The sequence below is a fragment of the Vanellus vanellus genome (genome assembly GCF_965231255.1).
Source record: "Vanellus vanellus genome assembly, chromosome: Z".
Classification (NCBI taxonomy): domain Eukaryota; kingdom Metazoa; phylum Chordata; class Aves; order Charadriiformes; family Charadriidae; genus Vanellus; species Vanellus vanellus.
Window position 1 is genome coordinate 1109647 of NC_138908.1, and position 67010 is coordinate 1176656.

Here is a 67010-nt window from a genome sequence, read left to right on the forward strand (position 1 = left end):
TTTAGGCATGCTACATGATAAACACCCTCTATTATGTGAACACATGCTGGGCAAGAACTCATTCAACAGAAGTCTTGATACCATTATCAACAGAATAATTAACAGACTTCTGCCTGCAACAGCCCATGCTCTGAGAAAGGTACTATTCTACTGTTGGCAAATGTGTGAGATGACAACTGATATCACTGCCAAAGTTTTATACCAATTTTGTAATGATTGTCTGGGCCATTTAAAAAAATAAATAAATGTTAATATCTGTTGTATGCTAATAAAGTCAAATAATATTTTTTCTATTTTTATTGTAAATTCTGCAGGCCTAATGAAAAAAACACCATAAAACAAAAGAAAAAAAACAACAGGTAGTTTGCCAACATTCTTGTTTCCCCACGTTTTACCACATTCCAGCTTCTTCTGCTTTTCAATCTAGCTTTGCTTAGAAAACTAAAAGACAAATGACAGGTGGAGGTTTTGTTTTTGTTCTCCCCCTCCCAAAAAATTTTGAATCCAGGTTTTTAGGTAAGTTTAAAAAATTAGGCAATCAAATGAAGCCACTGTTTTTTTCACCAGATGATCCTTGGATTGTGATGTATCGTTCTCCACATCCAAATCCTCAGTAGCGTGCAAAAACTGGGTGTATGAAGTTCATTTCATGAGAGGCAACATACTCAGAGCCATCACATTCTTGCAACTCTGTCTATTAGTATACTTTTCAAAGGGCACTGAATATTTCTTGGGATCCCTTAATTTGAACTTGTAGTGGTCTGGACACTGAAAACGAGGAAACCTTTGAGGGAAAAGTTCTATGCAACACTAGTGAGCATAACCTATGATAACCTAGTGGAGCTAAATAAATAAATAAACATAGAATCACAGAATCATAGAATGGTTTGGGTTGGAAGGGACCTTAAAGACCATCCAGTGCCACCCCCTGCCCTGGGCAAGAACCCCTCCCCCCAGCCCAGGTTGCTCCCAGCCCCGTCCAACCTGGCCTTGAACACCTCCAGGGATGGCGCCGCCACAGCTTCTCGGGGCAACCTGTGCCAGGGGCTCACCGCCCGCACAGCCAAGAATTTCTTCCTGATATCTCATCTCACTCCCCCCTTTTTCAGTGTAAAACCATTCCCCCTTGTCCTATCACTCCCCTCCCTGATCCAGAGTCCCTCCCCAGCTCTCCTGGAGCCCCTTCGGGCACTGGAAGGGGCTCTAAGGTCTCCCTGGAGCCTTCTCTTCTCCAGGCTGAACCCCCCCAACTCTCCCAGCCAGTCCTCCCAGCAGAGGGGCTCCAGCCATTTGGAGCATCTCCGGGGCCTCCTCTGGCCCCACTCCAACAGCTCCGTGTCCTTCTGCTGTGGGGACCCCCTGAGCTGGAGGCAGCACTGCAGGGGGGTCTCCCCAAAATGGAGCAGAAGGGCAGAATCCTCCCCCCCCCCCCCCCCCCGCTTTGCCCTGCTGGCCACACTGCTGGGGATGTACACATATATATACACTCAAATGTATATACATCCATATATGTACATACACATGCAGGTATATACATATACACGCAGACACACATACACATAGAGAGTTGTAACATCAAATAAAACTGGGCTGGTAAATAAGGCAGCCCTAGTGAGAAGTGACCCAATTACCTCAACTGCCAATTAGCATAGCTTGGTCAAAGGGCAGGGGTACCAACAGAGATGGAGGTTGCAGAAAACATTTGCTTTCCTTTCAGTCCTTCCTTGAAACACCTGGGAAACTAATTAGGACTGGCAGAAGCATCATTCTGGCATATTATGCAGATAGTGGATGTGGGATTTGTCTCACCTGATGAACAGCACTTAAAGCTTTCAGCACTAAAATACAGTACTGTTTTAGTAACACTTCAGCAATCAGAAGACTTAAAACAATATTCAAAAAGCAGGCATTAGATTGCTGTCTGTTCTTCTGTGAAAGTAAGCCCACGACCCCATTTTTGTCTGCATTGCTGAGGGACTGCGTAATACACGTCAAAGAAAGAAACAAACAAACAAAACCAGAAAAGGAAATGGGTTAACGTTTGCAGTGTAATAAACATCATGAACAGAGAAGTTGCTTGGCGCCGCTAACTCAGATGCATTCAGCAAGCTCCGTGGGCAGTGCAAGAGAAAGCCATAAAGATTCTTTAGCAGGGGGAAGAGGATTATAGAGGATTGCTTGACTATTCCCTGTTTGGCAATCTGGAAGTTGAATATCCTATGACCAGCGAACATTACAGCCAGCAGGCATTCGCTGTTGCTGCTGACATACAAAGACAAAACTGCAGAAAAGGGAGTCTTCGACAGGGTACAGAAAACAATGGCATATTTGGTCTTCTGCACTTTACACTGTTATTTTGTTTCAGATTATTTCTGTTGAAGCCTTCCAGCGAGTATCTCAACTAAAGCAAGGAAAACAAATACGCAGTCTTTGCTGACAAAAGGGTAACGGTATTTCCCACAGCAAGGACATAACTTTGTCCAAGTCAAGGAGGAGTATTTTTTCCTTGTGGAAGCTGCAGCTTTACTGGCACTGATCCACATATAACTGAATGGCCTGTATTTCCAGGACAGCAAGGGAATTTAATGCACTTGGATTCAAAGTTGATGCCAAGCCCACTCATTAGCTGAGCCTGCACGCTGCTCAGAGCTGATGATGATGCTACAAAAAGCTTTAGGTGCATGAGAAACCATGTTGTTCTAGAAGAGGTAAATTTCCAGTTTTTTTCCAAAGATAGAAGGTGGCTCCAGATAACAGTAATAACGTTTTGGCGAATAGACGTGTTTCCTACCAGTGTTGCAAAATATAAACTGTGATAGGCTTGACTTTATTGGTGCTCATCCACACTCAAGATTGCTGCCAGCCAAGACCTCCCACATGGACAAAGCACCAGCAAACAAAAGGAGTTTCTCTGTTGTTGCAGCCATCTGCCACATACAAGCCAACAAAAGCTGCCTGTGTGTGGGAAGCGAAGCACGAATGGTGGGACAGCGTTAAGGACCACTAACATTTTTCAGCACAACTATGCCAGATAAGAGGATTGATTGGGCTTGGAAGCACCTGGGGTTTTTGTCCTCCCCCACGAATACTTGAGCTAATTTCAGAGATGCCACAGTGTGACAGTGTGCTCCCCAGCACGTGGTGCCAACCTGACCTTTCTCTCCCATACTGCTGTCCAAGCAATTGCCACCCATGGTGGTCCTAATGGGTGCATCTAGTCATGATGGATCCATCTGGCTCAACAGGCCTTTGGGGAGACAGATAACAACACGATAGCCAAGGGTTAACTTTAGCAATGCTGGTACTGCAGTCAATATGCAAATATGACTATAGGTCAATCATCTCACCCCCAAAAATAGTGGACAGCCTAGAGCCTGTTGAGCTCACTTGCACAACAGCATCTCCATTGGGTCAAGACACGACTTGAGGGGACTACCAGGCGTTAGAAAGGAGCCCCCGACAGGCGGTAGTCTCCTGAGCCCGCGGGCGCTCGGGCTGACTCGGCTGGTGAATGCACCGCTGGGTGTGTAGCAGTCGGTAGCGGAAGCAGGTCGCCCCCTCAGCACCCCGGAGCTGCAGCAAATGGCAGGAGCAGGCTGTGCCGCAGGGACATGCCTGCAGCGAGAGCTGTCCCCGGGTCTCTTCTGCAGGTAGCCAGTGCCACGCACGAGGTCCTCCTGGAGCCCTCCAGCCGACGCGTCGTGCTTTTGCGTCTTGACGAGCTCTGCGCGGCAGCGCTAGTGCAGATCTCCTGCAGCCTGGAGGGCTCACAGAAGGGCTGCCACCTCCCTGGCATTAGGAGCAGGAAGAAGGCCAAGCATCCTTCGGTGCTCAGGTGCTCCTGCCCCTCCTCTCCCTGCTCTCGCCCCGGGCCCCGGGCTGGGGCCCCACGTGTGACTGCGCTTTGCTCTGCCTGCAGGACTGCAGTCAGCACCATGCAAGCTCTCTTCCAGTGCCTGGGCGGTGCCTCCCTGGTTGAAGACATGGGGAGGCACGGTGCCTGGGACATGCTGCAGAGCGTCAAGACCTACCACAGCGGTGTCACCGTGCTGACTAGGTGAGAGCCCTGGCAGCCGTCCTTGCCTCCCCCCGGCACGATGCCCTTCCTCGAGGGCGGCGGGGCGCGAGCAGCCAACGCAAGGCGCACACGCAGCCCTGCTCCGCGTGGCCGGGCCTGCGGGGGAATGGCTGGGGCTGGCAGCGCAGTCCCAGAGGGGTTGGCCTGCCCAGCCCTGTGCCACAAAGCCTTCCGCCCCCGGACAGGGTGCTGCAGCGTGAAGCCCCGGACAGCTGCACCTCCGTGCTTGACCAGGCGGTCGTACGCCTCCTGCAGACAAGGGCCAAGCAGGACATTGGCGCCTGACGGTCTTCACCGAGGTGGGCCTGGTGGCAAGCATTGCCTGGTGGCAGCTGGGCTGCCTGCATGAGGCAGAGGGCCAGCGGCGATGGCCCTCCGTCCGCGCACCCTGCTGCCTCCCGACAGGGCTGTCACCGGCCCTGGTGCCTTGCCCCGAGCCATCCCCGAGCCTGGTAAGGACGGCCCTGAAGCCTGCAGAAGCCCACGGCGGAGGACAGCAGCCTCTCGGTCTCTTCCCTGGCGGCTGAGACCCCGCTGAACCTAAAGGCTGCGGCCAAAAAGCCTCCCTCCAGATTCCACCTGCAAGCCCTGTGCTCCTGGCTCCGGAGGACATGGAGGAGGAGGATCCTTGCCCCGGAAGGAGGCTGGCTGTGCTGCTGGAGCTGTGCGCGGAGCTGACCCCAGGGTGCTCTGCACACTTGGTACCACCTGAGCAGGTGGGCCGTGGCCCGTGCCTCCCGTGGCTGTGCTGGTCAGGAAGCCTGAAGACGCAGGCAAATGCTGTGGCAAGGCAGCGAGAGGAACGCTTTGGATGGCAACCCAGCAAGGAAACGGGCATCCTGCAGGCTGGAAGTAGAGGCCGGAGCGCAGCCGGCCTGCTTGTGTCTTGTGGCTGTTAATAAAAAGGCGGTGGCACTCCACGTGCTGTTTGAGCTCTTATTCCCTGTACCGCACTGCCCTGCTGCCCCCCAGACACCCATGCGGCCCGACTCTGCCAGGCCCCCCCGCGCCCCTGCGGAGAGCCACCCCCAGACAGCTGGAGGGGCCGCATCGGGTCCCGCTTGCGCCCGCGGGGAGCCCTGCTGTCCTGCAGCCCCCACGAGGGCCCCGGGAGGACCCACATGTGGCCCCGCCCGTGGCCCCGGGGCGCCTGGTTGCTCCCTGGACAGCTGGAGGGGCTCTGCTGGGCCCCGCGGGGAGCCCAGGGGAGCCATGCCGCTCCCCAGGCCCCTCAGCGCCTTCTGTGGGGCCAGCAGGGCAGCAGGCTCAGGGCTGGTGAGAGGACCCTTCTCTTCCCTCTCCCTCCTGCCCACACCTACAGCTCTCCCCGCTCTTGTTCTTCATCAGGTGGAGCTGCTTCTGCCTCCGGCTGCCAGCTGGAGGACAAGGAGAAGGAAGCCCACGAGTTCCTCTTGGCCTTCCTCAAAGGCACCAACAAGGTACCTGCAGATGTTGTCAGCCAGGCTCTGCCTGCAGCCCCCAGCTGGGTGCTGGCGTGCCTGCTGCCTGTGCGCGGGCTTCTGGGGGGCTGCTGGCTGTGCAGGGCTGCTCCCCTGCCGGCCCCCTGAGCCGTCACCATGGCCCCTCCAGCCCCTGCTGCTGCCGCCGGCCGTGCCTGTGGCCCTCACCCTCCCTCTCTGTCTCTCTTCTCCCTGGCTGTCAGGAAGAGACCTTGAAGCTGAGGTTTCTGGCCTCCATCTGCACGCTCTGCAGAGCCCGGGTGAAGGGCAGCTACCTGCTCGATTTGCCATCAGCGTGCGAGCTGGTGGGGACAGTGGAGGTGAGGGGACCCCCGTGGGGCTGAGGGAGGGGGGCAGAGCTGGCCGAGCCCTGGGACAGCGGTAAGGACAGCACTGGGGCCTCCGGGCACAGGGGGGGGTGAGATGGGCCTCCCTGGGAACAGCCCTGCCAGCCCCGGGGCCAGTGCCGAGCGAGGGGCTGCTGCGGGTGCCAGTGCTGGCCTGGGGGCAGCGGGGTGCTGCCCACCCTGCGCACTGGGGCCGGGCACTGGCAGCTCCGCTGCCCCATCCTGGCCGAGCTCTCCCTCTCCAGGTCCTATGGCAGAGGGAGTCCCCTCACAGCATGGAAGCCGTCATGTGGCAGCAAGACCTGCTTGCCATCGCCGCAATGAGGTACTTGCCCCAGACCCTGGCCGGGCCAGGGCCCCCCCACTGCGTGGCCCCGATGGAACATACCATCCTGGCAGGAACCTGATGGCACTGGCTTTGGGCCTCTGCTCTCCCTCACGCTCGGCCCATCAGTGGGTCAGGTGGGAAGGTGCAGGGTGCACCAGGGCTCCTCCATGCCTCGTGGCCTTTCCCCTGAAGGGAGAGGCAGGAGAAGCAAAGGGGTTGGGGCTCCACCGGCCAGGACTGCCCTCTGTCCCTGGCTCAGCAGCACGGGGGAGGGAGGAGATGCCTCCAGGCATCCCTTCCCCACCTCGTTAGGGGTACCACCCTGGGGGGTGCCGGCCCCGATGCCTGCGGCCACCTTCCCAGGCGGGGAAGCTCTGGCATCCCACCCGCACCTTGTCTGCTTGCAGCGAAGAGAGGGAATGTCTGCTGCAGAAGCACCTCTGCCCCTGCATCCGCAGCATCTTCTGTATTGATGCAGTACAGAAGAGGGACCCCCGGTGTGCGCCACTCGATGCTCAGGTAAGTGTGGGGTGAGCTACGGAGAGCCTGCCAGGCAGTCCCTGCGCACGCTTTGCTAGTTGGCCTCGGCTGCTGGAAGGCGACAGCAGAAGGAGGAAGACCAGGGAGAGCCTGAGGCCTCTCCCGGGCGCCAGAGGGCAGCTCAAGCCTGCCTCAGGTGGAAGGTGTTCAAGCCAGGTTCCTGCAAGGAAGAAGGTGCAGGGCAAGCGTGCCACCTGCCCTGTTCCCCTACAGATCCTGAAAACTGTGGACAGCGTGCTGGAAGTGCTGGTGCGTGGTGCGTCGCCGAGCTCCAGCATGTTGACAGTGGAGATGATCCTGCAGGTCAGGCGTTTGCCGAGAGCGGGACTCATGGGGTCTCTTCCTTGCCCTCCCCTAAAGAGGCACAACCTGCCCGGAACCGAAGCAGTGGAAGGAGTCAGAGTGTCCTTCCCAGGACCCCTGCTCTGGCAGCTGGCACTGCTGAGCCGCCGCACTCGCCGCCCGCCCCGTGCACGCGCTCCTCCCCGAGATGGCAGCAGGGCAGAGATCTGCTGGGACGTGGCCATGGTGCCAGGGGAGTGCAGCCCTGAAGCTGCAGGGGCAGAGGTGCTGGCACCTCCCTGGAGCAGGCCCCCCTAGAGGTTGCTGTCTCCTGCAGAGGGGACATGCGGCCGTTTGTGGAGGAGCGCGTGGAAAGGGGCAGAGGTAGCTGAGGGGGTGGGATCCGGCTAGCTCCCTGGCTGCAGCCGGTTGCCAGCCGTTGGCAACGGTCCCCCAGGTCGCGAGGCGGCCGGACCCTGTTCCAGGCTTCCTCCTGTCCGAGGGAAGCCTTGGCAGCACGCTGCGTAAGCCCTGCCAGGCGCTTGGCAGAGCCACTGCTCCGGGCGCCGCTGTCGGTTCCCAAGGCAGACCGGGAGCTTTTTGCCTTCTCAGGTCCTGCTGCCCTTCACGACATCCAAGAAGGTGTCTAGGCGCTGGAGGGCTGTGGGGAGGATTGTCACCCTGAGCCGGTTCCTGCAGGTGAGGGGCTTGCAGTGCAGGCGACCTCTCGGCACCCCTCGCCCCTTCCTGCTGCCCCTGCCTAGCCGGTAGCTCTGGGCTCCCTGCGAGGCAAGCCTGGGCGTAGGACAGGGGATTTGGCAGGGCTCAGCCCTGCGCCAGCATCTCACCCCCTCTCTCTGGGAGCTGCTCCCTCCTGTGCTTTCCTTCTCGGGAGCTGGCTCCATCTCAGGGCACGGGAGCATATTGCAGGCCCACCCCTGGCAGCCCTCCCTGCCTCCGTCCCCTGGGCTGCTGCCCAGCGCGCTCCTTGTGCTGAGGCGGCTGCCGCAGGCTGGGTCTCCACGGGGTGCTGCGCAGAGGGCAGAGCCCTCCAGAGCTCCGGCTCGCGCGGCACTCGGCTCGGGGCCCGCTCTCAGAGGTTAGGGCTTTCATCCCCTCGGCCGCAGCTCAGCCCTGCTCCTGCTCCGTCCTCTCTCCCACAGGCCTCTCCCTCCACAGAATGCAGCCCCTTCCTCTTCCACAAGAAACCCCTGCATTTCCTGGGGCATGTGATGGGGCTCCTCACCCTGTCCTGCTCCGAGGAGGACGAGGAGATCAGCCAGGGGGCTTTGGAGGCGCTGCGTGCCTTCCACGGGTTCCTTCTGGTGCGACAAGGTAAGGGTGGCTGGGGCTCTCGCCTGCTGTCCCCAGCCCTCTGTTGCTCCTGCCACTCACGGTGTGTTTCCCCTCCTGCCCAGCCTGCCAAGCAGCACTCGAGGACCCAGTGCTATGTGTGGAGTGGGAAAGCAGCGGCACCTTCTGGTCCAAGGAGGACCTTGGCAAGGAGCTGGTAACGAGCTCCTCTCTCGCTGGGGGTCTTGGCCGTGGGGCCGGCAGGAGGCTGGGATGGAGCAGTGCTCCAGCCACCGCGGGGGATGACACGGCCCCCCACCGACCAGCCTGCGCAGACCCACCGCCTCTCCGCAGGGAGTAGGCCAAGGCTCTAACCCAGCCTCAGCGCAGCAGCTCCGGCCGTCCTGGCCACCGGCGAGCTCTGGTTGCCGGCAGAGCCCACGCTCCCCGCCAGCAGGGCACTCGGAGCGACACCTCTTCCCTCCCTTTCTCCCTCAGATGTTCGGGAGCTTCTTGCTCCAGCTGGAGAGGAGAAACTTCCTCCTCACAGTGTTGACGAACATGGCGGACCCCAGGGTCTCTGACACCCAGCTGGTTGCCAACATGCTAGAGATGGTCTTGAGAGAGTCGTGCTCGGAGCTGATCAAGGTGGGCAGTGTGCAGCCGGATTGCTCTGTGCGCGCGCCCTCTGGGCACCGTTCCCCCCTACCCCTAGTCCAGGGCTTGGCAGCGCCTGACGGGCGGCCTTTGAGGCCAGCAAGGAGTGACGGGAGGGGAGCAGTCCTTGGTGGCAGCTGGGGCCACGGCCTGCGCTCCAGCCCGCTGCCTGCGCCAGGTGGAGGAGCTCGTGAAGACCATCCATAGGCAGCTGGCCTGTGTCAGGCGGAAGCCGCTCCGGGACGTCCTGAGGAGGACCCTTCTCCAAGTGGCCCACCTGAAGCCTCAGCAAGTGGTTGCTGCCCTGCTGCAGGCTTCCCCGCTCTGTGACAAGTAGGTGGCCCGTCAGCCTCGGGGGCAGCTTGGGAGCTGCCCAGGAAGAAGGGGTACCCACTGGCCGCGGTGGCCCCGCTGACAGTGTGCTCTGGCTCTGCAGTGCCGCCAGGGCCATGTGGAACCCGTTGGCCTGCGAGCCCAGCCTCGTGTGGGCCGTGCTGAAGGCACTGCTGTGCATCAATTGCCAGCACAGCCAGCTGCATGGTATCGAGGCAGCCAGCGGCTGCTGCAGTTTCCCGGCCGTGAGTGTCTGGGCGAGGCCTGCTCCGTCCCACCCGGGGCTGCGTGCCACCTCCAGCCCCTCCTGCCCTCTCCACCTGCCCCCAGCGAAGGCCCTCCCCGGGGCGCCTGGCCCAGGGGCCTCGGCCACAGCCAGGCAGGGCAGCGCATGCTGCTCGGCCCCGCGGCGCACAGGCAGGCAGCCTGCCCCTGCCCTGCTGCCCTCGGCGGCCCTGCTCCCTCCCCACTGCCTCCTGCCGGCCCGGCAGCGGGCAAGCCTGTGGCAGGGCGGCGGCTGCTGGCAGGAGCAGGCTGTGCCGCGGGGACATGCCTGCAGCGAGAGCTGTCCCCGGGTCTCCTCTGCAGGTAGCCAGTGCCACGCACGAGGTCCTCCTGGAGCCCTCCAGCCGACGCGTCGTGCTTTTGCGTCTTGACGAGCTCTGCGCGGCAGCGCTAGTGCAGATCTCCTGCAGCCTGGAGGGCTCACAGAAGGGCTGCCGCCTCCCTGGCATTAGGAGCAGGAAGAAGGCCAAGCATCCTTCCGTGCTCAGGTGCTCCTGCCCCTCCTCTCCCTGCTCTCGCCCCGGGCCCCGGGCTGGGGCCCCACGTGTGACTGCGCTTTGCTCTGCCTGCAGGACTGCAGTCAGCACCATGCAAGCTCTCTTCCAGTGCCTGGGCGGTGCCTCCCTGGTTGAAGACATGGGGAGGCACGGTGCCTGGGACATGCTGCAGAGCGTCAAGACCTACCACAGCGGTGTCACCGTGCTGACTAGGTGAGAGCCCTGGCAGCCGTCCTTGCCTCCCCCCGGCACGATGCCCTTCCTCGAGGGCGGCGGGGCGCGAGCAGCCAACGCAAGGCGCACACGCAGCCCTGCTCCGCGTGGCCGGGCCTGCGGGGGAATGGCTGGGGCTGGCAGCGCAGTCCCAGAGGGGTTGGCCTGCCCAGCCCTGTGCCACAAAGCCTTCCGCCCCCGGACAGGGTGCTGCAGCGTGAAGCCCCGGACAGCTGCACCTCCGTGCTTGACCAGGCGGTCGTACGCCTCCTGCAGACTCGGGCCAACCAGGACATTGGCGCCATGACGGTCTTCACCGAGGTGGGCCTGGTGGCAAGCATTGCCACTTTGAGTGTGCGCTGGGGGCAGCTGGGCTGCCTGCATGAGGCAGAGGGCCGGCGGCGATGGCCCTCCGTCCGCGCACCCTGCTGCCTCCCAACAGGGCTGTCACCGGCCCTGGTGCCTTGCCCCGAGCCGTCCGGGAGCTCTGCTGGCTGTGCCGGGCTCTCACTCTCCTGCCCATTGCGTTTCAGCTCCTGGATTACATCGACTTGAAGTGTTACGACGCTCAGGTCCTGGAGGTCGTCTCGTCCTGCCTCAACAGCGAGGACTTGCTGCTGCGCAGGCTGGCGGTCAGAAGCCTCATCACGCTGTCCGGGAGACCCAAGAAGGTGGGCAGGGGCAGCCAGGCCCAGTGAGGGTGTGCACCTGGGGCTGGGCTGCAGGCGTGGTGCGCGCAGTGGCTTGCTGGGGCTTTGCCAGGATTGGTGAGTGGCAGGAATGGTGGCCCTGGCGGCTGAGACCCCGCTGAACCCGAATTCTGTGGCCAAAGAGCCTCCCTGCAGATTCCACCTGCAAGGCCTGTGCTCCTGGCTCCGGAGAACATGGAGGAGGAGGATCCTTGCCCCGGAAGGAGGCTGGCTGTGCTGCTGGAGCTGTGCACGGGGCTGACCCCAGGGTGCTCTGCACACTTGGCACCACCTGAGCAGCTGGACCTGCCCCCTTGCCCGCTCTCTGCAGCGCTGCCCTCGCATGGGGAAGGGGCCGGTGGGCCGTGGCCCGTGCCTCCCGTGGCTGTGCTGGTCAGGAAGCCTGAAGACGCAGGCAAATGCTGTGGCAAGGCAGCGAGAGGAACGCTTTGGATGGCGACCCAGCAAGGAAACGGGCATCCTGCAGGCCGGAAGCAGAGGCTGGAGCGCAGCCGGCCTGCCTGTCTCGCAGCCGTTAATAAAAAGATGGTGGCACTCCACGTGCTGTTCGAGCTCTTCTTCCCTGTACCGCACCGCTCTCTCTGGGCAGTCTGTTCCCCTGCTCTGGCAGCCTCCAAGTAAAGGAGGTTCTCCTCGTGTTCAGATGGAATTTCCTGTGTTCCAGTTTGTGCCTGTTGCCCCTTGTCCCGTCGATGGGCACCACTGAAAAGAGTGGTACCTCTGCCTTAGCAGAGTTTCCAGGAGGATCTGCTCCATTGTCTTGCCAAACACAGAGGTGAGACTGACTGGCCTGTAGTTCCCCGCGTCTTCCTTTTTTTCCGTCTTGAAAATAGAGGTTATGTTTCCTCTTCTCCAGTCGGCACGAACCTCACCAGACTGCCACGACTTCACAAATGTGACGCATAGTGGCTTAGCAACTTCATCTGCCAGTTCCCTCAGGACCTGCAGATGTCTCTCATCAGGTCCCATGGACTTGTGCACCTTCAAGTTCCTCAGGTGGTCTCGTACTTGATCTTCACCTACAGCGGGTAGTTCTTCATTTTCCCAGTCCTCGCCTTTGCCTTCTGCATCATGGGTAGTGGGGCCGCATCCTTTACCAGTGAAGACTGAGGCAAAAAAGTCATTGAGTACCTCAGCTCTGTCTCTGTCCTAGGTGACCAGCTCTTTCGTTTCCGGAGAGGAAATGCCTAGTCTTTCTTTTCTCACTGACATACTTATAGAAGGGTTTGTTTGTTTGTCTCGATGTCCCTGGCCAGATGTAATTCAATCTGGGCTTTACCTTGCCTAACCTGATCCCTGGCTGCTTGAACAATTTCTCTGTATCCCTTCCAGGCTACCCGCTCCTGTTTCCACCCCCTAGGGGCCTCCTTTTTACTTTTGAGCATTTCCAGGAGCTCCTTGTTCATCCACGCAGGCCTCCTGGCTTTTCTGCCTGCCGCCTTCTTTGTAGGGATGCATCACTCCTGAGCTCGAAGGAGGTGATTCTTGAATACTAACCAACTTTCTTGGGCCCTTCTTCCCTCCAACGCTTCATCCCATGGCTCCATACCAAGCAGATTCTTCAAGAGGCCAAAGTCAGCTCTCCTGAAGACCAGGGGGGGCAGCTTGGTTACTGGTTACACTGGCTACAGGCCTCCAACTTGACACTGCTCCGTTAATCACAACCCTCTGAGTTCTGTCACCCAGCCAGCTCTCCGTCCACATTGCTGTCTCCTCATCTAGCCCACGCTTCCTCAGGTTCCTGATGACGATGTTATGGGAGACCACGTCAAAAGCCCTGCTGAAGTCAAGGTAGATGACATCTACGGCTCTCCCCTCATCTAGCCAACCAGTTATAACCTCATAGAAGGCTATCAGATTGGTCAAGCATGATTTACCCTTGGTAAATCCGTGCTGAACGCTTCCGATAACTTCCTGTTCCTCAACGTGTTTGGAGCGGACATCCAGAACGAGTCGCTCCGTTACCTTCCCAGGGACAGAGGTGAGACTAACCGGCCTGTAGTTCCCTGGGTCCTCCTTCTTGCCTTTTTTGAAGACTGGAATAATGTCAGCCTCCCTGCAGCCCTCTGGCACCTCTCCTGTTCCCCATGACCTTTCAAAGACGATGGAGAGCGGTCTAGCAATAACATCCGCCAGCTCTCTCGGCCCTCACGGGTGCATCCCGTCAGGGCCCATGGACTTATGGATGTCCAGCTTGGCCAAGCGGTCTCTGACCTGGACCTCCTCAACTGAGGGAAAATCTTCCTCTCTCCAGACCTTCCCCCTTGCCTCCAGGGTTTGGGATTGTCCTGGTTCCGGCAAGGATGGGGTTAATTTCCCCAAGGAGCCGGCAGGGGAGGCAAGTATTCCATACCACGTGACCCACGCCCAGCTATAAAAGGAGCTAGCCGGGGCGAGGGAGGCAGTCGCCATTTGGGGGCGGGCTGCGGCGGTGCGGGTGCGGTCGGTGCGCTTCGCGGCGGTACTGTAATCGCGTTCTTCTATTCCTTTACCGGTGTTATTGTTTTTCTTTCTTCTTCCCTTTGTCTGTTCTGTTAAATTATACTATTTCAACCCACGAGTTCTTGCCCTTTTCTGCTGATTTTTCCCCACGGCTGTGGGAGGCGAGCGAGCGGCTGTGTGGTTCTTTGTTGCTGGCTGAGGCCAAACCACCACAGGGATTCATGAGGGACAGCTTTAGCAGTGAAGACCGAAGAAAAGAAGGCATTCGGTCACTCAGCCTTCTCTGGGTCTTCCACCACTCGGGCACCCATCTCCTCCTTCAGTGGGCCTACATTTTCCCTAGTCTTCCTTTTTCTATTGATATACGGAAAGAATCTCTTCTTATTCTCTTTAACTGCAGTGGCCAAGCAGAGTTCTGCTTGAGCTTTGGCCCTTCTCATTTTCCTCCTGCACAGCTTCGCTACGTCTTGGTAATCCTCATAAGTTGCCAACCCCCTTTTCCAGAGAATGTAAGCTTTCCTTTTTTTCCTGAGGTCCAGCCAAAGCTCTCTATTTAGCCAAGCTGGTCTTCTTCCCCGTTGGCTCCTTTTCCAGGACACGGGGATGGCCTTCTCCTGTGCTTTTAAGAGCACCTGCTTGAAGCATGACCAGCCTTCCTGGGCACCTTTGCCCTTCAAAAGTCCTTTTCAAGGACTCTTTCCAGCTTCCCGTGGAAGCTGAGAAAGGAATAGAGGCAGAACAAAGGAATACTCTGCACCGTAGACGGCACGCTGCATATATAGCTTGGGGGATGGCTGGGGGGGGTAATCCGAAATCACTGCTCGCAATGGTGCCAGTTCACCAGGAGGCGAGAGTGACTTCTGTCATTACCCTTCTTCTTATTATTCATATTTTTACTGGCATTTTCCTCTTCTGATACTGTTCTCTTTGACTGTCTTTATCTCAGCCTGTGAGTTTGGGGTTTTTTTTCTCCTTTCCCCTCCTTTTCTCCTTCTTCTCCCTACCCTTCTCGGGAGGTGAGCCATCGGCTGCGTGGTCCTGGTTGCCGGCTGGGGTTAAACCACAACCACCCGCCCTTCCCGTGTGGTGTCTTTAGTCCGTGACAGCCACACACGGAATGACTGAAAATACAGGAGTACAATTAATGAACAGTTTTCGTAATGGCTGACTGGATTCATCAGGACACCAGGAGCTGCTAATTGGCTGACGAAGAACAGAAGAGGAACCCCATTTAGAAAAGACAGCATTTGTCTTGCCTAAAAGGAACGGCTCCATTCTCTCTCCCCGAAACATCCTTCTTTGTTTTTGTTATTCAGGAGGGAATTGAACCTTACTCTCAGAAGTGTAAGGTCCTTCTCTGTACTCAGGAAAGATTTAATCAGTCCAGGAGGACTCCACAGGACAGGCAAGTTACAGAAATAAGATGTTCCACCTATCTTTACCCCCCGCCCCCCCCTTTTTCTTCTTTTGCTTGGGGCCTTAAGCCGAGACGTGTGTACACAGGGAGGTCAAAGGGCCGGCAGGGGAACGGCCGGGTGTAGCCAAAGCGGACCGTCACTCCGGGCCTGCAGACAGCAACCGCCGCCTCCCTCCCCGCTTCCTTCACCTAACGGAAGGGGGACCCCGCGCAGCATCTCGGGAGGCGTCGTCCCTCCGGGGCGGCAGGCCGGGCGGCCATCTTGTGCGTGGCGGCAGGCCCGGCGGCGCGGGTCCCACACGCCGTAGGAGGCGGCGGGCTTCCCGGCGGGAGCCGGAGCTGTTGCCCATCCTCTGCCAGGACCGGGGGCGTCGGCAGCGGCATGGCAGCGCAGACCCTCCCGCCACGGCGGCACCCGCAACGCCAGCTCCGTCTCGACCTCCCTCCCGTCATGCACCGCGCGTCCCCGCCTGTTCCGGTCAGGCGCTGCGCGGTGATTGGCCCCTCGGGCGTCCTGCCCGGAAGCGGGCGCTGCGGCAGGAGATTTGAACGGCAACGGCTGCGCCGGGAGGCAGTTGCCGGGCCGGTGAGTTCGCCCTCCGGTCCCCGCTCCCCCGTAGCCGGTCAGCGGCGGAGGCCGGGTGGCCGCCGGCCGCTCCCCTGGCGGTGGGGCCCTGGGAAGGCTGGGGGCGCTGGGCCCTCAGATGTTCGGGAGCTTCTTGCTCCAGCTGGAGAGGAGAAACTTCCTCCTCACAGTGTTGACGAACATGGCGGACCCCAGGGTCTCTGACACCCAGCTGGTTGCCAACATGCTAGAGATGGTCTTGAGAGAGTCGTGCTCGGAGCTGATCAAGGTGGGCAGTGTGCAGCCTGAAGGCGGTCGTACGCCTCCTGCAGACAAGGGCCAAGCAGGACATTGGCACCTGACGGTCTTCACCGAGGTGGGCCTGGTGGCAAGCATTGCCTGGTGGCAGCTGGGCTGCCTGCATGAGGCAGAGGGCCAGCGGCGATGGCCCTCCGTCTGCGCACCCTGCTGCCTCCCGACAGGGCTGTCACCGGCCCTGGTGCCTTGCCCCGAGCCATCCCCGAGCCTGGTAAGGACGGCCCTGAAGCCTGCAGAAGCCCACGGCGGAGGACAGCAGCCTCTCGGTCTCTTCCCTGGCGGCTGAGACCCCGCTGAACCTAAAGGCTGCGGCCAAAAAGCCTCCCTCCAGATTCCACCTGCAAGCCCTGTGCTCCTGGCTCCGGAGGACATGGAGGAGGAGGATCCTTGCCCCGGAAGGAGGCTGGCTGTGCTGCTGGAGCTGTGCGCGGAGCTGACCCCAGGGTGCTCTGCACACTTGGTACCACCTGAGCAGGTGGGCCGTGGCCCGTGCCTCCCGTGGCTGTGCTGGTCAGGAAGCCTGAAGACGCAGGCAAATGCTGTGGCAAGGCAGCGAGAGGAACGCTTTGGATGGCAACCCAGCAAGGAAACGGGCATCCTGCAGGCCGGAAGTAGAGGCCGGAGCGCAGCCGGCCTGCTTGTGTCTTGTGGCTGTTAATAAAAAGGCGGTGGCACTCCACGTGCTGTTTGAGCTCTTATTCCCTGTACCGCACTGCCCTGCTGCCCCCCAGACACCCATGCGGCCCGACTCTGCCAGGCCCCCCCGCGCCCCTGCGGAGAGCCACCCCCAGACAGCTGGAGGGGCCGCATCGGGTCCCGCTTGCGCCCGCGGGGAGCCCTGCTGTCCTGCAGCCCCCACGAGGGCCCCGGGAGGACCCACATGTGGCCCCGCCCGTGGCCCCGGGGCGCCTGGTTGCTCCCTGGACAGCTGGAGGGGCTCTGCTGGGCCCCGCGGGAAGCCCAGGGGAGCCATGCCGCTCCCCAGGCCCCTCAGCGCCTTCTGTGGGGCCAGCAGGGCAGCAGGCTCAGGGCTGGTGAGAGGACCCTTCTCTTCCCTCTCCCTCCTGCCCACACCTACAGCTCTCCCCGCTCTTGTTCTTCATCAGGTGGAGCTGCTTCTGCCTCCGGCTGCCAGCTGGAGGACAAGGAGAAGGAAGCCCACGAGTTCCTCTTGGCCTTCCTCAAAGGCACCAACAAGGTACCTGCAGATGTTGTCAGCCAGGCTCTGCCTGCAGCCCCCAGCTGGGTGCTGGCGTGCCTGCTGCCTGTGCGCGGGCTTCTGGGGGGCTGCTGGCTGTGCAGGGCTGCTCCCCTGCCGGCCCCCTGAGCCGTCACCATGGCCCCTCCAGCCCCTGCTGCTGCCGCCGGCCGTGCCTGTGGCCCTCACCCTCCCTCTCTGTCTCTCTTCTCCCTGGCTGTCAGGAAGAGACCTTGAAGCTGAGGTTTCTGGCCTCCATCTGCACGCTCTGCAGAGCCCGGGTGAAGGGCAGCTACCTGCTCGATTTGCCATCAGCGTGCGAGCTGGTGGGGACAGTGGAGGTGAGGGGACCCCCGTGGGGCTGAGGGAGGGGGGCAGAGCTGGCCGAGCCCTGGGACAGCGGTAAGGACAGCACTGGGGCCTCCGGGCACAGGGGGGGGTGAGATGGGCCTCCCTGGGAACAGCCCTGCCAGCCCCGGGGGCCAGTGCCGAGCGAGGGGCTGCTGCGGGTGCCAGTGCTGGCCTGGGGGCAGCGGGGTGCTGCCCACCCTGCGCACTGGGGCTGGGCACTGGCAGCTCCGCTGCCCCATCCTGGCCGAGCTCTCCCTCTCCAGGTCCTATGGCAGAGGGAGTCCCCTCACAGCATGGAAGCCGTCATGTGGCAGCAAGACCTGCTTGCCATCGCCGCAATGAGGTACTTGCCCCAGACCCTGGCCGGGCCAGGGCCCCCCCACTGCGTGGCCCCGATGGAACATACCATCCTGGCAGGAACCTGATGGCACTGGCTTTGGGCCTCTGCTCTCCCTCACGCTCGGCCCATCAGTGGGTCAGGTGGGAAGGTGCAGGGTGCACCAGGGCTCCTCCATGCCTCGTGGCCTTTCCCCTGAAGGGAGAGGCAGGAGATGCAAAGGGGTTGGGGCTCCACCGGCCAGGACTGCCCTCTGTCCCTGGCTCAGCAGCACGGGGGAGGGAGGATGTGCCTCCGGGCATCCCTTCCCCACCTCGTAGGGGTACCACCCTGGGGGGTGCCGGCCCCGATGCCTGCAGCCACCTTCCCAGGCGGGGAAGCTCTGGCATCCCACCCGCACCTTGTCTGCTTGCAGCGAAGAGAGGGAATGTCTGCTGCAGAAGCACCTCTGCCCCTGCATCCGCAGCATCTTCTGTATTGATGCAGTACAGAAGAGGGACCCCCAGTGTGCGCCACTCGATGCTCAGGTAAGTGTGGGGTGAGCTACGGAGAGCCTGCCAGGCAGTCCCTGCGCACGCTTTGCTAGTTGGCCTCGGCTGCTGGAAGGCGACAGCAGAAGGAGGAAGACCAGGGAGAGCCTGAGGCCTCTCCCGGGCGCCAGAGGGCAGCTCAAGCCTGCCTCAGGTGGAAGGTGTTCAAGCCAGGTTCCTGCAAGGAAGAAGGTGCAGGGCAAGCGTGCCACCTGCCCTGTTCCCCTACAGATCCTGAAAACTGTGGACAGCGTGCTGGAAGTGCTGGTGTGTGGTGCGTCGCCGAGCTCCAGCATGTTGACAGTGGAGATGATCCTGCAGGTCAGGCGTTTGCCGAGAGCGGGACTCATGGGGTCTCTTCCTTGCCCTCCCCTAAAGAGGCACAACCTGCCCGGAACCGAAGCAGTGGAAGGAGTCAGAGTGTCCTTCCCAGGACCCCTGCTCTGGCAGCTGGCACTGCTGAGCCGCCGCACTCGCCGCCCGCCCCGTGCACGCGCTCCTCCCCGAGATGGCAGCAGGGCAGAGATCTGCTGGGACGTGGCCATGGTGCCAGGGGAGTGCAGCCCTGAAGCTGCAGGGGCAGAGGTGCTGGCACCTCCCTGGAGCAGGCCCCCCTAGAGGTTGCTGTCTCCTGCAGAGGGGACATGCGGCCGTTTGTGGAGGAGCGCGTGGAAAGGGGCAGAGGTAGCTGAGGGGGTGGGATCCGGCTAGCTCCCTGGCTGCAGCCGGTTGCCAGCCGTTGGCAACGGTCCCCCAGGTCGCGAGGTGGCCGGACCCTGTTCCAGGCTTCCTCCTGTCCGAGGGAAGCCTTGGCAGCACGCTGCGTAAGCCCTGCCAGGCGCTTGGCAGAGCCACTGCTCCGGGCGCCGCCGTCGGTTCCCAAGGCAGACCAGCAGCTTTTGCCTTCTCAGGTCCTGCTGCCCTTCACGACATCCAAGAAGGTGTCTAGGCGCCGGAGGGCTGTGGGGAGGATTGTCACCCTGAGCCGGTTCCTGCAGGTAAGGGGCTTGCAGTGCAGGCGACCTCTCGGCACCCCTCGCCCCTTCCTGCTGCCCCTGCCTAGCCGGTAGCTCTGGGCTCCCTGCGAGGCAAGCCTGGGCGTAGGACAGGGGATTTGGCAGGGCTCAGCCCTGCGCCAGCATCTCACCCCCTCTCTCTGGGAGCTGCTCCCTCCTGTGCTTTCCTTCTCGGGAGCTGGCTCCATCTCAGGGCACGGGAGCATATTGCAGGCCCACCCCTGGCAGCCCTCCCTGCCTCCGTCCCCTGGGCTGCTGCCCAGCGCGCTCCTTGTGCTGAGGCGGCTGCCGCAGGCTGGGTCTCCACGGGGTGCTGCGCAGAGGGCAGAGCCCTCCAGAGCTCCGGCTCGCGCGGCACTCGGCTCGGGGCCCGCTCTCAGAGGTTAGGGCTTTCATCCCCTCGGCCGCAGCTCAGCCCTGCTCCTGCTCCGTCCTCTCTCCCACAGGCCTCTCCCTCCACAGAATGCAGCCCCTTCCTCTTCCACAAGAAACCCCTGCATTTCCTGGGGCATGTGATGGGGCTCCTCACCCTGTCCTGCTCCGAGGAGGACGAGGAGATCAGCCAGGGGGCTTTGGAGGCGCTGCGTGCCTTCCACGGGTTCCTTCTGGTGCGACAAGGTAAGGGTGGCTGGGGCTCTCGCCTGCTGTCCCCAGCCCTCTGTTGCTCCTGCCACTCACGGTGTGTTTCCCCTCCTGCCCAGCCTGCCAAGCAGCACTCGAGGACCCAGTGCTATGTGTGGAGTGGGAAAACAGCGGCACCTTCTGGTCCAAGGAGGACCTTGGCAAGGAGCTGGTAACGAGCTCCTCTCTCGCTGGGGGTCTTGGCCGTGGGGCCGGCAGGAGGCTGGGATGGAGCAGTGCTCCAGCCACCGCGGGGGATGACACGGCCCCCCACCGACCAGCCTGCGCAGACCCACCGCCTCTCCGCAGGGAGTAGGCCAAGGCTCTAACCCAGCCTCAGCGCAGCAGCTCCAGCCGTCCTGGCCACCGGCGAGCTCTGGTTGCCGGCAGAGCCCACGCTCCCCGCCAGCAGGGCACTCGGAGCGACACCTCTTCCCTCCCTTTCTCCCTCAGATGTTCGGGAGCTTCTTGCTCCAGCTGGAGAGGAGAAACTTCCTCCTCACAGTGTTGACGAACATGGCGGACCCCAGGGTCTCTGACACCCAGCTGGTTGCCAACATGCTAGAGATGGTCTTGAGAGAGTCGTGCTCGGAGCTGATCAAGGTGGGCAGTGTGCAGCCGGATTGCTCTGTGCGCGCGCCCTCTGGGCACCGTTCCCCCCTACCCCTAGTCCAGGGCTTGGCAGCGCCTGACGGGCGGCCTTTGAGGCCAGCAAGGAGTGATGGGAGGGGAGCAGTCCTTGGTGGCAGCTGGGGCCACGGCCTGCGCTCCAGCCCGCTGCCTGCGCCAGGTGGAGGAGCTCGTGAAGACCATCCATAGGCAGCTGGCCTGTGTCAGGCGGAAGCCGCTCCGGGACGTCCTGAGGAGGACCCTTCTCCAAGTGGCCCACCTGAAGCCTCAGCAAGTGGTTGCTGCCCTGCTGCAGGCTTCCCCGCTCTGTGACAAGTAGATGGCCCGTCAGCCTCGGGGGCAGCTTGGGAGCTGCCCAGGAAGAAGGGGTACCCACTGGCCGCGGTGGCCCCGCTGACAGTGTGCTCTGGCTCTGCAGTGCCGCCAGGGCCATGTGGAACCCGTTGGCCTGCGAGCCCAGCCTCGTGTGGGCCGTGCTGAAGGCACTGCTGTGCATCAATTGCCAGCACAGCCAGCTGCATGGTATCGAGGCAGCCAGCGGCTGCTGCAGTTTCCCGGCCGTGAGTGTCTGGGCGAGGCCTGCTCCGTCCCACCCGGGGCTGCGTGCCACCTCCAGCCCCTCCTGCCCTCTCCACCTGCCCCCAGCGAAGGCCCTCCCCGGGGCGCCTGGCCCAGGGGCCTCGGCCACAGCCAGGCAGGGCAGCGCATGCTGCTCGGCCCCGCGGCGCACAGGCAGGCAGCCTGCCCCTGCCCTGCTGCCCTCGGCGGCCCTGCTCCCTCCCCACTGCCTCCTGCCGGCCCGGCAGCGGGCAAGCCTGTGGCAGGGCGGCGGCTGCTGGCAGGAGCAGGCTGTGCCGCGGGGACATGCCTGCAGCGAGAGCTGTCCCCGGGTCTCCTCTGCAGGTAGCCAGTGCCACGCACGAGGTCCTCCTGGAGCCCTCCAGCCGACGCGTCGTGCTTTTGCGTCTTGACGAGCTCTGCGCGGCAGCGCTAGTGCAGATCTCCTGCAGCCTGGAGGGCTCACAGAAGGGCTGCCGCCTCCCTGGCATTAGGAGCAGGAAGAAGGCCAAGCATCCTTCCGTGCTCAGGTGCTCCTGCCCCTCCTCTCCCTGCTCTCGCCCCGGGCCCCGGGCTGGGGCCCCACGTGTGACTGCGCTTTGCTCTGCCTGCAGGACTGCAGTCAGCACCATGCAAGCTCTCTTCCAGTGCCTGGGCGGTGCCTCCCTGGTTGAAGACATGGGGAGGCACGGTGCCTGGGACATGCTGCAGAGCGTCAAGACCTACCACAGCGGTGTCACCGTGCTGACTAGGTGAGAGCCCTGGCAGCCGTCCTTGCCTCCCCCCGGCACGATGCCCTTCCTCGAGGGCGGCGGGGCGCGAGCAGCCAACGCAAGGCGCACACGCAGCCCTGCTCCGCGTGGCCGGGCCTGCGGGGGAATGGCTGGGGCTGGCAGCGCAGTCCCAGAGGGGTTGGCCTGCCCAGCCCTGTGCCACAAAGCCTTCCGCCCCCGGACAGGGTGCTGCAGCGTGAAGCCCCGGACAGCTGCACCTCCGTGCTTGACCAGGCGGTCGTACGCCTCCTGCAGACTCGGGCCAACCAGGACATTGGCGCCATGACGGTCTTCACCGAGGTGGGCCTGGTGGCAAGCATTGCCACTTTGAGTGTGCGCTGGGGGCAGCTGGGCTGCCTGCATGAGGCAGAGGGCCGGCGGCGATGGCCCTCCGTCCGCGCACCCTGCTGCCTCCCAACAGGGCTGTCACCGGCCCTGGTGCCTTGCCCCGAGCCGTCCGGGAGCTCTGCTGGCTGTGCCGGGCTCTCACTCTCCTGCCCATTGCGTTTCAGCTCCTGGATTACATCGACTTGAAGTGTTACGACGCTCAGGTCCTGGAGGTCGTCTCGTCCTGCCTCAACAGCGAGGACTTGCTGCTGCGCAGGCTGGCGGTCAGAAGCCTCATCACGCTGTCCGGGAGACCCAAGAAGGTGGGCAGGGGCAGCCAGGCCCAGTGAGGGTGTGCACCTGGGGCTGGGCTGCAGGCGTGGTGCGCGCAGTGGCTTGCTGGGGCTTTGCCAGGATTGGTGAGTGGCAGGAATGGTGGCCCTGGCGGCTGAGACCCCGCTGAACCCGAATTCTGTGGCCAAAGAGCCTCCCTGCAGATTCCACCTGCAAGGCCTGTGCTCCTGGCTCCGGAGAACATGGAGGAGGAGGATCCTTGCCCCGGAAGGAGGCTGGCTGTGCTGCTGGAGCTGTGCACGGGGCTGACCCCAGGGTGCTCTGCACACTTGGCACCACCTGAGCAGCTGGACCTGCCCCCTTGCCCGCTCTCTGCAGCGCTGCCCTCGCATGGGGAAGGGGCCGGTGGGCCGTGGCCCGTGCCTCCCGTGGCTGTGCTGGTCAGGAAGCCTGAAGACGCAGGCAAATGCTGTGGCAAGGCAGCGAGAGGAATGCTTTGGATGGCGACCCAGCAAGGAAACGGGCATCCTGCAGGCCGGAAGCAGAGGCTGGAGCGCAGCCGGCCTGCCTGTCTCGCAGCCGTTAATAAAAAGATGGTGGCACTCCACGTGCTGTTCGAGCTCTTCTTCCCTGTACCGCACCGCTCTCTCTGGGCAGTCTGTTCCCCTGCTCTGGCAGCCTCCAAGTAAAGGAGGTTCTCCTCGTGTTCAGATGGAATTTCCTGTGTTCCAGTTTGTGCCTGTTGCCCCTTGTCCCGTCGATGGGCACCACTGAAAAGAGTGGTACCTCTGCCTTAGCAGAGTTTCCAGGAGGATCTGCTCCATTGTCTTGCCAAACACAGAGGTGAGACTGACTGGCCTGTAGTTCCCCGCGTCTTCCTTTTTTTCCGTCTTGAAAATAGAGGTTATGTTTCCTCTTCTCCAGTCGGCACGAACCTCACCAGACTGCCACGACTTCACAAATGTGACGCATAGTGGCTTAGCAACTTCATCTGCCAGTTCCCTCAGGACCTGCAGATGTCTCTCATCAGGTCCCATGGACTTGTGCACCTTCAAGTTCCTCAGGTGGTCTCGTACTTGATCTTCACCTACAGCGGGTAGTTCTTCATTTTCCCAGTCCTCGCCTTTGCCTTCTGCATCATGGGTAGTGGGGCCGCATCCTTTACCAGTGAAGACTGAGGCAAAAAAGTCATTGAGTACCTCAGCTCTGTCTCTGTCCTAGGTGACCAGCTCTTTCGTTTCCGGAGAGGAAATCCCTAGTCTTTCTTTTCTCACTGACATACTTATAGAAGGGTTTGTTTGTTTGTCTCGATGTCCCTGGCCAGATGTAATTCAATCTGGGCTTTACCTTGCCTAACCTGATCCCTGGCTGCTTGAACAATTTCTCTGTATCCCTTCCAGGCTACCTGCTCCTGTTTCCACCCCCTAGGGGCCTCCTTTTTACTTTTGAGCATTTCCAGGAGCTCCTTGTTCATCCACGCAGGCCTCCTGGCTTTTCTGCCTGCCGCCTTCTTTGTAGGGATGCATCACTCCTGAGCTCGAAGGAGGTGATTCTTGAATACTAACCAACTTTCTTGGGCCCTTCTTCCCTCCAACGCTTCATCCCATGGCTCCATACCAAGCAGATTCTTCAAGAGGCCAAAGTCAGCTCTCCTGAAGACCAGGGGGGGCAGCTTGGTTACTGGTTACACTGGCTACAGGCCTCCAACTTGACACTGCTCCGTTAATCACAACCCTCTGAGTTCTGTCACCCAGCCAGCTCTCCGTCCACATTGCTGTCTCCTCATCTAGCCCACGCTTCCTCAGGTTCCTGATGACGATGTTATGGGAGACCACGTCAAAAGCCCTGCTGAAGTCAAGGTAGATGACATCTACGGCTCTCCCCTCATCTAGCCAACCAGTTATAACCTCATAGAAGGCTATCAGATTGGTCAAGCATGATTTACCCTTGGTAAATCCGTGCTGAACGCTTCCGATAACTTCCTGTTCCTCAACGTGTTTGGAGCGGACATCCAGAACGAGTCGCTCCGTTACCTTCCCAGGGACAGAGGTGAGACTAACCGGCCTGTAGTTCCCTGGGTCCTCCTTCTTGCCTTTTTTGAAGACTGGAATAATGTCAGCCTCCCTGCAGCCCTCTGGCACCTCTCCTGTTCCCCATGACCTTTCAAAGACGATGGAGAGCGGTCTAGCAATAACATCCGCCAGCTCTCTCGGCCCTCACGGGTGCATCCCGTCAGGGCCCATGGACTTATGGATGTCCAGCTTGGCCAAGCGGTCTCTGACCTGGACCTCCTCAACTGAGGGAAAATCTTCCTCTCTCCAGACCTTCCCCCTTGCCTCCAGGGTTTGGGATTGTCCTGGTTCCGGCAAGGATGGGGTTAATTTCCCCAAGGAGCCGGCAGGGGAGGCAAGTATTCCATACCACGTGACCCACGCCCAGCTATAAAAGGAGCTAGCCGGGGCGAGGGAGGCAGTCGCCATTTGGGGGCGGGCTGCGGCGGTGCGGGTGCGGTCGGTGCGCTTCGCGGCGGTACTGTAATCGCGTTCTTCTATTCCTTTACCGGTGTTATTGTTTTTCTTTCTTCTTCCCTTTGTCTGTTCTGTTAAATTATACTATTTCAACCCACGAGTTCTTGCCCTTTTCTGCTGATTTTTCCCCACGGCTGTGGGAGGCGAGCGAGCGGCTGTGTGGTTCTTTGTTGCTGGCTGAGGCCAAACCACCACAGGGATTCATGAGGGACAGCTTTAGCAGTGAAGACCGAAGAAAAGAAGGCATTCGGTCACTCAGCCTTCTCTGGGTCTTCCACCACTCGGGCACCCATCTCCTCCTTCAGTGGGCCTACATTTTCCCTAGTCTTCCTTTTTCTATTGATATACGGAAAGAATCTCTTCTTATTCTCTTTAACTGCAGTGGCCAAGCAGAGTTCTGCTTGAGCTTTGGCCCTTCTCATTTTCCTCCTGCACAGCTTCGCTACGTCTTGGTAATCCTCATAAGTTGCCAACCCCCTTTTCCAGAGAATGTAAGCTTTCCTTTTTTTCCTGAGGTCCAGCCAAAGCTCTCTATTTAGCCAAGCTGGTCTTCTTCCCCGTTGGCTCCTTTTCCAGGACACGGGGATGGCCTTCTCCTGTGCTTTTAAGAGCACCTGCTTGAAGCATGACCAGCCTTCCTGGGCACCTTTGCCCTTCAAAAGTCCTTTTCAAGGACTCTTTCCAGCTTCCCGTGGAAGCTGAGAAAGGAATAGAGGCAGAACAAAGGAATACTCTGCACCGTAGACGGCACGCTGCATATATAGCTTGGGGGATGGCTGGGGGGGGTAATCCGAAATCACTGCTCGCAATGGTGCCAGTTCACCAGGAGGCGAGAGTGACTTCTGTCATTACCCTTCTTATTATTATTCATATTTTTACTGGCATTTTCCTCTTCTGATACTGTTCTCTTTGACTGTCTTTATCTCAGCCTGTGAGTTTGGGGTTTTTTTTCTCCTTTCCCCTCCTTTTCTCCTTCTTCTCCCTACCCTTCTCGGGAGGTGAGCCATCGGCTGCGTGGTCCTGGTTGCCGGCTGGGGTTAAACCACAACCACCCGCCCTTCCCGTGTGGTGTCTTTAGTCCGTGACAGCCACACACGGAATGACTGAAAATACAGGAGTACAATTAATGAACAGTTTTCGTAATGGCTGACTGGATTCATCAGGACACCAGGAGCTGCTAATTGGCTGACGAAGAACAGAAGAGGAACCCCATTTAGAAAAGACAGCATTTGTCTTGCCTAAAAGGAACGGCTCCATTCTCTCTCCCCGAAACATCCTTCTTTGTTTTTGTTATTCAGGAGGGAATTGAACCTTACTCTCAGAAGTGTAAGGTCCTTCTCTGTACTCAGGAAAGATTTAATCAGTCCAGGAGGACTCCACAGGACAGGCAAGTTACAGAAATAAGATGTTCCACCTATCTTTACCCCCCGCCCCCCCCTTTTTCTTCTTTTGCTTGGGGCCTTAAGCCGAGACGTGTGTACACAGGGAGGTCAAAGGGCCGGCAGGGGAACGGCCGGGTGTAGCCAAAGCGGACCGTCACTCCGGGCCTGCAGACAGCAACCGCCGCCTCCCTCCCCGCTTCCTTCACCTAACGGAAGGGGGACCCCGCGCAGCATCTCGGGAGGCGTCGTCCCTCCGGGGCGGCAGGCCGGGCGGCCATCTTGTGCGTGGCGGCAGGCCCGGCGGCGCGGGTCCCACACGCCGTAGGAGGCGGCGGGCTTCCCGGCGGGAGCCGGAGCTGTTGCCCATCCTCTGCCAGGACCGGGGGCGTCGGCAGCGGCATGGCAGCGCAGACCCTCCCGCCACGGCGGCACCCGCAACGCCAGCTCCGTCTCGACCTCCCTCCCGTCATGCACCGCGCGTCCCCGCCTGTTCCGGTCAGGCGCTGCGCGGTGATTGGCCCCTCGGGCGTCCTGCCCGGAAGCGGGCGCTGCGGCAGGAGATTTGAACGGCAACGGCTGCGCCGGGAGGCAGTTGCCGGGCCGGTGAGTTCACCCTCCGGTCCCCGCTCCCCCGTAGCCGGTCAGCGGCGGAGGCCGGGTGGCCGCCGGCCGCTCCCCTGGCGGTGGGGCCCTGGGAAGGCTGGGGGCGCTGGGCCCTCAGATGTTCGGGAGCTTCTTGCTCCAGCTGGAGAGGAGAAACTTCCTCCTCACAGTGTTGACGAACATGGCGGACCCCAGGGTCTCTGACACCCAGCTGGTTGCCAACATGCTAGAGATAGTCTTGAGAGAGTCGTGCTCGGAGCTGATCAAGGTGGGCAGTGTGCAGCCTGAAGGCGGTCGTACGCCTCCTGCAGACAAGGGCCAAGCAGGACATTGGCACCTGACGGTCTTCACCGAGGTGGGCCTGGTGGCAAGCATTGCCTGGTGGCAGCTGGGCTGCCTGCATGAGGCAGAGGGCCAGCGGCGATGGCCCTCCGTCCGCGCACCCTGCTGCCTCCCGACAGGGCTGTCACCGGCCCTGGTGCCTTGCCCCGAGCCATCCCCGAGCCTGGTAAGGACGGCCCTGAAGCCTGCAGAAGCCCACGGCGGAGGACAGCAGCCTCTCGGTCTCTTCCCTGGCGGCTGAGACCCCGCTGAACCTAAAGGCTGCGGCCAAAAAGCCTCCCTCCAGATTCCACCTGCAAGCCCTGTGCTCCTGGCTCCGGAGGACATGGAGGAGGAGGATCCTTGCCCCGGAAGGAGGCTGGCTGTGCTGCTGGAGCTGTGCGCGGAGCTGACCCCAGGGTGCTCTGCACACTTGGTACCACCTGAGCAGGTGGGCCGTGGCCCGTGCCTCCCGTGGCTGTGCTGGTCAGGAAGCCTGAAGACGCAGGCAAATGCTGTGGCAAGGCAGCGAGAGGAACGCTTTGGATGGCGACCCAGCAAGGAAACGGGCATCCTGCAGGCCGGAAGTAGAGGCCGGAGCGCAGCCGGCCTGCTTGTGTCTTGTGGCTGTTAATAAAAAGGCGGTGGCACTCCACGTGCTGTTTGAGCTCTTATTCCCTGTACCGCACTGCCCTGCTGCCCCCCAGACACCCATGCGGCCCGACTCTGCCAGGCCCCCCCGCGCCCCTGCGGAGAGCCACCCCCAGACAGCTGGAGGGGCCGCATCGGGTCCCGCTTGCGCCCGCGGGGAGCCCTGCTGTCCTGCAGCCCCCACGAGGGCCCCGGGAGGACCCACATGTGGCCCCGCCCGTGGCCCCGGGGCGCCTGGTTGCTCCCTGGACAGCTGGAGGGGCTCTGCTGGGCCCCGCGGGGAGCCCAGGGGAGCCATGCCGCTCCCCAGGCCCCTCAGCGCCTTCTGTGGGGCCAGCAGGGCAGCAGGCTCAGGGCTGGTGAGAGGACCCTTCTCTTCCCTCTCCCTCCTGCCCACACCTACAGCTCTCCCCGCTCTTGTTCTTCATCAGGTGGAGCTGCTTCTGCCTCCGGCTGCCAGCTGGAGGACAAGGAGAAGGAAGCCCACGAGTTCCTCTTGGCCTTCCTCAAAGGCACCAACAAGGTACCTGCAGATGTTGTCAGCCAGGCTCTGCCTGCAGCCCCCAGCTGGGTGCTGGCGTGCCTGCTGCCTGTGCGCGGGCTTCTGGGGGGCTGCTGGCTGTGCAGGGCTGCTCCCCTGCCGGCCCCCTGAGCCGTCACCATGGCCCCTCCAGCCCCTGCTGCTGCCGCCGGCCGTGCCTGTGGCCCTCACCCTCCCTCTCTGTCTCTCTTCTCCCTGGCTGTCAGGAAGAGACCTTGAAGCTGAGGTTTCTGGCCTCCATCTGCACGCTCTGCAGAGCCCGGGTGAAGGGCAGCTACCTGCTCGATTTGCCATCAGCGTGCGAGCTGGTGGGGACAGTGGAGGTGAGGGGACCCCCGTGGGGCTGAGGGAGGGGGGCAGAGCTGGCCGAGCCCTGGGACAGCGGTAAGGACAGCACTGGGGCCTCCGGGCACAGGGGGGGGTGAGATGGGCCTCCCTGGGAACAGCCCTGCCAGCCCCGGGGCCAGTGCCGAGCGAGGGGCTGCTGCGGGTGCCAGTGCTGGCCTGGGGGCAGCGGGGTGCTGCCCACCCTGCGCACTGGGGCCGGGCACTGGCAGCTCCGCTGCCCCATCCTGGCCGAGCTCTCCCTCTCCAGGTCCTATGGCAGAGGGAGTCCCCTCACAGCATGGAAGCCGTCATGTGGCAGCAAGACCTGCTTGCCATCGCCGCAATGAGGTACTTGCCCCAGACCCTGGCCGGGCCAGGGCCCCCCCACTGCGTGGCCCCGATGGAACATACCATCCTGGCAGGAACCTGATGGCACTGGCTTTGGGCCTCTGCTCTCCCTCACGCTCGGCCCATCAGTGGGTCAGGTGGGAAGGCGCAGGGTGCACCAGGGCTCCTCCATGCCTCGTGGCCTTTCCCCTGAAGGGAGAGGCAGGAGATGCAAAGGGGTTGGGGCTCCACCGGCCAGGACTGCCCTCTGTCCCTGGCTCAGCAGCACGGGGGAGGGAGGAGATGCCTCCAGGCATCCCTTCCCCACCTCGTTAGGGGTACCACCCTGGGGGGTGCCGGCCCCGATGCCTGCGGCCACCTTCCCAGGCGGGGAAGCTCTGGCATCCCACCCGCACCTTGTCTGCTTGCAGCGAAGAGAGGGAATGTCTGCTGCAGAAGCACCTCTGCCCCTGCATCCGCAGCATCTTCTGTATTGATGCAGTACAGAAGAGGGACCCCCAGTGTGCGCCACTCGATGCTCAGGTAAGTGTGGGGTGAGCTACGGAGAGCCTGCCAGGCAGTCCCTGCGCACGCTTTGCTAGTTGGCCTCGGCTGCTGGAAGGCGACAGCAGAAGGAGGAAGACCAGGGAGAGCCTGAGGCCTCTCCCGGGCGCCAGAGGGCAGCTCAAGCCTGCCTCAGGTGGAAGGTGTTCAAGCCAGGTTCCTGCAAGGAAGAAGGTGCAGGGCAAGCGTGCCACCTGCCCTGTTCCCCTACAGATCCTGAAAACTGTGGACAGCGTGCTGGAAGTGCTGGTGCGTGGTGCGTCGCCGAGCTCCAGCATGTTGACAGTGGAGATGATCCTGCAGGTCAGGCGTTTGCCGAGAGCGGGACTCATGGGGTCTCTTCCTTGCCCTCCCCTAAAGAGGCACAACCTGCCCGGAACCGAAGCAGTGGAAGGAGTCAGAGTGTCCTTCCCAGGACCCCTGCTCTGGCAGCTGGCACTGCTGAGCCGCCGCACTCGCCGCCCGCCCCGTGCACGCGCTCCTCCCCGAGATGGCAGCAGGGCAGAGATCTGCTGGGACGTGGCCATGGTGCCAGGGGAGTGCAGCCCTGAAGCTGCAGGGGCAGAGGTGCTGGCACCTCCCTGGAGCAGGCCCCCCTAGAGGTTGCTGTCTCCTGCAGAGGGGACATGCGGCCGTTTGTGGAGGAGCGCGTGGAAAGGGGCAGAGGTAGCTGAGGGGGTGGGATCCGGCTAGCTCCCTGGCTGCAGCCGGTTGCCAGCCGTTGGCAACGGTCCCCCAGGTCGCGAGGCGGCCGGACCCTGTTCCAGGCTTCCTCCTGTCCGAGGGAAGCCTTGGCAGCACGCTGCGTAAGCCCTGCCAGGCGCTTGGCAGAGCCACTGCTCCGGGCGCCGCCGTCGGTTCCCAAGGCAGACCAGCAGCTTTTGCCTTCTCAGGTCCTGCTGCCCTTCACGACATCCAAGAAGGTGTCTAGGCGCCGGAGGGCTGTGGGGAGGATTGTCACCCTGAGCCGGTTCCTGCAGGTGAGGGGCTTGCAGTGCAGGCGACCTCTCGGCACCCCTCGCCCCTTCCTGCTGCCCCTGCCTAGCCGGTAGCTCTGGGCTCCCTGCGAGGCAAGCCTGGGCGTAGGACAGGGGATTCGGCAGGGCTCAGCCCTGCGCCAGCATCTCACCCCCTCTCTCTGGGAGCTGCTCCCTCCTGTGCTTTCCTTCTCGGGAGCTGGCTCCATCTCAGGGCACGGGAGCATATTGCAGGCCCACCCCTGGCAGCCCTCCCTGCCTCCGTCCCCTGGGCTGCTGCCCAGCGCGCTCCTTGTGCTGAGGCGGCTGCCGCAGGCTGGGTCTCCACGGGGTGCTGCGCAGAGGGCAGAGCCCTCCAGAGCTCCGGCTCGCGCGGCACTCGGCTCGGGGCCCGCTCTCAGAGGTTAGGGCTTTCATCCCCTCGGCCGCAGCTCAGCCCTGCTCCTGCTCCGTCCTCTCTCCCACAGGCCTCTCCCTCCACAGAATGCAGCCCCTTCCTCTTCCACAAGAAACCCCTGCATTTCCTGGGGCATGTGATGGGGCTCCTCACCCTGTCCTGCTCCGAGGAGGACGAGGAGATCAGCCAGGGGGCTTTGGAGGCGCTGCGTGCCTTCCACGGGTTCCTTCTGGTGCGACAAGGTAAGGGTGGCTGGGGCTCTCGCCTGCTGTCCCCAGCCCTCTGTTGCTCCTGCCACTCACGGTGTGTTTCCCCTCCTGCCCAGCCTGCCAAGCAGCACTCGAGGACCCAGTGCTATGTGTGGAGTGGGAAAGCAGCGGCACCTTCTGGTCCAAGGAGGACCTTGGCAAGGAGCTGGTAACGAGCTCCTCTCTCGCTGGGGGTCTTGGCCGTGGGGCCGGCAGGAGGCTGGGATGGAGCAGTGCTCCAGCCACCGCGGGGGATGACACGGCCCCCCCACCGACCAGCCTGCGCAGACCCACCGCCTCTCCGCAGGGAGTAGGCCAAGGCTCTAACCCAGCCTCAGCACAGCAGCTCCAGCCGTCCTGGCCACCGGCGAGCTCTGGTTGCCGGCAGAGCCCACGCTCCCCGCCAGCAGGGCACTCGGAGCGACACCTCTTCCCTCCCTTTCTCCCTCAGATGTTCGGGAGCTTCTTGCTCCAGCTGGAGAGGAGAAACTTCCTCCTCACAGTGTTGACGAACATGGCGGACCCCAGGGTCTCTGACACCCAGCTGGTTGCCAACATGCTAGAGATGGTCTTGAGAGAGTCGTGCTCGGAGCTGATCAAGGTGGGCAGTGTGCAGCTGGATTGCTCTGTGCGCGCGCCCTCTGGGCACCGTTCCCCCCTACCCCTAGTCCAGGGCTTGGCAGCGCCTGACGGGCGGCCTTTGAGGCCAGCAAGGAGTGACGGGAGGGGAGCAGTCCTTGGTGGCAGCTGGGGCCACAGCCTGCGCTCCAGCCCGCTGCCTGCGCCAGGTGGAGGAGCTCGTGAAGACCATCCATAGGCAGCTGGCCTGTGTCAGGCGGAAGCCGCTCCGGGACATCCTAAGGAGGACCCTTCTCCAAGTGGCCCACCTGAAGCCTCAGCAGGTGGTTGCTGCCCTGCTGCAGGCTTCCCCGCTCTGTGACAAGTAGGTGGCCCGTCAGCCTCGGGGGCAGCTTGGGAGCTGCCCAGGAAGAAGGGGTACCCACTGGCCGCGGTGGCCCCGCTGACAGTGTGCTCTGGCTCTGCAGTGCCGCCAGGGCCATGTGGAACCCGTTGGCCTGCGAGCCCAGCCTCGTGTGGGCCGTGCTGAAGGCACTGCTGTGCATCAATTGCCAGCACAGCCAGCTGCATGGTATCGAGGCAGCCAGCGGCTGCTGCAGTTTCCCGGCCGTGAGTGTCTGGGCGAGGCCTGCTCCGTCCCACCCGGGGCTGCGTGCCACCTCCAGCCCCTCCTGCCCTCTCCACCTGCCCCCAGCGAAGGCCCTCCCCGGGGTGCCTGGCCCAGGGGCCTCAGCCACAGCCAGGCAGGGCAGCGCATGCTGCTCGGCCCCGCGGCGCACAGGCAGGCAGCCTGCCCCTGCCCTGCTGCCCTCGGCGGCCCTGCTCCCTCCCCACTGCCTCCTGCCGGCCCGGCAGCGGGCAAGCCTGTGGCAGGGCGGCGGCTGCTGGCAGGAGCAGGCTGTGCCGCGGGGACATGCCTGCAGCGAGAGCTGTCCCCGGGTCTCCTCTGCAGGTAGCCAGTGCCACGCACGAGGTCCTCCTGGAGCCCTCCAGCCGACGCGTCGTGCTTTTGCGTCTTGACGAGCTCTGCGCGGCAGCGCTAGTGCAGATCTCCTGCAGCCTGGAGGGCTCACAGAAGGGCTGCCGCCTCCCTGGCATTAGGAGCAGGAAGAAGGCCAAGCATCCTTCGGTGCTCAGGTGCTCCTGCCCCTCCTCTCCCTGCTCTCGCCCCGGGCCCCGGGCTGGGGCCCCACGTGTGACTGCGCTTTGCTCTGCCTGCAGGACTGCAGTCAGCACCATGCAAGCTCTCTTCCAGTGCCTGGGCGGTGCCTCCCTGGTTGAAGACATGGGGAGGCACGGTGCCTGGGACATGCTGCAGAGCGTCAAGACCTACCACAGCGGTGTCACCGTGCTGACTAGGTGAGAGCCCTGGCAGCCGTCCTTGCCTCCCCCCGGCACGATGCCCTTCCTCGAGGGCGGCGGGGCGCGAGCAGCCAACGCAAGGCGCACACGCAGCCCTGCTCCGCGTGGCCGGGCCTGCGGGGGAATGGCTGGGGCTGGCAGCGCAGTCCCAGAGGGGTTGGCCTGCCCAGCCCTGTGCCACAAAGCCTTCCGCCCCCGGACAGGGTGCTGCAGCGTGAAGCCCCGGACAGCTGCACCTCCGTGCTTGACCAGGCGGTCGTACGCCTCCTGCAGACTCGGGCCAACCAGGACATTGGCGCCATGACGGTCTTCACCGAGGTGGGCCTGGTGGCAAGCATTGCCACTTTGAGTGTGCGCTGGGGGCAGCTGGGCTGCCTGCATGAGGCAGAGGGCCGGCGGCGATGGCCCTCCGTCCGCGCACCCTGCTGCCTCCCGACAGGGCTGTCACCGGCCCTGGTGCCTTGCCCCGAGCCGTCCGGGAGCTCTGCTGGCTGTGCCGGGCTCTCACTCTCCTGCCCATTGCGTTTCAGCTCCTGGATTACATCGACTTGAAGTGTTACGACGCTCAGGTCCTGGAGGTCGTCTCGTCCTGCCTCAACAGCGAGGACTTGCTGCTGCGCAGGCTGGCGGTCAGAAGCCTCATCACGCTGTCCGGGAGACCCAAGAAGGTGGGCAGGGGCAGCCAGGCCCAGTGAGGGTGTGCACCTGGGGCTGGGCTGCAGGCGTGGTGCGCGCAGTGGCTTGCTGGGGCTTTGCCAGGATTGGTGAGTGGCAGGAATGGTGGCCCTGGCGGCTGAGACCCCGCTGAACCCGAATTCTGTGGCCAAAGAGCCTCCCTGCAGATTCCACCTGCAAGGCCTGTGCTCCTGGCTCCGGAGAACATGGAGGAGGAGGATCCTTGCCCCGGAAGGAGGCTGGCTGTGCTGCTGGAGCTGTGCACGGGGCTGACCCCAGGGTGCTCTGCACACTTGGCACCACCTGAGCAGCTGGACCTGCCCCCTTGCCCGCTCTCTGCAGCGCTGCCCTCGCATGGGGAAGGGGCCGGTGGGCCGTGGCCCGTGCCTCCCGTGGCTGTGCTGGTCAGGAAGCCTGAAGACGCAGGCAAATGCTGTGGCAAGGCAGCGAGAGGAATGCTTTGGATGGCGACCCAGCAAGGAAACGGGCATCCTGCAGGCCGGAAGCAGAGGCTGGAGCGCAGCCGGCCTGCCTGTCTCGCAGCCGTTAATAAAAAGATGGTGGCACTCCACGTGCTGTTCGAGCTCTTCTTCCCTGTACCGCACCGCTCTCTCTGGGCAGTCTGTTCCCCTGCTCTGGCAGCCTCCAAGTAAAGGAGGTTCTCCTCGTGTTCAGATGGAATTTCCTGTGTTCCAGTTTGTGCCTGTTGCCCCTTGTCCCGTCGATGGGCACCACTGAAAAGAGTGGTACCTCTGCCTTAGCAGAGTTTCCAGGAGGATCTGCTCCATTGTCTTGCCAAACACAGAGGTGAGACTGACTGGCCTGTAGTTCCCCGCGTCTTCCTTTTTTTCCGTCTTGAAAATAGAGGTTATGTTTCCTCTTCTCCAGTCGGCACGGACCTCACCAGACTGCCACGACTTCACAAATGTGACGCATAGTGGCTTAGCAACTTCATCTGCCAGTTCCCTCAGGACCTGCAGATGTCTCTCATCAGGTCCCATGGACTTGTGCACCTTCAAGTTCCTCAGGTGGTCTCGTACTTGATCTTCACCTACAGCGGGTAGTTCTTCATTTTCCCAGTCCTCGCCTTTGCCTTCTGCATCATGGGTAGTGGGGCCGCATCCTTTACCAGTGAAGACTGAGGCAAAAAAGTCATTGAGTACCTCAGCTCTGTCTCTGTCCTAGGTGACCAGCTCTTTCGTTTCCGGAGAGGAAATCCCTAGTCTTTCTTTTCTCACTGACATACTTATAGAAGGGTTTGTTTGTTTGTCTCGATGTCCCTGGCCAGATGTAATTCAATCTGGGCTTTACCTTGCCTAACCTGATCCCTGGCTGCTTGAACAATTTCTCTGTATCCCTTCCAGGCTACCCGCTCCTGTTTCCACCCCCTAGGGGCCTCCTTTTTACTTTTGAGCATTTCCAGGAGCTCCTTGTTCATCCACGCAGGCCTCCTGGCTTTTCTGCCTGCCGCCTTCTTTGTAGGGATGCATCACTCCTGAGCTCGAAGGAGGTGATTCTTGAATACTAACCAACTTTCTTGGGCCCTTCTTCCCTCCAACGCTTCATCCCATGGCTCCATACCAAGCAGATTCTTCAAGAGGCCAAAGTCAGCTCTCCTGAAGACCAGGGGGGGCAGCTTGGTTACTGGTTACACTGGCTACAGGCCTCCAACTTGACACTGCTCCGTTAATCACAACCCTCTGAGTTCTGTCACCCAGCCAGCTCTCCGTCCACATTGCTGTCTCCTCATCTAGCCCACGCTTCCTCAGGTTCCTGATGACGATGTTATGGGAGACCACGTCAAAAGCCCTGCTGAAGTCAAGGTAGATGACATCTACGGCTCTCCCCTCATCTAGCCAACCAGTTATAACCTCATAGAAGGCTATCAGATTGGTCAAGCATGATTTACCCTTGGTAAATCCGTGCTGAACGCTTCCGATAACTTCCTGTTCCTCAACGTGTTTGGAGCGGACATCCAGAACGAGTCGCTCCGTTACCTTCCCAGGGACAGAGGTGAGACTAACCGGCCTGTAGTTCCCTGGGTCCTCCTTCTTGCCTTTTTTGAAGACTGGAATAATGTCAGCCTCCCTGCAGCCCTCTGGCACCTCTCCTGTTCCCCATGACCTTTCAAAGACGATGGAGAGCGGTCTAGCAATAACATCCGCCAGCTCTCTCGGCCCTCACGGGTGCATCCCGTCAGGGCCCATGGACTTATGGATGTCCAGCTTGGCCAAGCGGTCTCTGACCTGGACCTCCTCAACTGAGGGAAAATCTTCCTCTCTCCAGACCTTCCCCCTTGCCTCCAGGGTTTGGGATTGTCCTGGTTCCGGCAAGGATGGGGTTAATTTCCCCAAGGAGCCGGCAGGGGAGGCAAGTATTCCATACCACGTGACCCACGCCCAGCTATAAAAGGAGCTAGCCGGGGCGAGGGAGGCAGTCGCCATTTGGGGGCGGGCTGCGGCGGTGCGGGTGCGGTCGGTGCGCTTCGCGGCGGTACTGTAATCGCGTTCTTCTATTCCTTTACCGGTGTTATTGTTTTTCTTTCTTCTTCCCTTTGTCTGTTCTGTTAAATTATACTATTTCAACCCACGAGTTCTTGCCCTTTTCTGCTGATTTTTCCCCACGGCTGTGGGAGGCGAGCGAGCGGCTGTGTGGTTCTTTGTTGCTGGCTGAGGCCAAACCACCACAGGGATTCATGAGGGACAGCTTTAGCAGTGAAGACCGAAGAAAAGAAGGCATTCGGTCACTCAGCCTTCTCTGGGTCTTCCACCACTCGGGCACCCATCTCCTCCTTCAGTGGGCCTACATTTTCCCTAGTCTTCCTTTTTCTATTGATATACGGAAAGAATCTCTTCTTATTCTCTTTAACTGCAGTGGCCAAGCAGAGTTCTGCTTGAGCTTTGGCCCTTCTCATTTTCCTCCTGCACAGCTTCGCTACGTCTTGGTAATCCTCATAAGTTGCCAACCCCCTTTTCCAGAGAATGTAAGCTTTCCTTTTTTTCCTGAGGTCCAGCCAAAGCTCTCTATTTAGCCAAGCTGGTCTTCTTCCCCGTTGGCTCCTTTTCCAGGACACGGGGATGGCCTTCTCCTGTGCTTTTAAGAGCACCTGCTTGAAGCATGACCAGCCTTCCTGGGCACCTTTGCCCTTCAAAAGTCCTTTTCAAGGACTCTTTCCAGCTTCCCGTGGAAGCTGAGAAAGGAATAGAGGCAGAACAAAGGAATACTCTGCACCGTAGACGGCACGCTGCATATATAGCTTGGGGGATGGCTGGGGGGGGTAATCCGAAATCACTGCTCGCAATGGTGCCAGTTCACCAGGAGGCGAGAGTGACTTCTGTCATTACCCTTCTTATTATTATTCATATTTTTACTGGCATTTTCCTCTTCTGATACTGTTCTCTTTGACTGTCTTTATCTCAGCCTGTGAGTTTGGGGTTTTTTTTCTCCTTTCCCCTCCTTTTCTCCTTCTTCTCCCTACCCTTCTCGGGAGGTGAGCCATCGGCTGCGTGGTCCTGGTTGCCGGCTGGGGTTAAACCACAACCACCCGCCCTTCCCGTGTGGTGTCTTTAGTCCGTGACAGCCACACACGGAATGACTGAAAATACAGGAGTACAATTAATGAACAGTTTTCGTAATGGCTGACTGGATTCATCAGGACACCAGGAGCTGCTAATTGGCTGACGAAGAACAGAAGAGGAACCCCATTTAGAAAAGACAGCATTTGTCTTGCCTAAAAGGAACGGCTCCATTCTCTCTCCCCGAAACATCCTTCTTTGTTTTTGTTATTCAGGAGGGAATTGAACCTTACTCTCAGAAGTGTAAGGTCCTTCTCTGTACTCAGGAAAGATTTAATCAGTCCAGGAGGACTCCACAGGACAGGCAAGTTACAGAAATAAGATGTTCCACCTATCTTTACCCCCCGCCCCCCCCTTTTTCTTCTTTTGCTTGGGGCCTTAAGCCGAGACGTGTGTACACAGGGAGGTCAAAGGGCCGGCAGGGGAACGGCCGGGTGTAGCCAAAGCGGACCGTCACTCCGGGCCTGCAGACAGCAACCGCCGCCTCCCTCCCCGCTTCCTTCACCTAACGGAAGGGGGACCCCGCGCAGCATCTCGGGAGGCGTCGTCCCTCCGGGGCGGCAGGCCGGGCGGCCATCTTGTGCGTGGCGGCAGGCCCGGCGGCGCGGGTCCCACACGCCGTAGGAGGCGGCGGGCTTCCCGGCGGGAGCCGGAGCTGTTGCCCATCCTCTGCCAGGACCGGGGGCGTCGGCAGCGGCATGGCAGCGCAGACCCTCCCGCCACGGCGGCACCCGCAACGCCAGCTCCGTCTCGACCTCCCTCCCGTCATGCACCGCGCGTCCCCACCTGTTCCGGTCAGGCGCTGCGCGGTGATTGGCCCCTCGGGCGTCCTGCCCGGAAGCGGGCGCTGCGGCAGGAGATTTGAACGGCAACGGCTGCGCCGGGAGGCAGTTGCCGGGCCGGTGAGTTCACCCTCCGGTCCCCGCTCCCCCGTAGCCGGTCAGCGGCGGAGGCCGGGTGGCCGCCGGCCGCTCCCCTGGCGGTGGGGCCCTGGGAAGGCTGGGGGCGCTGGGCCCTCAGATGTTCGGGAGCTTCTTGCTCCAGCTGGAGAGGAGAAACTTCCTCCTCACAGTGTTGACGAACATGGCGGACCCCAGGGTCTCTGACACCCATCTGGTTGCCAACATGCTAGAGATAGTCTTGAGAGAGTCGTGCTCGGAGCTGATCAAGGTGGGCAGTGTGCAGCCTGAAGGCGGTCGTACGCCTCCTGCAGACAAGGGCCAAGCAGGACATTGGCACCTGACGGTCTTCACCGAGGTGGGCCTGGTGGCAAGCATTGCCTGGTGGCAGCTGGGCTGCCTGCATGAGGCAGAGGGCCAGCGGCGATGGCCCTCCGTCCGCGCACCCTGCTGCCTCCCGACAGGGCTGTCACCGGCCCTGGTGCCTTGCCCCGAGCCATCCCCGAGCCTGGTAAGGACGGCCCTGAAGCCTGCAGAAGCCCACGGCGGAGGACAGCAGCCTCTCGGTCTCTTCCCTGGCGGCTGAGACCCCGCTGAACCTAAAGGCTGCGGCCAAAAAGCCTCCCTCCAGATTCCACCTGCAAGCCCTGTGCTCCTGGCTCCGGAGGACATGGAGGAGGAGGATCCTTGCCCCAGAAGGAGGCTGGCTGTGCTGCTGGAGCTGTGCGCGGAGCTGACCCCAGGGTGCTCTGCACACTTGGTACCACCTGAGCAGGTGGGCCGTGGCCCGTGCCTCCCGTGGCTGTGCTGGTCAGGAAGCCTGAAGACGCAGGCAAATGCTGTGGCAAGGCAGCGAGAGGAACGCTTTGGATGGCGACCCAGCAAGGAAACGGGCATCCTGCAGGCCGGAAGTAGAGGCCGGAGCGCAGCCGGCCTGCTTGTGTCTTGTGGCTGTTAATAAAAAGGCGGTGGCACTCCACGTGCTGTTTGAGCTCTTATTCCCTGTACCGCACTGCCCTGCTGCCCCCCAGACACCCATGCGGCCCGACTCTGCCAGGCCCCCCCGCGCCCCTGCGGAGAGCCACCCCCAGACAGCTGGAGGGGCCGCATCGGGTCCCGCTTGCGCCCGCGGGGAGCCCTGCTGTCCTGCAGCCCCCACGAGGGCCCCGGGAGGACCCACATGTGGCCCCGCCCGTGGCCCCGGGGCGCCTGGTTGCTCCCTGGACAGCTGGAGGGGCTCTGCTGGGCCCCGCGGGGAGCCCAGGGGAGCCATGCCGCTCCCCAGGCCCCTCAGCGCCTTCTGTGGGGCCAGCAGGGCAGCAGGCTCAGGGCTGGTGAGAGGACCCTTCTCTTCCCTCTCCCTCCTGCCCACACCTACAGCTCTCCCCGCTCTTGTTCTTCATCAGGTGGAGCTGCTTCTGCCTCCGGCTGCCAGCTGGAGGACAAGGAGAAGGAAGCCCACGAGTTCCTCTTGGCCTTCCTCAAAGGCACCAACAAGGTACCTGCAGATGTTGTCAGCCAGGCTCTGCCTGCAGCCCCCAGCTGGGTGCTGGCGTGCCTGCTGCCTGTGCGCGGGCTTCTGGGGGGCTGCTGGCTGTGCAGGGCTGCTCCCCTGCCGGCCCCCTGAGCCGTCACCATGGCCCCTCCAGCCCCTGCTGCTGCCGCCGGCCGTGCCTGTGGCCCTCACCCTCCCTCTCTGTCTCTCTTCTCCCTGGCTGTCAGGAAGAGACCTTGAAGCTGAGGTTTCTGGCCTCCATCTGCACGCTCTGCAGAGCCCGGGTGAAGGGCAGCTACCTGCTCGATTTGCCATCAGCGTGCGAGCTGTTGGGGACAGTGGAGGTGAGGGGACCCCCGTGGGGCTGAGGGAGGGGGGCAGAGCTGGCCGAGCCCTGGGACAGCGGTAAGGACAGCACTGGGGCCTCCGGGCACAGGGGGGGGTGAGATGGGCCTCCCTGGGAACAGCCCTGCCAGCCCCGGGGCCAGTGCCGAGCGAGGGGCTGCTGCGGGTGCCAGTGCTGGCCTGGGGGCAGCGGGGTGCTGCCCACCCTGCGCACTGGGGCCGGGCACTGGCAGCTCCGCTGCCCCATCCTGGCCGAGCTCTCCCTCTCCAGGTCCTATGGCAGAGGGAGTCCCCTCACAGCATGGAAGCCGTCATGTGGCAGCAAGCCCTGCTTGCCATTGCCGCAATGAGGTACTTGCCCCAGACCCTGGCCGGGCCAGGGCCCCCCCACTGCGTGGCCCCGATGGAACATACCATCCTGGCAGGAACCTGATGGCACTGGCTTTGGGCCTCTGCTCTCCCTCACGCTCGGCCCATCAGTGGGTCAGGTGGGAAGGCGCAGGGTGCACCAGGGCTCCTCCATGCCTCGTGGCCTTTCCCCTGAAGGGAGAGGCAGGAGATGCAAAGGGGTTGGGGCTCCACCGGCCAGGACTGCCCTCTGTCCCTGGCTCAGCAGCACGGGGGAGGGAGGAGATGCCTCCAGGCATCCCTTCCCCACCTCGTTAGGGGTACCACCCTGGGGGGTGCCGGCCCCGATGCCTGCGGCCACCTTCCCAGGCGGGGAAGCTCTGGCATCCCACCCGCACCTTGTCTGCTTGCAGCGAAGAGAGGGAATGTCTGCTGCAGAAGCACCTCTGCCCCTGCATCCGCAGCATCTTCTGTATTGATGCAGTACAGAAGAGGGACCCCCAGTGTGCGCCACTCGATGCTCAGGTAAGTGTGGGGTGAGCTACGGAGAGCCTGCCAGGCAGTCCCTGCGCACGCTTTGCTAGTTGGCCTCGGCTGCTGGAAGGCGACAGCAGAAGGAGGAAGACCAGGGAGAGCCTGAGGCCTCTCCCGGGCGCCAGAGGGCAGCTCAAGCCTGCCTCAGGTGGAAGGTGTTCAAGCCAGGTTCCTGCAAGGAAGAAGGTGCAGGGCAAGCGTGCCACCTGCCCTGTTCCCCTACAGATCCTGAAAACTGTGGACAGCGTGCTGGAAGTGCTGGTGCGTGGTGCGTCGCCGAGCTCCAGCATGTTGACAGTGGAGATGATCCTGCAGGTCAGGCGTTTGCCGAGAGCGGGACTCATGGGGTCTCTTCCTTGCCCTCCCCTAAAGAGGCACAACCTGCCCGGAACCGAAGCAGTGGAAGGAGTCAGAGTGTCCTTCCCAGGACCCCTGCTCTGGCAGCTGGCACTGCTGAGCCGCCGCACTCGCCGCCCGCCCCGTGCACGCGCTCCTCCCCGAGATGGCAGCAGGGCAGAGATCTGCTGGGACGTGGCCATGGTGCCAGGGGAGTGCAGCCCTGAAGCTGCAGGGGCAGAGGTGCTGGCACCTCCCTGGAGCAGGCCCCCCTAGAGGTTGCTGTCTCCTGCAGAGGGGACATGCGGCCGTTTGTGGAGGAGCGCGTGGAAAGGGGCAGAGGTAGCTGAGGGGGTGGGATCCGGCTAGCTCCCTGGCTGCAGCCGGTTGCCAGCCGTTGGCAACGGTCCCCCAGGTCGCGAGGCGGCCGGACCCTGTTCCAGGCTTCCTCCTGTCCGAGGGAAGCCTTGGCAGCACGCTGCGTAAGCCCTGCCAGGCGCTTGGCAGAGCCACTGCTCCGGGCGCCGCCGTCGGTTCCCAAGGCAGACCAGCAGCTTTTGCCTTCTCAGGTCCTGCTGCCCTTCACGACATCCAAGAAGGTGTCTAGGCGCCGGAGGGCTGTGGGGAGGATTGTCACCCTGAGCCGGTTCCTGCAGGTGAGGGGCTTGCAGTGCAGGCGACCTCTCGGCACCCCTCGCCCCTTCCTGCTGCCCCTGCCTAGCCGGTAGCTCTGGGCTCCCTGCGAGGCAAGCCTGGGCGTAGGACAGGGGATTCGGCAGGGCTCAGCCCTGCGCCAGCATCTCACCCCCTCTCTCTGGGAGCTGCTCCCTCCTGTGCTTTCCTTCTCGGGAGCTGGCTCCATCTCAGGGCACGGGAGCATATTGCAGGCCCACCCCTGGCAGCCCTCCCTGCCTCCGTCCCCTGGGCTGCTGCCCAGCGCGCTCCTTGTGCTGAGGCGGCTGCCGCAGGCTGGGTCTCCACGGGGTGCTGCGCAGAGGGCAGAGCCCTCCAGAGCTCCGGCTCGCGCGGCACTCGGCTCGGGGCCCGCTCTCAGAGGTTAGGGCTTTCATCCCCTCGGCCGCAGCTCAGCCCTGCTCCTGCTCCGTCCTCTCTCCCACAGGCCTCTCCCTCCACAGAATGCAGCCCCTTCCTCTTCCACAAGAAACCCCTGCATTTCCTGGGGCATGTGATGGGGCTCCTCACCCTGTCCTGCTCCGAGGAGGACGAGGAGATCAGCCAGGGGGCTTTGGAGGCGCTGCGTGCCTTCCACGGGTTCCTTCTGGTGCGACAAGGTAAGGGTGGCTGGGGCTCTCGCCTGCTGTCCCCAGCCCTCTGTTGCTCCTGCCACTCACGGTGTGTTTCCCCTCCTGCCCAGCCTGCCAAGCAGCACTCGAGGACCCAGTGCTATGTGTGGAGTGGGAAAGCAGCGGCACCTTCTGGTCCAAGGAGGACCTTGGCAAGGAGCTGGTAACGAGCTCCTCTCTCGCTGGGGGTCTTGGCCGTGGGGCCGGCAGGAGGCTGGGATGGAGCAGTGCTCCAGCCACCGCGGGGGATGACACGGCCCCCCCACCGACCAGCCTGCGCAGACCCACCGCCTCTCCGCAGGGAGTAGGCCAAGGCTCTAACCCAGCCTCAGCACAGCAGCTCCAGCCGTCCTGGCCACCGGCGAGCTCTGGTTGCCGGCAGAGCCCACGCTCCCCGCCAGCAGGGCACTCGGAGCGACACCTCTTCCCTCCCTTTCTCCCTCAGATGTTCGGGAGCTTCTTGCTCCAGCTGGAGAGGAGAAACTTCCTCCTCACAGTGTTGACGAACATGGCGGACCCCAGGGTCTCTGACACCCAGCTGGTTGCCAACATGCTAGAGATGGTCTTGAGAGAGTCGTGCTCGGAGCTGATCAAGGTGGGCAGTGTGCAGCTGGATTGCTCTGTGCGCGCGCCCTCTGGGCACCGTTCCCCCCTACCCCTAGTCCAGGGCTTGGCAGCGCCTGACGGGCGGCCTTTGAGGCCAGCAAGGAGTGACGGGAGGGGAGCAGTCCTTGGTGGCAGCTGGGGCCACAGCCTGCGCTCCAGCCCGCTGCCTGCGCCAGGTGGAGGAGCTCGTGAAGACCATCCATAGGCAGCTGGCCTGTGTCAGGCGGAAGCCGCTCCGGGACATCCTAAGGAGGACCCTTCTCCAAGTGGCCCACCTGAAGCCTCAGCAGGTGGTTGCTGCCCTGCTGCAGGCTTCCCCGCTCTGTGACAAGTAGGTGGCCCGTCAGCCTCGGGGGCAGCTTGGGAGCTGCCCAGGAAGAAGGGGTACCCACTGGCCGCGGTGGCCCCGCTGACAGTGTGCTCTGGCTCTGCAGTGCCGCCAGGGCCATGTGGAACCCGTTGGCCTGCGAGCCCAGCCTCGTGTGGGCCGTGCTGAAGGCACTGCTGTGCATCAATTGCCAGCACAGCCAGCTGCATGGTATCGAGGCAGCCAGCGGCTGCTGCAGTTTCCCGGCCGTGAGTGTCTGGGCGAGGCCTGCTCCGTCCCACCCGGGGCTGCGTGCCACCTCCAGCCCCTCCTGCCCTCTCCACCTGCCCCCAGCGAAGGCCCTCCCCGGGGTGCCTGGCCCAGGGGCCTCAGCCACAGCCAGGCAGGGCAGCGCATGCTGCTCGGCCCCGCGGCGCACAGGCAGGCAGCCTGCCCCTGCCCTGCTGCCCTCGGCGGCCCTGCTCCCTCCCCACTGCCTCCTGCCGGCCCGGCAGCGGGCAAGCCTGTGGCAGGGCGGCGGCTGCTGGCAGGAGCAGGCTGTGCCACGGGGACATGCCTGCAGCGAGAGCTGTCCCCGGGTCTCCTCTGCAGGTAGCCAGTGCCACGCACGAGGTCCTCCTGGAGCCCTCCAGCCGACGCGTCGTGCTTTTGCGTCTTGACGAGCTCTGCGCGGCAGCGCTAGTGCAGATCTCCTGCAGCCTGGAGGGCTCACAGAAGGGCTGCCGCCTCCCTGGCATTAGGAGCAGGAAGAAGGCCAAGCATCCTTCCGTGCTCAGGTGCTCCTGCCCCTCCTCTCCCTGCTCTCGCCCCGGGCCCCGGGCTGGGGCCCCACGTGTGACTGCGCTTTGCTCTGCCTGCAGGACTGCAGTCAGCACCATGCAAGCTCTCTTCCAGTGCCTGGGCGGTGCCTCCCTGGTTGAAGACATGGGGAGGCACGGTGCCTGGGACATGCTGCAGAGCGTCAAGACCTACCACAGCGGTGTCACCGTGCTGACTAGGTGAGAGCCCTGGCAGCCGTCCTTGCCTCCCCCCGGCACGATGCCCTTCCTCGAGGGCGGCGGGGCGCGAGCAGCCAACGCAAGGCGCACACGCAGCCCTGCTCCGCGTGGCCGGGCCTGCGGGGGAATGGCTGGGGCTGGCAGCGCAGTCCCAGAGGGGTTGGCCTGCCCAGCCCTGTGCCACAAAGCCTTCCGCCCCCGGACAGGGTGCTGCAGCGTGAAGCCCCGGACAGCTGCACCTCCGTGCTTGACCAGGCGGTCGTACGCCTCCTGCAGACTCGGGCCAACCAGGACATTGGCGCCATGACGGTCTTCACCGAGGTGGGCCTGGTGGCAAGCATTGCCACTTTGAGTGTGCGCTGGGGGCAGCTGGGCTGCCTGCATGAGGCAGAGGGCCGGCGGCGATGGCCCTCCGTCCGCGCACCCTGCTGCCTCCCGACAGGGCTGTCACCGGCCCTGGTGCCTTGCCCCGAGCCGTCCGGGAGCTCTGCTGGCTGTGCCGGGCTCTCACTCTCCTGCCCATTGCGTTTCAGCTCCTGGATTACATCGACCTGGAGTGTTACGACGCTCAGGTCCTGGAGGTCGTCTCGTCCTGCCTCAACAGCGAGGACTTGCTGCTGCGCAGGCTGGCGGTCAGAAGCCTCATCACGCTGTCCGGGAGACCCAAGAAGGTGGGCAGGGGCAGCCAGGCCCAGTGAGGGTGTGCACCTGGGGCTGGGCTGCAGGCGTGGTGCGCGCAGTGGCTTGCTGGGGCTTTGCCAGGATTGGTGAGTGGCAGGAATGGTGGCCCTGGCGGCTGAGACCCCGCTGAACCCGAATTCTGTGGCCAAAGAGCCTCCCTGCAGATTCCACCTGCAAGGCCTGTGCTCCTGGCTCCGGAGAACATGGAGGAGGAGGATCCTTGCCCCGGAAGGAGGCTGGCTGTGCTGCTGGAGCTGTGCACGGGGCTGACCCCAGGGTGCTCTGCACACTTGGCACCACCTGAGCAGCTGGACCTGCCCCCTTGCCCGCTCTCTGCAGCGCTGCCCTCGCATGGGGAAGGGGCCGGTGGGCCGTGGCCCGTGCCTCCCGTGGCTGTGCTGGTCAGGAAGCCTGAAGACGCAGGCAAATGCTGTGGCAAGGCAGCGAGAGGAACGCTTTGGATGGCGACCCAGCAAGGAAACGGGCATCCTGCAGGCCGGAAGCAGAGGCTGGAGCGCAGCCGGCCTGCCTGTCTCGCAGCCGTTAATAAAAAGATGGTGGCACTCCACGTGCTGTTCGAGCTCTTCTTCCCCGTACCGCACCGCTCTCTCTGGGCAGTCTGTTCCCCTGCTCTGGCAGCCTCCAAGTAAAGGAGGTTCTCCTCGTGTTCAGATGGAATTTCCTGTGTTCCAGTTTGTGCCTGTTGCCCCTTGTCCCGTCGATGGGCACCACTGAAAAGAGTGGTACCTCTGCCTTAGCAGAGTTTCCAGGAGGATCTGCTCCATTGTCTTGCCAAACACAGAGGTGAGACTGACTGGCCTGTAGTTCCCCGCGTCTTCCTTTTTTTCCGTCTTGAAAATAGAGGTTATGTTTCCTCTTCTCCAGTCGGCACGGACCTCACCAGACTGCCACGACTTCACAAATGTGACGCATAGTGGCTTAGCAACTTCATCTGCCAGTTCCCTCAGGACCTGCAGATGTCTCTCATCAGGTCCCATGGACTTGTGCACCTTCAAGTTCCTCAGGTGGTCTCGTACTTGATCTTCACCTACAGCGGGTAGTTCTTCATTTTCCCAGTCCTCGCCTTTGCCTTCTGCATCATGGGTAGTGGGGCCGCATCCTTTACCAGTGAAGACTGAGGCAAAAAAGTCATTGAGTACCTCAGCTCTGTCTCTGTCCTAGGTGACCAGCTCTTTCGTTTCCGGAGAGGAAATCCCTAGTCTTTCTTTTCTCACTGACATACTTATAGAAGGGTTTGTTTGTTTGTCTCGATGTCCCTGGCCAGATGTAATTCAATCTGGGCTTTACCTTGCCTAACCTGATCCCTGGCTGCTTGAACAATTTCTCTGTATCCCTTCCAGGCTACCCGCTCCTGTTTCCACCCCCTAGGGGCCTCCTTTTTACTTTTGAGCATTTCCAGGAGCTCCTTGTTCATCCACGCAGGCCTCCTGGCTTTTCTGCCTGCCGCCTTCTTTGTAGGGATGCATCACTCCTGAGCTCGAAGGAGGTGATTCTTGAATACTAACCAACTTTCTTGGGCCCTTCTTCCCTCCAACGCTTCATCCCATGGCTCCATACCAAGCAGATTCTTCAAGAGGCCAAAGTCAGCTCTCCTGAAGACCAGGGGGGGCAGCTTGGTTACTGGTTACACTGGCTACAGGCCTCCAACTTGACACTGCTCCGTTAATCACAACCCTCTGAGTTCTGTCACCCAGCCAGCTCTCCGTCCACATTGCTGTCTCCTCATCTAGCCCACGCTTCCTCAGGTTCCTGATGACGATGTTATGGGAGACCACGTCAAAAGCCCTGCTGAAGTCAAGGTAGATGACATCTACGGCTCTCCCCTCATCTAGCCAACCAGTTATAACCTCATAGAAGGCTATCAGATTGGTCAAGCATGATTTACCCTTGGTAAATCCGTGCTGAACGCTTCCGATAACTTCCTGTTCCTCAACGTGTTTGGAGCGGACATCCAGAACGAGTCGCTCCATTACCTTCCCAGGGACAGAGGTGAGACTAACCGGCCTGTAGTTCCCTGGGTCCTCCTTCTTGCCTTTTTTGAAGACTGGAATAATGTCAGCCTCCCTGCAGCCCTCTGGCACCTCTCCTGTTCCCCATGACCTTTCAAAGACGATGGAGAGCGGTCTAGCAATAACATCCGCCAGCTCTCTCGGCCCTCACGGGTGCATCCCGTCAGGGCCCATGGACTTATGGATGTCCAGCTTGGCCAAGCGGTCTCTGACCTGGACCTCCTCAACTGAGGGAAAATCTTCCTCTCTCCAGACCTTCCCCCTTGCCTCCAGGGTTTGGGATTGTCCTGGTTCCGGCAAGGATGGGGTTAATTTCCCCAAGGAGCCGGCAGGGGAGGCAAGTATTCCATACCACGTGACCCATGCCCAGCTATAAAAGGAGCTAGCCGGGGCGAGGGAGGCAGTCGCCATTTGGGGGGGGGCTGCGGCGGTGCGGGTGCGGTCGGTGCGCTTCGCGGCGGTACTGTAATCGCGTTCTTCTATTCCTTTACCGGTGTTATTGTTTTTCTTTCTTCTTCCCTTTGTCTGTTCTGTTAAATTATACTATTTCAACCCACGAGTTCTTGCCCTTTTCTGCTGATTTTTCCCCACGGCTGTGGGAGGCGAGCGAGCGGCTGTGTGGTTCTTTGTTGCTGGCTGAGGCCAAACCACCACAGGGATTCATGAGGGACAGCTTTAGCAGTGAAGACCGAAGAAAAGAAGGCATTCGGTCACTCAGCCTTCTCTGGGTCTTCCACCACTCGGGCACCCATCTCCTCCTTCAGTGGGCCTACATTTTCCCTAGTCTTCCTTTTTCTATTGATATACGGAAAGAATCTCTTCTTATTCTCTTTAACTGCAGTGGCCAAGCAGAGTTCTGCTTGAGCTTTGGCCCTTCTCATTTTCCTCCTGCACAGCTTCGCTACGTCTTGGTAATCCTCATAAGTTGCCAACCCCCTTTTCCAGAGAATGTAAGCTTTCCTTTTTTTCCTGAGGTCCAGCCAAAGCTCTCTATTTAGCCAAGCTGGTCTTCTTCCCCGTTGGCTCCTTTTCCAGGACACGGGGATGGCCTTCTCCTGTGCTTTTAAGAGCACCTGCTTGAAGCATGACCAGCCTTCCTGGGCACCTTTGCCCTTCAAAAGTCCTTTTCAAGGACTCTTTCCAGCTTCCCGTGGAAGCTGAGAAAGGAATAGAGGCAGAACAAAGGAATACTCTGCACCGTAGACGGCACGCTGCATATATAGCTTGGGGGATGGCTGGGGGGGGTAATCCGAAATCACTGCTCGCAATGGTGCCAGTTCACCAGGAGGCGAGAGTGACTTCTGTCATTACCCTTCTTCTTATTATTCATATTTTTACTGGCATTTTCCTCTTCTGATACTGTTCTCTTTGACTGTCTTTATCTCAGCCTGTGAGTTTGGGGTTTTTTTTCTCCTTTCCCCTCCTTTTCTCCTTCTTCTCCCTACCCTTCTCGGGAGGTGAGCCATCGGCTGCGTGGTCCTGGTTGCCGGCTGGGGTTAAACCACAACCACCCGCCCTTCCCGTGTGGTGTCTTTAGTCCGTGACAGCCACACACGGAATGACTGAAAATACAGGAGTACAATTAATGAACAGTTTTCGTAATGGCTGACTGGATTCATCAGGACACCAGGAGCTGCTAATTGGCTGACGAAGAACAGAAGAGGAACCCCATTTAGAAAAGACAGCATTTGTCTTGCCTAAAAGGAACGGCTCCATTCTCTCTCCCCGAAACATCCTTCTTTGTTTTTGTTATTCAGGAGGGAATTGAACCTTACTCTCAGAAGTGTAAGGTCCTTCTCTGTACTCAGGAAAGATTTAATCAGTCCAGGAGGACTCCACAGGACAGGCAAGTTACAGAAATAAGATGTTCCACCTATCTTTACCCCCCGCCCCCCCCTTTTTCTTCTTTTGCTTGGGGCCTTAAGCCGAGACGTGTGTACACAGGGAGGTCAAAGGGCCGGCAGGGGAACGGCCGGGTGTAGCCAAAGCGGACCGTCACTCCGGGCCTGCAGACAGCAACCGCCGCCTCCCTCCCCGCTTCCTTCACCTAACGGAAGGGGGACCCCGCGCAGCATCTCGGGAGGCGTCGTCCCTCCGGGGCGGCAGGCCGGGCGGCCATCTTGTGCGTGGCGGCAGGCCCGGCGGCGCGGGTCCCACACGCCGTAGGAGGCGGCGGGCTTCCCGGCGGGAGCCGGAGCTGTTGCCCATCCTCTGCCAGGACCGGGGGCGTCGGCAGCGGCATGGCAGCGCAGACCCTCCCGCCACGGCGGCACCCGCAACGCCAGCTCCGTCTCGACCTCCCTCCCGTCATGCACCGCGCGTCCCCACCTGTTCCGGTCAGGCGCTGCGCGGTGATTGGCCCCTCGGGCGTCCTGCCCGGAAGCGGGCGCTGCGGCAGGAGATTTGAACGGCAACGGCTGCGCCGGGAGGCAGTTGCCGGGCCGGTGAGTTCACCCTCCGGTCCCCGCTCCCCCGTAGCCGGTCAGCGGCGGAGGCCGGGTGGCCGCCGGCCGCTCCCCTGGCGGTGGGGCCCTGGGAAGGCTGGGGGCGCTGGGCCCTCAGATGTTCGGGAGCTTCTTGCTCCAGCTGGAGAGGAGAAACTTCCTCCTCACAGTGTTGACGAACATGGCGGACCCCAGGGTCTCTGACACCCAGCTGGTTGCCAACATGCTAGAGATGGTCTTGAGAGAGTCGTGCTCGGAGCTGATCAAGGTGGGCAGTGTGCAGCCTGAAGGCGGTCGTACGCCTCCTGCAGACAAGGGCCAAGCAGGACATTGGCACCTGACGGTCTTCACCGAGGTGGGCCTGGTGGCAAGCATTGCCTGGTGGCAGCTGGGCTGCCTGCATGAGGCAGAGGGCCAGCGGCGATGGCCCTCCGTCCGCGCACCCTGCTGCCTCCCGACAGGGCTGTCACCGGCCCTGGTGCCTTGCCCCGAGCCATCCCCGAGCCTGGTAAGGACGGCCCTGAAGCCTGCAGAAGCCCACGGCGGAGGACAGCAGCCTCTCGGTCTCTTCCCTGGCGGCTGAGACCCCGCTGAACCTAAAGGCTGCGGCCAAAAAGCCTCCCTCCAGATTCCACCTGCAAGCCCTGTGCTCCTGGCTCCGGAGGACATGGAGGAGGAGGATCCTTGCCCCGGAAGGAGGCTGGCTGTGCTGCTGGAGCTGTGCGCGGAGCTGACCCCAGGGTGCTCTGCACACTTGGTACCACCTGAGCAGGTGGGCCGTGGCCCGTGCCTCCCGTGGCTGTGCTGGTCAGGAAGCCTGAAGACGCAGGCAAATGCTGTGGCAAGGCAGCGAGAGGAACGCTTTGGATGGCGACCCAGCAAGGAAACGGGCATCCTGCAGGCCGGAAGTAGAGGCCGGAGCGCAGCCGGCCTGCTTGTGTCTTGTGGCTGTTAATAAAAAGGCGGTGGCACTCCACGTGCTGTTTGAGCTCTTATTCCCTGTACCGCACTGCCCTGCTGCCCCCCAGACACCCATGCGGCCCGACTCTGCCAGGCCCCCCCGCGCCCCTGCGGAGAGCCACCCCCAGACAGCTGGAGGGGCCGCATCGGGTCCCGCTTGCGCCCGCGGGGAGCCCTGCTGTCCTGCAGCCCCCACGAGGGCCCCGGGAGGACCCACATGTGGCCCCGCCCGTGGCCCCGGGGCGCCTGGTTGCTCCCTGGACAGCTGGAGGGGCTCTGCTGGGCCCCGCGGGGAGCCCAGGGGAGCCATGCCGCTCCCCAGGCCCCTCAGCGCCTTCTGTGGGGCCAGCAGGGCAGCAGGCTCAGGGCTGGTGAGAGGACCCTTCTCTTCCCTCTCCCTCCTGCCCACACCTACAGCTCTCCCCGCTCTTGTTCTTCATCAGGTGGAGCTGCTTCTGCCTCCGGCTGCCAGCTGGAGGACAAGGAGAAGGAAGCCCACGAGTTCCTCTTGGCCTTCCTCAAAGGCACCAACAAGGTACCTGCAGATGTTGTCAGCCAGGCTCTGCCTGCAGCCCCCAGCTGGGTGCTGGCGTGCCTGCTGCCTGTGCGCGGGCTTCTGGGGGGCTGCTGGCTGTGCAGGGCTGCTCCCCTGCCGGCCCCCTGAGCCGTCACCATGGCCCCTCCAGCCCCTGCTGCTGCCGCCGGCCGTGCCTGTGGCCCTCACCCTCCCTCTCTGTCTCTCTTCTCCCTGGCTGTCAGGAAGAGACCTTGAAGCTGAGGTTTCTGGCCTCCATCTGCACGCTCTGCAGAGCCCGGGTGAAGGGCAGCTACCTGCTCGATTTGCCATCAGCGTGCGAGCTGTTGGGGACAGTGGAGGTGAGGGGACCCCCGTGGGGCTGAGGGAGGGGGGCAGAGCTGGCCGAGCCCTGGGACAGCGGTAAGGACAGCACTGGGGCCTCCGGGCACAGGGGGGGGTGAGATGGGCCTCCCTGGGAACAGCCCTGCCAGCCCCGGGGCCAGTGCCGAGCGAGGGGCTGCTGCGGGTGCCAGTGCTGGCCTGGGGGCAGCGGGGTGCTGCCCACCCTGCGCACTGGGGCCGGGCACTGGCAGCTCCGCTGCCCCATCCTGGCCGAGCTCTCCCTCTCCAGGTCCTATGGCAGAGGGAGTCCCCTCACAGCATGGAAGCCGTCATGTGGCAGCAAGCCCTGCTTGCCATCGCCGCAATGAGGTACTTGCCCCAGACCCTGGCCGGGCCAGGGCCCCCCCACTGCGTGGCCCCGATGGAACATACCATCCTGGCAGGAACCTGATGGCACTGGCTTTGGGCCTCTGCTCTCCCTCACGCTCGGCCCATCAGTGGGTCAGGTGGGAAGGCGCAGGGTGCACCAGGGCTCCTCCATGCCTCGTGGCCTTTCCCCTGAAGGGAGAGGCAGGAGATGCAAAGGGGTTGGGGCTCCACCTGCCAGGACTGAAGGTGTTCAAGCCAGGTTCCTGCAAGGAAGAAGGTGCAGGGCAAGCGTGCCACCTGCCCTGTTCCCCTACAGATCCTGAAAACTGTGGACAGCGTGCTGGAAGTGCTGGTGCGTGGTGCGTCGCCGAGCTCCAGCATGTTGACAGTGGAGATGATCCTGCAGGTCAGGCGTTTGCCGAGAGCGGGACTCATGGGGTCTCTTCCTTGCCCTCCCCTAAAGAGGCACAACCTGCCCGGAACCGAAGCAGTGGAAGGAGTCAGAGTGTCCTTCCCAGGACCCCTGCTCTGGCAGCTGGCACTGCTGAGCCGCCGCACTCGCCGCCCGCCCCGTGCACGCGCTCCTCCCCGAGATGGCAGCAGGGCAGAGATCTGCTGGGACGTGGCCATGGTGCCAGGGGAGTGCAGCCCTGAAGCTGCAGGGGCAGAGGTGCTGGCACCTCCCTGGAGCAGGCCCCCCTAGAGGTTGCTGTCTCCTGCAGAGGGGACATGCGGCCGTTTGTGGAGGAGCGCGTGGAAAGGGGCAGAGGTAGCTGAGGGGGTGGGATCCGGCTAGCTCCCTGGCTGCAGCCGGTTGCCAGCCGTTGGCAACGGTCCCCCAGGTCGCGAGGCGGCCGGACCCTGTTCCAGGCTTCCTCCTGTCCGAGGGAAGCCTTGGCAGCACGCTGCGTAAGCCCTGCCAGGCGCTTGGCAGAGCCACTGCTCCGGGCGCCGCCGTCGGTTCCCAAGGCAGACCGGGAGCTTTTTGCCTTCTCAGGTCCTGCTGCCCTTCACGACATCCAAGAAGGTGTCTAGGCGCCGGAGGGCTGTGGGGAGGATTGTCACCCTGAGCCGGTTCCTGCAGGTGAGGGGCTTGCAGTGCAGGCGACCTCTCGGCACCCCTCGCCCCTTCCTGCTGCCCCTGCCTAGCCGGTAGCTCTGGGCTCCCTGCGAGGCAAGCCTGGGCGTAGGACAGGGGATTCGGCAGGGCTCAGCCCTGCGCCAGCATCTCACCCCCTCTCTCTGGGAGCTGCTCCCTCCTGTGCTTTCCTTCTCGGGAGCTGGCTCCATCTCAGGGCACGGGAGCATATTGCAGGCCCACCCCTGGCAGCCCTCCCTGCCTCCGTCCCCTGGGCTGCTGCCCAGCGCGCTCCTTGTGCTGAGGCGGCTGCCGCAGGCTGGGTCTCCACGGGGTGCTGCGCAGAGGGCAGAGCCCTCATGAGCTCCGGCTCGCGCGGCACTCGGCTCGGGGCCCGCTCTCAGAGGTTAGGGCTTTCATCCCCTCGGCCGCAGCTCAGCCCTGCTCCTGCTCCGTCCTCTCTCCCACAGGCCTCTCCCTCCACAGAATGCAGCCCCTTCCTCTTCCACAAGAAACCCCTGCATTTCCTGGGGCATGTGATGGGGCTCCTCACCCTGTCCTGCTCCGAGGAGGACGAGATCAGCCAGGGGGCTTTGGAGGCGCTGCGTGCCTTCCACGGGTTCCTTCTGGTGCGACAAGGTAAGGGTGGCTGGGGCTCTCGCCTGCTGTCCCCAGCCCTCTGTTGCTCCTGCCACTCACGGTGTGTTTCCCCTCCTGCCCAGCCTGCCAAGCAGCACTCGAGGACCCAGTGCTATGTGTGGAGTGGGAAAGCAGCGGCACCTTCTGGTCCAAGGAGGACCTTGGCAAGGAGCTGGTAACGAGCTCCTCTCTCGCTGGGGGTCTTGGCCGTGGGGCCGGCAGGAGGCTGGGATGGAGCAGTGCTCCAGCCACCGCGGGGGATGACACGGCCCCCCACCGACCAGCCTGCGCAGACCCACCGCCTCTCCGCAGGGAGTAGGCCAAGGCTCTAACCCAGCCTCAGCACAGCAGCTCCAGCCGTCCTGGCCACCGGCGAGCTCTGCTTGCCGGCAGAGCCCACGCTCCCCGCCAGCAGGGCACTCGGAGCGACACCTCTTCCCTCCCTTTCTCCCTCAGATGTTCGGGAGCTTCTTGCTCCAGCTGGAGAGGAGAAACTTCCTCCTCACAGTGTTGACGAACATGGCGGACCCCAGGGTCTCTGACACCCAGCTGGTTGCCAACATGCTAGAGATGGTCTTGAGAGAGTCGTGCTCGGAGCTGATCAAGGTGGGCAGTGTGCAGCCGGATTGCTCTGTGTGCGCGCCCTCTGGGCACCGTTCCCCCCTACCCCTAGTCCAGGGCTTGGCAGCGCCTGACGGGCGGCCTTTGAGGCCAGCAAGGAGTGACGGGAGGGGAGCAGTCCTTGGTGGCAGCTGGGGCCACGGCCTGCGCTCCAGCCCGCTGCCTGCGCCAGGTGGAGGAGCTCGTGAAGACCATCCATAGGCAGCTGGCCTGTGTCAGGCGGAAGCCGCTCCGGGACATCCTAAGGAGGACCCTTCTCCAAGTGGCCCACCTGAAGCCTCAGCAAGTGGTTGCTGCCCTGCTGCAGGCTTCCCCGCTCTGTGACAAGTAGGTGGCCCGTCAGCCTCGGGGGCAGCTTGGGAGCTGCCCAGGAAGAAGGGGTACCCACTGGCCGCGGTGGCCCCGCTGACAGTGTGCTCTGGCTCTGCAGTGCCGCCAGGGCCATGTGGAACCCGTTGGCCTGCGAGCCCAGCCTCGTGTGGGCCGTGCTGAAGGCACTGCTGTGCATCAATTGCCAGCACAGCCAGCTGCATGGTATCGAGGCAGCCAGCGGCTGCTGCAGTTTCCCGGCCGTGAGTGTCTGGGCGAGGCCTGCTCCGTCCCACCCGGGGCTGCGTGCCACCTCCAGCCCCTCCTGCCCTCTCCACCTGCCCCCAGCGAAGGCCCTCCCCGGGGTGCCTGGCCCAGGGGCCTCAGCCACAGCCAGGCAGGGCAGCGCATGCTGCTCGGCCCCGCGGCGCACAGGCAGGCAGCCTGCCCCTGCCCTGCTGCCCTCGGCGGCCCTGCTCCCTCCCCACTGCCTCCTGCCGGCCCGGCAGCGGGCAAGCCTGTGGCAGGGCGGCGGCTGCTGGCAGGAGCAGGCTGTGCCGCGGGGACATGCCTGCAGCGAGAGCTGTCCCCGGGTCTCCTCTGCAGGTAGCCAGTGCCACGCACGAGGTCCTCCTGGAGCCCTCCAGCCGACGCGTCGTGCTTTTGCGTCTTGACGAGCTCTGCGCGGCAGCGCTAGTGCAGATCTCCTGCAGCCTGGAGGGCTCACAGAAGGGCTGCCGCCTCCCTGGCATTAGGAGCAGGAAGAAGGCCAAGCATCCTTCGGTGCTCAGGTGCTCCTGCCCCTCCTCTCCCTGCTCTCGCCCCGGGCCCCGGGCTGGGGCCCCACGTGTGACTGCGCTTTGCTCTGCCTGCAGGACTGCAGTCAGCACCATGCAAGCTCTCTTCCAGTGCCTGGGCGGTGCCTCCCTGGTTGAAGACATGGGGAGGCACGGTGCCTGGGACATGCTGCAGAGCGTCAAGACCTACCACAGCGGTGTCACCGTGCTGACTAGGTGAGAGCCCTGGCAGCCGTCCTTGCCTCCCCCCGGCACGATGCCCTTCCTCGAGGGCGGCGGGGCGCGAGCAGCCAACGCAAGGCGCACACGCAGCCCTGCTCCGCGTGGCCGGGCCTGCGGGGGAATGGCTGGGGCTGGCAGCGCAGTCCCAGAGGGGTTGGCCTGCCCAGCCCTGTGCCACAAAGCCTTCCGCCCCCGGACAGGGTGCTGCAGCGTGAAGCCCCGGACAGCTGCACCTCCGTGCTTGACCAGGCGGTCGTACGCCTCCTGCAGACTCGGGCCAACCAGGACATTGGCGCCATGACGGTCTTCACCGAGGTGGGCCTGGTGGCAAGCATTGCCACTTTGAGTGTGCGCTGGGGGCAGCTGGGCTGCCTGCATGAGGCAGAGGGCCGGCGGCGATGGCCCTCCGTCCGCGCACCCTGCTGCCTCCCGACAGGGCTGTCACCGGCCCTGGTGCCTTGCCCCGAGCCGTCCGGGAGCTCTGCTGGCTGTGCCGGGCTCTCACTCTCCTGCCCATTGCGTTTCAGCTCCTGGATTACATCGACCTGGAGTGTTACGACGCTCAGGTCCTGGAGGTCGTCTCGTCCTGCCTCAACAGCGAGGACTTGCTGCTGCGCAGGCTGGCGGTCAGAAGCCTCATCACGCTGTCCGGGAGACCCAAGAAGGTGGGCAGGGGCAGCCAGGCCCAGTGAGGGTGTGCACCTGGGGCTGGGCTGCAGGCGTGGTGCGCGCAGTGGCTTGCTGGGGCTTTGCCAGGATTGGTGAGTGGCAGGAATGGTGGCCCTGGCGGCTGAGACCCCGCTGAACCCGAATTCTGTGGCCAAAGAGCCTCCCTGCAGATTCCACCTGCAAGGCCTGTGCTCCTGGCTCCGGAGAACATGGAGGAGGAGGATCCTTGCCCCGGAAGGAGGCTGGCTGTGCTGCTGGAGCTGTGCACGGGGCTGACCCCAGGGTGCTCTGCACACTTGGCACCACCTGAGCAGCTGGACCTGCCCCCTTGCCCGCTCTCTGCAGCGCTGCCCTCGCATGGGGAAGGGGCCGGTGGGCCGTGGCCCGTGCCTCCCGTGGCTGTGCTGGTCAGGAAGCCTGAAGACGCAGGCAAATGCTGTGGCAAGGCAGCGAGAGGAACGCTTTGGATGGCGACCCAGCAAGGAAACGGGCATCCTGCAGGCCGGAAGCAGAGGCTGGAGCGCAGCCGGCCTGCCTGTCTCGCAGCCGTTAATAAAAAGATGGTGGCACTCCACGTGCTGTTCGAGCTCTTCTTCCCCGTACCGCACCGCTCTCTCTGGGCAGTCTGTTCCCCTGCTCTGGCAGCCTCCAAGTAAAGGAGGTTCTCCTCGTGTTCAGATGGAATTTCCTGTGTTCCAGTTTGTGCCTGTTGCCCCTTGTCCCGTCGATGGGCACCACTGAAAAGAGTGGTACCTCTGCCTTAGCAGAGTTTCCAGGAGGATCTGCTCCATTGTCTTGCCAAACACAGAGGTGAGACTGACTGGCCTGTAGTTCCCTGCGTCTTCCTTTTTTTCCGTCTTGAAAATAGAGGTTATGTTTCCTCTTCTCCAGTCGGCACGAACCTCACCAGACTGCCACGACTTCACAAATGTGACGCATAGTGGCTTAGCAACTTCATCTGCCAGTTCCCTCAGGACCTGCAGATGTCTCTCATCAGGTCCCATGGACTTGTGCACCTTCAAGTTCCTCAGGTGGTCTCGTACTTGATCTTCACCTACAGCGGGTAGTTCTTCATTTTCCCAGTCCTCGCCTTTGCCTTCTGCATCATGGGTAGTGGGGCCGCATCCTTTACCAGTGAAGACTGAGGCAAAAAAGTCATTGAGTACCTCAGCTCTGTCTCTGTCCTAGGTGACCAGCTCTTTCGTTTCCGGAGAGGAAATCCCTAGTCTTTCTTTTCTCACTGACATACTTATAGAAGGGTTTGTTTGTTTGTCTCGATGTCCCTGGCCAGATGTAATTCAATCTGGGCTTTACCTTGCCTAACCTGATCCCTGGCTGCTTGAACAATTTCTCTGTATCCCTTCCAGGCTACCCGCTCCTGTTTCCACCCCCTAGGGGCCTCCTTTTTACTTTTGAGCATTTCCAGGAGCTCCTTGTTCATCCACGCAGGCCTCCTGGCTTTTCTGCCTGCCGCCTTCTTTGTAGGGATGCATCACTCCTGAGCTCGAAGGAGGTGATTCTTGAATACTAACCAACTTTCTTGGGCCCTTCTTCCCTCCAACGCTTCATCCCATGGCTCCATACCAAGCAGATTCTTCAAGAGGCCAAAGTCAGCTCTCCTGAAGACCAGGGGGGGCAGCTTGGTTACTGGTTACACTGGCTACAGGCCTCCAACTTGACACTGCTCCGTTAATCACAACCCTCTGAGTTCTGTCACCCAGCCAGCTCTCCGTCCACATTGCTGTCTCCTCATCTAGCCCACGCTTCCTCAGGTTCCTGATGACGATGTTATGGGAGACCACGTCAAAAGCCCTGCTGAAGTCAAGGTAGATGACATCTACGGCTCTCCCCTCATCTAGCCAACCAGTTATAACCTCATAGAAGGCTATCAGATTGGTCAAGCATGATTTACCCTTGGTAAATCCGTGCTGAACGCTTCCGATAACTTCCTGTTCCTCAACGTGTTTGGAGCGGACATCCAGAACGAGTCGCTCCGTTACCTTCCCAGGGACAGAGGTGAGACTAACCGGCCTGTAGTTCCCTGGGTCCTCCTTCTTGCCTTTTTTGAAGACTGGAATAATGTCAGCCTCCCTGCAGCCCTCTGGCACCTCTCCTGTTCCCCATGACCTTTCAAAGACGATGGAGAGCGGTCTAGCAATAACATCCGCCAGCTCTCTCGGCCCTCACGGGTGCATCCCGTCAGGGCCCATGGACTTATGGATGTCCAGCTTGGCCAAGCGGTCTCTGACCTGGACCTCCTCAACTGAGGGAAAATCTTCCTCTCTCCAGACCTTCCCCCTTGCCTCCAGGGTTTGGGATTGTCCTGGTTCCGGCAAGGATGGGGTTAATTTCCCCAAGGAGCCGGCAGGGGAGGCAAGTATTCCATACCACGTGACCCACGCCCAGCTATAAAAGGAGCTAGCCGGGGCGAGGGAGGCAGTCGCCATTTGGGGGCGGGCTGCGGCGGTGCGGGTGCGGTCGGTGCGCTTCGCGGCGGTACTGTAATCGCGTTCTTCTATTCCTTTACCGGTGTTATTGTTTTTCTTTCTTCTTCCCTTTGTCTGTTCTGTTAAATTATACTATTTCAACCCACGAGTTCTTGCCCTTTTCTGCTGATTTTTCCCCACGGCTGTGGGAGGCGAGCGAGCGGCTGTGTGGTTCTTTGTTGCTGGCTGAGGCCAAACCACCACAGGGATTCATGAGGGACAGCTTTAGCAGTGAAGACCGAAGAAAAGAAGGCATTCGGTCACTCAGCCTTCTCTGGGTCTTCCACCACTCGGGCACCCATCTCCTCCTTCAGTGGGCCTACATTTTCCCTAGTCTTCCTTTTTCTATTGATATACGGAAAGAATCTCTTCTTATTCTCTTTAACTGCAGTGGCCAAGCAGAGTTCTGCTTGAGCTTTGGCCCTTCTCATTTTCCTCCTGCACAGCTTCGCTACGTCTTGGTAATCCTCATAAGTTGCCAACCCCCTTTTCCAGAGAATGTAAGCTTTCCTTTTTTTCCTGAGGTCCAGCCAAAGCTCTCTATTTAGCCAAGCTGGTCTTCTTCCCCGTTGGCTCCTTTTCCAGGACACGGGGATGGCCTTCTCCTGTGCTTTTAAGAGCACCTGCTTGAAGCATGACCAGCCTTCCTGGGCACCTTTGCCCTTCAAAAGTCCTTTTCAAGGACTCTCTCCAGCTTCCCGTGGAAGCTGAGAAAGGAATAGAGGCAGAACAAAGGAATACTCTGCACCGTAGACGGCACGCTGCATATATAGCTTGGGGGATGGCTGGGGGGGGTAATCCGAAATCACTGCTCGCAATGGTGCCAGTTCACCAGGAGGCGAGAGTGACTTCTGTCATTACCCTTCTTCTTATTATTCATATTTTTACTGGCATTTTCCTCTTCTGATACTGTTCTCTTTGACTGTCTTTATCTCAGCCTGTGAGTTTGGGGTTTTTTTTCTCCTTTCCCCTCCTTTTCTCCTTCTTCTCCCTACCCTTCTCGGGAGGTGAGCCATCGGCTGCGTGGTCCTGGTTGCCGGCTGGGGTTAAACCACAACCACCCGCCCTTCCCGTGTGGTGTCTTTAGTCCGTGACAGCCACACACGGAATGACTGAAAATACAGGAGTACAATTAATGAACAGTTTTCGTAATGGCTGACTGGATTCATCAGGACACCAGGAGCTGCTAATTGGCTGACGAAGAACAGAAGAGGAACCCCATTTAGAAAAGACAGCATTTGTCTTGCCTAAAAGGAACGGCTCCATTCTCTCTCCCCGAAACATCCTTCTTTGTTTTTGTTATTCAGGAGGGAATTGAACCTTACTCTCAGAAGTGTAAGGTCCTTCTCTGTACTCAGGAAAGATTTAATCAGTCCAGGAGGACTCCACAGGACAGGCAAGTTACAGAAATAAGATGTTCCACCTATCTTTACCCCCCGCCCCCCCCTTTTTCTTCTTTTGCTTGGGGCCTTAAGCCGAGACGTGTGTACACAGGGAGGTCAAAGGGCCGGCAGGGGAACGGCCGGGTGTAGCCAAAGCGGACCGTCACTCCGGGCCTGCAGACAGCAACCGCCGCCTCCCTCCCCGCTTCCTTCACCTAACGGAAGGGGGACCCCGCGCAGCATCTCGGGAGGCGTCGTCCCTCCGGGGCGGCAGGCCGGGCGGCCATCTTGTGCGTGGCGGCAGGCCCGGCGGCGCGGGTCCCACACGCCGTAGGAGGCGGCGGGCTTCCCGGCGGGAGCCGGAGCTGTTGCCCATCCTCTGCCAGGACCGGGGGCGTCGGCAGCGGCATGGCAGCGCAGACCCTCCCGCCACGGCGGCACCCGCAACGCCAGCTCCGTCTCGACCTCCCTCCCGTCATGCACCGCGCGTCCCCGCCTGTTCCGGTCAGGCGCTGCGCGGTGATTGGCCCCTCGGGCGTCCTGCCCGGAAGCGGGCGCTGCGGCAGGAGATTTGAACGGCAACGGCTGCGCCGGGAGGCAGTTGCCGGGCCGGTGAGTTCACCCTCCGGTCCCCGCTCCCCCGTAGCCGGTCAGCGGCGGAGGCCGGGTGGCCGCCGGCCGCTCCCCTGGCGGTGGGGCCCTGGGAAGGCTGGGGGCGCTGGGCCCTCAGATGTTCGGGAGCTTCTTGCTCCAGCTGGAGAGGAGAAACTTCCTCCTCACAGTGTTGACGAACATGGCGGACCCCAGGGTCTCTGACACCCAGCTGGTTGCCAACATGCTAGAGATGGTCTTGAGAGAGTCGTGCTCGGAGCTGATCAAGGTGGGCAGTGTGCAGCCTGAAGGCGGTCGTACGCCTCCTGCAGACAAGGGCCAAGCAGGACATTGGCACCTGACGGTCTTCACCGAGGTGGGCCTGGTGGCAAGCATTGCCTGGTGGCAGCTGGGCTGCCTGCATGAGGCAGAGGGCCAGCGGCAATGGCCCTCCGTCCGCGCACCCTGCTGCCTCCCGACAGGGCTGTCACTGGCCCTGGTGCCTTGCCCCGAGCCATCCCCGAGCCTGGTAAGGACGGCCCTGAAGCCTGCAGAAGCCCACGGCGGAGGACAGCAGCCTCTCGGTCTCTTCCCTGGCGGCTGAGACCCCGCTGAACCTAAAGGCTGCGGCCAAAAAGCCTCCCTCCAGATTCCACCTGCAAGCCCTGTGCTCCTGGCTCCGGAGGACATGGAGGAGGAGGATCCTTGCCCCGGAAGGAGGCTGGCTGTGCTGCTGGAGCTGTGCGCGGAGCTGACCCCAGGGTGCTCTGCACACTTGGTACCACCTGAGCAGGTGGGCCGTGGCCCGTGCCTCCCGTGGCTGTGCTGGTCAGGAAGCCTGAAGACGCAGGCAAATGCTGTGGCAAGGCAGCGAGAGGAACGCTTTGGATGGCGACCCAGCAAGGAAACGGGCATCCTGCAGGCCGGAAGTAGAGGCCGGAGCGCAGCCGGCCTGCTTGTGTCTTGTGGCTGTTAATAAAAAGGCGGTGGCACTCCACGTGCTGTTTGAGCTCTTATTCCCTGTACCGCACTGCCCTGCTGCCCCCCAGACACCCGTGCGGCCCGACTCTGCCAGGCCCCCCCGCGCCCCTGCGGAGAGCCACACCCAGACAGCTGGAGGGGCCGCATCGGGTCCCGCTTGCGCCCGCGGGGAGCCCTGCTGTCCTGCAGCCCCCACGAGGGCCCCGGGAGGACCCACATGTGGCCCCGCCCGTGGCCCCGGGGCGCCTGGTTGCTCCCTGGACAGCTGGAGGGGCTCTGCTGGGCCCCGCGGGGAGCCCAGGGGAGCCATGCCGCTCCCCAGGCCCCTCAGCGCCTTCTGTGGGGCCAGCAGGGCAGCAGGCTCAGGGCTGGTGAGAGGACCCTTCTCTTCCCTCTCCCTCCTGCCCACACCTACAGCTCTCCCCGCTCTTGTTCTTCATCAGGTGGAGCTGCTTCTGCCTCCGGCTGCCAGCTGGAGGACAAGGAGAAGGAAGCCCACGAGTTCCTCTTGGCCTTCCTCAAAGGCACCAACAAGGTACCTGCAGATGTTGTCAGCCAGGCTCTGCCTGCAGCCCCCAGCTGGGTGCTGGCGTGCCTGCTGCCTGTGCGCGGGCTTCTGGGGGGCTGCTGGCTGTGCAGGGCTGCTCCCCTGCCGGCCCCCTGAGCCGTCACCATGGCCCCTCCAGCCCCTGCTGCTGCCGCCGGCCGTGCCTGTGGCCCTCACCCTCCCTCTCTGTCTCTCTTCTCCCTGGCTGTCAGGAAGAGACCTTGAAGCTGAGGTTTCTGGCCTCCATCTGCACGCTCTGCAGAGCCCGGGTGAAGGGCAGCTACCTGCTCGATTTGCCATCAGCGTGCGAGCTGGTGGGGACAGTGGAGGTGAGGGGACCCCCGTGGGGCTGAGGGAGGGGGGCAGAGCTGGCCGAGCCCTGGGACAGCGGTAAGGACAGCACTGGGGCCTCCGGGCACAGGGGGGGGTGAGATGGGCCTCCCTGGGAACAGCCCTGCCAGCCCCGGGGCCAGTGCCGAGCGAGGGGCTGCTGCGGGTGCCAGTGCTGGCCTGGGGGCAGCGGGGTGCTGCCCACCCTGCGCACTGGGGCTGGGCACTGGCAGCTCCGCTGCCCCATCCTGGCCGAGCTCTCCCTCTCCAGGTCCTATGGCAGAGGGAGTCCCCTCACAGCATGGAAGCCGTCATGTGGCAGCAAGACCTGCTTGCCATCGCCGCAATGAGGTACTTGCCCCAGACCCTGGCCGGGCCAGGGCCCCCCCACTGCGTGGCCCCGATGGAACATACCATCCTGGCAGGAACCTGATGGCACTGGCTTTGGGCCTCTGCTCTCCCTCACGCTCGGCCCATCAGTGGGTCAGGTGGGAAGGCGCAGGGTGCACCAGGGCTCCTCCATGCCTCGTGGCCTTTCCCCTGAAGGGAGAGGCAGGAGATGCAAAGGGGTTGGGGCTCCACCGGCCAGGACTGCCCTCTGTCCCTGGCTCAGCAGCACGGGGGAGGGAGGAGATGCCTCCAGGCATCCCTTCCCCACCTCGTTAGGGGTACCACCCTGGGGGGTGCCGGCCCCGATGCCTGCGGCCACCTTCCCAGGCGGGGAAGCTCTGGCATCCCACCCGCACCTTGTCTGCTTGCAGCGAAGAGAGGGAATGTCTGCTGCAGAAGCACCTCTGCCCCTGCATCCGCAGCATCTTCTGTATTGATGCAGTACAGAAGAGGGACCCCCAGTGTGCGCCACTCGATGCTCAGGTAAGTGTGGGGTGAGCTACGGAGAGCCTGCCAGGCAGTCCCTGCGCACGCTTTGCTAGTTGGCCTCGGCTGCTGGAAGGCGACAGCAGAAGGAGGAAGACCAGGGAGAGCCTGAGGCCTCTCCCGGGCGCCAGAGGGCAGCTCAAGCCTGCCTCAGGTGGAAGGTGTTCAAGCCAGGTTCCTGCAAGGAAGAAGGTGCAGGGCAAGCGTGCCACCTGCCCTGTTCCCCTACAGATCCTGAAAACTGTGGACAGCGTGCTGGAAGTGCTGGTGTGTGGTGCGTCGCCGAGCTCCAGCATGTTGACAGTGGAGATGATCCTGCAGGTCAGGCGTTTGCCGAGAGCGGGACTCATGGGGTCTCTTCCTTGCCCTCCCCTAAAGAGGCACAACCTGCCCGGAACCGAAGCAGTGGAAGGAGTCAGAGTGTCCTTCCCAGGACCCCTGCTCTGGCAGCTGGCACTGCTGAGCCGCCGCACTCGCCGCCCGCCCCGTGCACGCGCTCCTCCCCGAGATGGCAGCAGGGCAGAGATCTGCTGGGACGTGGCCATGGTGCCAGGGGAGTGCAGCCCTGAAGCTGCAGGGGCAGAGGTGCTGGCACCTCCCTGGAGCAGGCCCCCCTAGAGGTTGCTGTCTCCTGCAGAGGGGACATGCGGCCGTTTGTGGAGGAGCGCGTGGAAAGGGGCAGAGGTAGCTGAGGGGGTGGGATCCGGCTAGCTCCCTGGCTGCAGCCGGTTGCCAGCCGTTGGCAACGGTCCCCCAGGTCGCGAGGCGGCTGGACCCTGTTCCAGGCTTCCTCCTGTCCGAGGGAAGCCTTGGCAGCACGCTGCGTAAGCCCTGCCAGGCGCTTGGCAGAGCCACTGCTCCGGGCGCCGCCGTCGGTTCCCAAGGCAGACCGGGAGCTTTTTGCCTTCTCAGGTCCTGCTGCCCTTCACGACATCCAAGAAGGTGTCTAGGCGCCGGAGGGCTGTGGGGAGGATTGTCACCCTGAGCCGGTTCCTGCAGGTGAGGGGCTTGCAGTGCAGGCGACCTCTCGGCACCCCTCGCCCCTTCCTGCTGCCCCTGCCTAGCCGGTAGCTCTGGGCTCCCTGCGAGGCAAGCCTGGGCGTAGGACAGGGGATTTGGCAGGGCTCAGCCCTGCGCCAGCATCTCACCCCCTCTCTCTGGGAGCTGCTCCCTCCTGTGCTTTCCTTCTCGGGAGCTGGCTCCATCTCAGGGCACGGGAGCATATTGCAGGCCCACCCCTGGCAGCCCTCCCTGCCTCCGTCCCCTGGGCTGCTGCCCAGCGCGCTCCTTGTGCTGAGGCGGCTGCCGCAGGCTGGGTCTCCACGGGGTGCTGCGCAGAGGGCAGAGCCCTCATGAGCTCCGGCTCGCGCGGCACTCGGCTCGGGGCCCGCTCTCAGAGGTTAGGGCTTTCATCCCCTCGGCCGCAGCTCAGCCCTGCTCCTGCTCCGTCCTCTCTCCCACAGGCCTCTCCCTCCACAGAATGCAGCCCCTTCCTCTTCCACAAGAAACCCCTGCATTTCCTGGGGCATGTGATGGGGCTCCTCACCCTGTCCTGCTCCGAGGAGGACGAGGAGATCAGCCAGGGGGCTTTGGAGGCGCTGTGTGCCTTCCACAGGTTCCTTCTGGTGCGACAAGGTAAGGGTGGCTGGGGCTCTCGCCTGCTGTCCCCAGCCCTCTGTTGCTCCTGCCACTCACGGTGTGTTTCCCCTCCTGCCCAGCCTGCCAAGCAGCACTCGAGGACCCAGTGCTATATGTGGAGTGGGAAAACAGCGGCACCTTCTGGTCCAAGGACGACCTTGGCAAGGAGATGGTAACGAGCTCCTCTCTCGCTGGGGGTCTTGGCCGTGGGGCTGGCAGGAGGCTGGGATGGAGCAGTGCTCTAGCCACCGCGGGGGATGACACGGCCCCCCACCGACCAGCCTGCGCAGACCCACCGCCTCTCCGCAGGGAGTAGGCCAAGGCTCTAACCCAGCCTCAGCGCAGCAGCTCCGGCCGTCCTGGCCACCGGCGAGCTCTGGTTGCCGGCAGAGCCCACGGTCCCCGCCAGCAGGGCACTCGGAGCGACACCTCTTCTCTCCCTCTCTCCCTCAGATGTTCGGAAGCTTCCTGTTCCAGCTGGAGAGGAGCAACTTCCTCCTCACAGTGTTGACGAACATGGCGGACCCCAGGGTCTCTGACACCCAGCTGGTTGCCAACATGCTAGAGATGGTCTTGAGAGAGTCGTGCTCGAAGCTGATCAAGGTGGGCAGTGTGCAGCCGGATTGCTCTGTGCGTGCGCCCTCTGGGCACCGTTCCCCCCTACCCCTAGTCCAGGGCTTGGCAGCGCCTGACGGGTGGCCTTTGAGGCCAGCAAAGAGTGACGGGAGGGGAGCAGTCCTTGGTGGCAGCTGGGGCCACGGCCTGCACTCCAGCCCGCTGCCTCCACCAGGTGGAGGAGCTCGTGAAGACCATCCATAGGCAGCTGGCCTGTGTCAAGCAGAAGTCGCTCCGGGACATCCTGAGGAGGACCCTTCTCCAAGTGGCCCACCTGAAGCCTCAGCAAGTGGTTGCTGCCCTGCTGCAGGCTTCCCCGCTCTGTGACAAGTAGGTGGCCCGTCAGCCTCAGGGGCAGCTCGGGAGCTGCCCAGGAAGAAGGGGTACCTGCTGGCCATGGTGGCCCTGCTGACAGTGTGCTCTGGCTCTGCAGTGCCGCCAGGGACATGTGGAACATGTTGGCCTGCGAGCCCAGCCTCGTGTGGGCCGTGCTGAAGGCACTGCTGTGCATCAATTGCCAGCACAGCCAGCTGCATGGTATCGAGGCAGTCAGCACCTCCTGCAGTTTCCCGGCCGTGAGTGTCTGGGCGAGGCCTGCTCCGTCCTACCTGGGGCTGCGTGCCACCTCCAGCCCCTCCTGCCCTCTCCACCTGCCCCCAGCGAAGGCCCTCCCCGGGGCGCCTGGCCCAGGGGCCTCGGCCACAGCCAGGCAGGGCAGCGCATGCTGCTCGGCCCCGCGGCGCACAGGCAGGCAGCCTGCCCCTGCCCTGCTGCCCTCGGCGGCCCTGCTCCCTCCCCACTGCCTCCTGCCGGCCCGGCAGCGGGCAAGCCTGTGGCAGGGCGGCGGCTGCTGGCAGGAGCAGGCTGTGCCGCGGGGACATGCCTGCAGCGAGAGCTGTCCCCGGGTCTCTTCTGCAGGTAGCCAGTGCCATGCACGAGGTCCTCCTGGAGCCCTCCAGCCGACGCGTCGTGCTTTTGCGTCTTGACGAGCTCTGCGCGGCAGCGCTAGTGCAGATCTCCTGCAGCCTGGAGGGCTCACAGAAGGGCTGCCGCCTCCCTGGCATTAGGAGCAGGAAGAAGGCCAAGCATCCTTCGGTGCTCAGGTGCTCCTGCCCCTCCTCTCCCTGCTCTCGCCCCGGGCCCCGGGCTGGGGCCCCACGTGTGACTGCGCTTTGCTCTGCCTGCAGGACTGCAGTCAGCACCATGCAAGCTCTCTTCCAGTGCCTGGGCGGTGCC

General features: G+C 62.3%; 3 protein-coding genes across 3 annotated transcripts; all 3 read left to right on the forward strand.

Annotated features, from left to right (window-relative positions):
* Positions 1–20334: 20334 nt before the first annotated feature.
* LOC309683127 (maestro heat-like repeat-containing protein family member 7) lies at positions 20335–22994 on the forward strand (the record flags this gene model as incomplete). Its single annotated transcript, XM_082497329.1, has 8 exons — positions 20335–20421; positions 20609–20763; positions 20867–21008; positions 21352–21536; positions 21621–21758; positions 21965–22079; positions 22292–22429; positions 22591–22994. 8 exons carry the CDS (start codon positions 20335–20337, stop codon positions 22741–22743), a joined length of 1113 nt encoding a protein of 370 aa, XP_082353455.1. The 3' UTR covers positions 22744–22994.
* A 6412-nt stretch (positions 22995–29406) lies between these two features.
* Positions 29407–34440, forward strand: LOC309683128 (maestro heat-like repeat-containing protein family member 7). Its single transcript, XM_082497330.1, has 13 exons — positions 29407–29623; positions 29858–29947; positions 30538–30624; positions 31089–31260; positions 31344–31435; positions 31718–31867; positions 32055–32209; positions 32313–32454; positions 32798–32982; positions 33067–33204; positions 33411–33525; positions 33738–33875; positions 34037–34440. The coding sequence occupies exons 2-13, from the start codon at positions 29921–29923 to the stop codon at positions 34187–34189; spliced, it is 1554 nt and encodes a 517-aa protein (XP_082353456.1). The 5' UTR covers positions 29407–29623; positions 29858–29920; the 3' UTR covers positions 34190–34440.
* A 6412-nt stretch (positions 34441–40852) lies between these two features.
* LOC309683129 (maestro heat-like repeat-containing protein family member 7) lies at positions 40853–45887 on the forward strand. The gene is made up of 13 exons (XM_082497331.1): positions 40853–41069; positions 41304–41393; positions 41984–42070; positions 42535–42706; positions 42790–42881; positions 43164–43313; positions 43501–43655; positions 43759–43900; positions 44244–44428; positions 44513–44650; positions 44857–44971; positions 45184–45321; positions 45483–45887. The coding sequence occupies exons 2-13, from the start codon at positions 41367–41369 to the stop codon at positions 45633–45635; spliced, it is 1554 nt and encodes a 517-aa protein (XP_082353457.1). The 5' UTR covers positions 40853–41069; positions 41304–41366; the 3' UTR covers positions 45636–45887.
* Positions 45888–67010: the final 21123 nt, after the last annotated feature.

Coding starts and splice junctions, on each gene's coding strand:
- LOC309683128 (XM_082497330.1), top strand. CDS start 29,921: ATGTTGACAGTGGAGATGATCCTGCAG. Junction 32,210..32,312: donor GCTTCCCCGCTCTGTGACAA/GTAGGTGGCCCG, acceptor CTGGCTCTGCAG/TGCCGCCAGGGCCATGTGGA. Junction 33,876..34,036: donor TGTCCGGGAGACCCAAGAAG/GTGGGCAGGGGC, acceptor CTGTGGCCAAAG/AGCCTCCCTGCAGATTCCAC.
- LOC309683129 (XM_082497331.1), top strand. CDS start 41,367: ATGTTGACAGTGGAGATGATCCTGCAG. Junction 41,394..41,983: donor CAGTGGAGATGATCCTGCAG/GTCAGGCGTTTG, acceptor TTGCCTTCTCAG/GTCCTGCTGCCCTTCACGAC. Junction 43,314..43,500: donor CGTGCTCGGAGCTGATCAAG/GTGGGCAGTGTG, acceptor TGCCTGCGCCAG/GTGGAGGAGCTCGTGAAGAC.